This window comes from Pantherophis guttatus, chromosome 4 (genome assembly GCF_059756535.1).
Source record: "Pantherophis guttatus breed Tessera chromosome 4, ASM5975653v1, whole genome shotgun sequence".
In the NCBI taxonomy this organism is placed as follows: domain Eukaryota; kingdom Metazoa; phylum Chordata; class Lepidosauria; order Squamata; family Colubridae; genus Pantherophis; species Pantherophis guttatus.
In genome coordinates this window covers 109968595-110040683 of record NC_142066.1, presented here as the reverse complement: position 1 = coordinate 110040683, position 72089 = coordinate 109968595, and the positions used below count along the sequence as shown (strand labels likewise).

The window sequence follows — 72089 nt, the reverse complement described above, 5'->3', positions numbered from 1 at the left end:
GATGCAGTTTGGAGAATACTTTATACAATCTATTAGAGCAATATATCAGAGACAATCAGCACAAATAATAATGGTGGATTGACAGAAACTTTTAAAATTGAAAAAGGAACAAGACAGGGATGGCCTCTATCACCATTATTGTTTATTTTAACTTTGGAACCTTTATTGAATAAAATACGAGGGTCAAATAAAATAAAGGGAATTAAAATTAGACATCATAATTATAGATTAAGAGCATTTGCAGATGACTTGGTTGTTACTTTAACTCAACCAGTACAATCAGCTACAGGTTTAATGGATATAATTAGCCAATATGGACAAATGTCTGGATTTAAAATAAATAAACAAAAAAACAAAGATAATAACTAAAAACATGACGGTAAAGCAAAAAGAAGAATTAGAAAGACTAACAGGATTTGAAATAGTAAAAAAGGTTAAATATCTAGGGGTATATATCACAGCCTCAAATGTAAAATTATATAAAAATAATTATGAATTGTTATGGCAAAAAATACAGAAAGAGATGGAGAATTGGGGAAAACTACAATTATCTCTGTTGGGAAGAATAGCAGCAATAAAAATGAATGTTTTACCTAGGTTTTTATTTTTGTTTCAAATGATACCAATACTTAAGAAAGATGAAAATTTGAGGGAATGGCAGAGGGGTATTAATAATTTTGTTTGGGCAGGGAAAAGACCGAGAATAAAGTTAAAAATAATGCAAGATATACATGAAAGAGGAGGTCTTAAAATGCCTAATCTAAGATTATACTATGAAGCAACTGTCCTAACAATAATTAGTGATTGGATTAACTCAACAGAAGAAAGAATATTGAATATTGAAGGATATGATTTGTTATATGGCTGCCATGCTTGCTTATTATATGATAAAAAGGTGGATAAGACCTTTAAAAGCCATATATTAAGGAATGCTTTGTTACGAGTTTGGAAAAAGTATCAATATAAGTTAAATTATAAGATATCTATATGGGCAATACCCAGACATGCGATAGAGAATATAAGTGTAGAACAAAAACAAGAGGTGATTACTTATAAAGAGCTTCTTAAAATGGAAGGGGGTATATTGCAGTTAAAATCTTTAAATGCATTAAAAGAAGAAAGAATAATTCAAACTTGGTTTCAGTATGGTCAGTTGCAAGCTAGATGGAAAGAAGATCAGAGAATTGGTATCATGCAGAATGAGGAAAATTTGGTAACATTAGAGACCAAGGTCAAATGCATATAAAAAGATTATATAATGTATTGATAGAAATAGATTCAGAAACGGAATTAGTTAAGGATTGCACGATAAAATGGGCACAAAATATTCAGGAACCAATAATGATGGAAACTTGGGAAAAAATATGGGTTAGAAATGTAAAATTTATGCAAGCACAAAATTTAAGAGAAATTTTTAATAAAATGTTCTATAGATGGCATTTAGATCCTAAAAAGTTGGCTTGTATGTATCTTAATTTGCACTCTAAGTGTTGGAGATGTGATTGTGATGATGCCACTTACTATCATATATGGTGGACTTGTATTTTGGATTAAAATATGGTGGATTATCCAAAATATTCTTAAAAAGAAGATAAAGTTTACTCCACAATTGTTTTTGCTGGGTATAATTACAGATTATACGGTTATAGAGACTAAATTGATTTTAAATTTAATAACTGCAGCTAAACTTTTGGTGGCGCAATATTGGAAGAAGGAAGATTTGCCTACTATTGAAGAATGGACATTAAAAGTAGTGGATCTGGCAGAAATAGCGAAGATTTCAGCATATTTGAAAGATCATTCACAAGAAAGATATATATCGGAATGGAGAAGATGGATTGATTATATTCAAAACAAATATTGGACTAAAAAGTATCAAATAGCTTATGAATGAATAGAAAAATTAAGAGTATTTATATTTAGTTAGGTAAAAGGAGAGTTAAAGTGTGAAGTGGGGATAGGAATCCTTAGTTAATTAGCTTAGTTTAGCATATGATTGTTAATTGTTATACCCTGTATTTTGTTCTGGGAAGTTCGGGGGGGGCGTGGGGGGGGTAAGGAGGGATGGGAGGGATGGGGAAATACTTGTAAAAATTTTTTTTTCCTTTTGTAAAACTCTTTAATAATAATAAAAAAGACTTCTTAGGAATGGGGTGAGGTCTACAGTAGACAATCTAAGGTTAAAGTTTTGGGGGTTTGTGGAATAAACCACAGAGTCAGATAGTGCATTCCAGGCGTTGACAACTCTGTTACTGAATTCAGTTGTCTGACTCAATAGCGATGCTTGAGATGGAGAAAGCTTCATACTTCTTGCAGTTTCAAAATATAATAGATGAAAAAGAAGAAGATTTGGGAGAAAAAATGGTGGAGATAGTGTCAGAAATAATACAAAGAGAAAAATCAGAAACAAAAGGACAGTTGGACGAAATATACTGGGTACATACTAATTACATAAGAAGACATCGACTGGCAAGGGAAGTGCATGTTAGATTCTCAAAACGAACAATTAGAGATGAAGTCTACAGAAAATCAAGAGAAGAAACTTTGACATATAAGGGTAAGGAAATCATAATTTTAAAGCAAATACCTCAAAGAATTAGAAACCAACGCCAACAATACCAGTTCTTAACAACCCAATTGATCAGATATAAAATAATGTTTAGATGGCTAACACCGGATGGGATTTTAATCACATGGCAATACAAAAAGTATAAAGTAGACACACCAGAGAAAGCGAGAGAATTCTAAAACTTGCACTTTACACAGGAAGAGGAACAGGAAAATAAAGAAGAAACAGAAACTAGAAGCCAGGAAGAAGAGCAAATAGAAGAAGCGGAGCAAGAGAAAGATGTAAGAGAGAGTCAAGAAAAAGAACGAGAGGAAAGAGAAGGTGCAAAAGCAAAAAGATGGATGGAGACAAGACACACCAAAAAACAGCTACACTAGGCAATGGAAGAGGCAATCAAACTTCTCTTGGTAAATATAAATGGATTAAACGCACCGAAGAAAAGAACACAAACATTTACAAAACTACGAAAATTAGAAGCAGATGTGATATGCCTCCAGGAGGTACATATTAAAAAAGGATACCAAAAAATATTAGAAAACCCAAAATTAGGAAAACTATATACATCTCTGATGCAAAAAAAAAAAAAAGAGGGGAGTAGCGGTTTATGTAAAAGAAAGGATAGAATTGAAATTAATATATGCAGATGAGGAAGGAAGAACTGTGATGGTCGAATTAGAAGTAGAAAAGAAAAAATCACTATTAGTAGTAATATATGCCCCTAACCAAAATCAACAGGAATTTTTTAAAGGAATACACAAAAAAATATTAGAATTAGAATATGATGATATCTGCCTAATTGGAGACTACAATGCTACAGTAGATCCCCCAAAAAGATTACAAAAGTGGTAAGGAAAATAAGAAAAAGAAAGAAACACTACCAAAAGAATTCTTCAATATGGCCGCGGAAATAAATCTGAGAGATGTTTGGAGGGAATCACATGAAGATGAGAATCAATATACATTTTACTCTCGTCCACACCAATTCTGGTCTAGAATCGATATGGCTTGGATGACAGTGGATATTAAGACAGGGGTAGAAAAAATAGAGATAGGAGTAAATGAATGGGCAGATCACAACCCAATACTTATAAAATGGAAGGGGAAAAAAGATTTAGGAGATGGACAATGAATCAAAAGATATATAAAGAAAAAGGATTTAAACAAATGCTAGAAAAGGAATTAGAATTATTTTTAAAGATAAATAAAAAAGAGGATACTTCCTTACAGAATACTTGGGATACAACAAAAGCATACATAAGAGAACTGACGATTGCATACATAGGGAAGAAAAGTAAGGAGAGGAGACAACAGCTAGACAAACTATAGGAAGAATTAAAAAACACAGAATATAAACTACAAAAACATCCTCAAAATAAAAAAATAAAAGAGGAATGGAATATAATTAAACATAAATTAAACTTGATAAATCAAAAAGAAATAGCCCAGAAAATAAAAATGGCAAAACAAAACTATTTTGAGTTTGCGAATAAAAGAGGCAGATGGTTGGCATATAAACTGAAAAAAGAAAAGGATAAAAAAATGATTTACCAACTCAGAGGCGAAAAAGGAGAAATCCAATATAGAAGAGAAGCCAAAAAGGAAATTATTCAGATATTCTTTTCAAAACTATACAAACAAGAAGAAGTAGAGGAGGAAAAAGTAAAACAATATATAGAAGGATCAGAAATGGCAACAATCACAGAAGAATAAAGAGAAATATTAAATAGACTGATAACTAAACTTGAATTTGAATTGGCACTGAAAAAACAAAAAAACAAAAAAATACCAGGGCCAGAGGGGCTACCAGTGGAATTATACAAAAACATACAGGAAATATTGGGAGAAACCATGTTAGAACTATATAACGAGGCTTTGGAGAAGGCAAAAATTCCGACAACCTGGACAGCAATAATTACTATCATACCCAAAGAAGATATGGAGCACCAGTTAATTCAAAATCAATCTCCTTGCTAAATACAGATTACAAGATATTTGCAGTAATTATAACGGAAAGAATCAAAAAAGTATTAAATAATTATATACACTCGGACCAAAATGGATTTCTGCCAGGCCAACAGATCAAGAATAATATGAGAATAATAATAAACACATTAGAGTATTACGAATCACATCTGGAAAAACAAGCTTCACTGATTTTCCTTGATGCATTCGATAATTTAAATTGGAAATTTCTAATGGGGCAACTAAAAATTATGCAATTTGGGACAAAATTTGAAAAAATTATAGGGGAGATTTATATAAAACAAATGGAAGAATAATTATGAATGATGATACCACAGACCAATTCGGCATAACAAAAGGGGTTAGTCAGGGATGCCCACTCTGTTCACTATTGTATATCTTAACATTGGAGATCCTCTTAAAAAGGATCAGGGAAGACCAAGAAATTAAAGGGCTAAAGATAAGGAGAGAAGAATACAAGGTTCAGGCCTTCGCTGAAGATCTTGTATTTATAATAGAAGAACCTCTAGAGTCAGCAACAAAACTGTTTAAGAAATTAGAAGAATTTGGAGAAGTGGCAGGATTAAAAATAAATAAAAATTAATCAAAATTAATAACAAAAAATCTCACAAAGGAACAAGAAAAAGAATTGGAGAATGTTACACAAATTCAAACAACTAAGAAAATAAAATATTTAGGGATTTGGCTATCGGCAAGAAGTTTGTCAATAAAAGAAAACAATTACGATAAATTAATAATACAGATAAAGAAAGATTTAGACAATTGGAGTAATTTACAAATATCACTAATGGGAAGGATCTCTACCATTAAAATGAACGTTTTACCAAAGCTTTTATTTTTATTTCAGGTTATACCAATAAAATTGGAAAAAATTGTTTTTGAAATATTGAATAAAATAATATCCAAATTCATATGGCAGGGAAAGCGCCCACGTATTAAACTTAAATTACTACAGGACACAAAAGACAGAGGAGGAACAGCACTCTCAGAATGGGAAATTTATTGTCAGATGTAAATGCCTTATTCTCCAATGTGTAAATAGTGTACAGACAGGGTATCAGGGGTTAACTTATTCTTCACTTCTTAATGTATTCATAATTCACCACTCCCACACATAGCTCCACCCATTGTATATATAAGGAGCTACCTACACCCTTTCCTTTGCTTCTATCTGTGAATATTCAGTGAATATAGAATGCCTAATGTAAATAAAAGAATATATAGTTAAATCTTTAACTCTTGTTGATCTTATTGAGTCTGATCCTGAAAATATTGCAACAAACTGGTAGCAGAGGATGGTTAATTGACTCAATAAAAAAGCTTTAAAATGTCTAAGAAAGATAGGCCCAACACCAGGGCCTACAGCAAAGAAATGGAAACGGAACAAGAAATAATCAACGAATCCACGAATGCAATTTCGAGAGAATCCGAAGAATACACCACTGAAGACGAAGAAATAATTGATGACCAGGAGGAAATCGAAATAGAAAATAACGAACTCAGGTCAGAGATATTAAAACTATTAAAAAGCCAGAAGAATGATGAAAGCCTCATCGCGAACCTCCAAGATATGCTGAAGAACAGCGGAGCAGCGAGAGAGAAAAACATCACCAATGAAAAACCTAAAGATCCAAAAATAGTGAGTAATATGACTGCGGAGAAAATCATTACAAAGAAGAAAAACGATGATCCCGCGCAAAAATTTGAATGGCGGCCATCTTGGTTTCAACCGGCCTCCAAGATGAACGAAGCAGAACCAATCAGCAAGCTCAATTCAAAATTTCTGGCGCGAAAAATATTATCAGACAACGAAAACGAAAAGGAAGATTCAAACACCTCAGAAGAATCAGAACCAGAAAGTGAGGAAGATCCAACAAAACACCAAATAAAATCAGCGATGAAAACGCTCTTTGCTGCATTTGGGCCAAAACTGAAAATTACTAAAAAGATACCAAAAAAGCGAACGAGCAAGCCAATGCCTCAAGACCTGCCCGCTCCCATCCTGACTACTAGAGCGCTGACGCCGGAACCCAGAGAGCCCTGCCGATACCGCCCTACGCCGCAGACCGAAGCAAGCACCAACGCTCTCAATAGAAGAGGAAGAACAGCCACCGTCGCCAGAACCCCCAAAGTCGAACCAGAGACCGACTCATCTGAAGAAGAGCAGAGCGAGCAGGCCGCGGTGAGGAGAACCTTCCACGACGACGCCGAAGAAGAAATGAGCAACGCGCATGCGCGAAACTACGCTGACGATCCGGGAAGACATGAACAGGAGAGAAGATCATGCAGACTCGTAGCGAGCATCCCCACGCCGTTTTGCAATTTTCTGCATTTACGAGACCACGGACTACCTCAGGTTGTAAGTAATGGACCCAATAATGTCGGAAATTTACCCAGTGACTTCCCAAAACTAAGGGTTGATGGCATTAATTTACAAGAATGGTATCAACAGCTCCAGGTTGTCTTTATGAAGGAAAACTTACTGTTTTTTATCACTAGTCCCCCAAAAAGACCTTGGACACTAAAAATAGATTGTTTACACCATAGAGCTTTTTTCTTAATAATATCTAGTGTGTCTCCTGCAATGTATCACAGCATTAAGCCAAATTTGACTGTTTCAGAAATTATTCAATGCATGTTTAATTTGTTTCACAGTGACAGTGTAGCTACCACCACAAGGATATCTAAAGACTTCTTTTCATCTAGGATAAAACCAGGGGTTTCCATAAGTGAACATTTAATATCTTTGAACAAAATAAGAGCTGAACTGCACTTGAGGGGGGAGGTGATTTCAGACCAAACAATGAAAAGTGTTATTATCAACTCACTTGATCCATCATGGGACAATTTTATGTCACATTTAGACACAATCAATCTAGGGTATTTATCCATAGAAAGTCTATCTAACAAATTGATAACAGAAGATAATTCTAGAAGGAATCGTTCTAACAATCACACAGAACATAAACCATATAGGAAAGTAGCTTTCCAAGAAAAATATAGTGGAACATTTAAATGTCATAATTGTGGATCCAGGGAACACAATAGAAGAGATTGCCCAAAATTCTTAAAAGAAAGATATAGATCAGAATACAGAAACAAATACGATTATAGACAGCCTTCCATAGAAAGGCATAGATATAGGAGCCCACCAAATCACAGAGAGAATAGAGGGGGCAGAGACAATTCAAAGGATAGAAAGTCTGGTTCACTGAATGGATTAAATAAACAAGACAACACTAACACACAACAAAGTGAGGACAATAATTGGCTTATTGATTCTGGAGCAACTAATCACACCACTAATAACAAAAGTATATTGTCTTCATTTGCAGAAGATAAATTTGTAATTAAGGTAGCTAACCAAGAAAAGGTTCAAGTATTAGGTAGAGGAAATGTAAACTTGCCTGGTTTAGGAAAAATAGAGGGGGTATTACTAATACCTGAAATACCTCATAACATATTAAGTGCCATAAAACTAAGCAGAGATTCTGACATTAACATTGTCTTTTCAAAAGGAAAGGCAACTTTGGAAAAGAATAAAATAAATGTAGGCACTGTGGTGACTAAAGGAGGTCTACCTTACCTAATAACAAAAGAAAAATGGTTACATAACATTGATTCAAATATGGAAGATTGTATTGAAATAGATGATGAGAATGTTAGCAACAGTGACAATGATGAATGTAAAATATCTCATGATCACACAGATGCACACAATGATAAGAAGCCAAAGATAGGTAAACCAATTCATGATGAGTGTGCTCACATATTGCATAGGAAGTTAGGACATGCCAGTTTTCCTGTAGTGCAAAAAATGACTGAACACGCAGAAGGTGTTAAAATAAAAAATTGTGAAAATTATCTGGAATGCTCAGTATGTAAATCTACAAAACTAAAAACTAGTCCCAGGCCAAGAAAATCTACCAGATCAACTAACAAAATTTTTGATTTAGTACACATGGACTTAGTTGGTCCATTAACTCCATCAATCACTTATAGGAAACGTTACTTCCTGACAATAGTGGACGATTATAGCCGCTATGGATTTGTTTACACATTAAAACACAAAGATGAAACATTTCAAAAATTTAAAGAATTTTACAAACGCATAGAAACACAACACAACATCAAAATAAAACAAATCATGACAGACAGAGGATGCGAATTCATGTCTAAAGAATTCTCACAATGGTTAAAAGACAAAGGAATGTTACATTACACATCTAGTCCATTTTCTCCGTTCCAAAACGGGATTGCAGAGAGAAAAAATTCCACATTACAAACCATGATTAGATGCACATTAGAAGATGCTGGCTTAAGCAAACAATTCTGGTCAGAAGCCTTACATTATTCAAATTACACACAAAATAGAACATGGTCCAGCATTATAAATAAGACACCATATGAAGTGATGTATAATAGAAAACCAAAATTAGCACACATGCATATATTTGGAGTCACAGCAGACGTACACATACCTAAACAATTAAGAAGAAAGGGAGAAAATGTGTCCAGGAGACTCAGATTTATGGGATATGAGACTGGCACTAAAGGATACAGATTCATTGATAGTAACAACAAATTTATAGTCTCCAGAACAGCTGTGTTCCATGAACAAGCTAACTGGTCTAAATTACATCTTAATGAGATATTCCCAAATAAACATGAAGATACAAAATTTCATGAGAAAGGGACTATAGAAAAACAAAATATCAACAAATATAAAAACAAAACCAAAACTTGGACAAATAGCCAACTCAAAATAAAGACAGACACACTAACAAAAAAGGAAGCAAGATATTTGCATGATAACGATAGTAAACCCGAGAAAATCATTAGAAACACCAGAAATCAAATGCCAAATAAATACAAGGATTATGTAATGCACATGAATGTTGAACCAACAACACCCAATACATACGAGGAAGTGTTAAAACTTCCTCACGAAGAAAAAGAAAAATGGGAATTAGCAATGAAGAAAGAGATGGAAAGTTTACAAGGACTAAATGTATTTACACCTGCATCTGCACCTAAAGATAAGACAATTATTGGTACCAGATGGATATATAAAATTAAGAATTTAGAGGGAGGAAATACTTTATACAAAGCTAGATTGGTTGCACAGGGTTATGCACAGAAATATCCGGAGGACTATACTGACACGTATTCCCCCACTGTAAGAACAGAGAGTGTCAAAACAGCTCTAGTGGTAGCTTCAGCACTCAATCTAGATGTATTCCAATATGACATACAGACTGCGTACCTACACGCAAAATTAGATAAAGAAATATACGTGAGAGCACCTCATAGTCCATACACAAACAGAAATGAGACTTGGTTGTTAAACAAGAGTTTATACGGGCTAAAACAATCCGGTAAATGGTGGTATGATTGTTTAGTAAAAGTACTTAAGACCATGGACTTCAACGCTACCACTGCTGATAATTGTTTCTTTGTCAAGAGGGGTGATGATTACATTGAATTTGTATTGATTTATGTGGATGACATTTTATACATAGGAAAACATAAAGAAAGAAGAGAAACTTTTGTAACTAAACTAAATGAACATTTCTCATTGAAATCTTTAGGCAAGGTAAACAAATACCTTGGTGTCCAAATTAATAAGACAAAAAGGGGATTCAAACTTACCCAGAGAGATAAGATCATAGATCTTTTAAATAAATGCAACTTAAACAATGCCAAACCTTGTGATACCCCTATGCAAACTGACTTTCTAAGAAATTCTGATGAATCTTCTCCCGAGTTCAAGGACAATACATTCTATAGATCAATCATAGGTTCACTCCTTTACATATCTAATTGGACTAGACCAGATATCGCTTTACCACTCAATTTATTATCTAGGCATGTCAGCAAACCAACAATGTACCACTGGGAAGCTGTTAAAAGAATTTTAAGATATTTAAAAAGTACACTAGATTTTTGTTTAATGTTAGAGCCTAATGATATTAAAGAACCAAAGCTTACATGTTATGCTGACGCAGATTGGGCTGGAGACACCTCATGCAGAAAAAGCACATCTGGTTATGTATTTCTCTTAAATGACTGTCCAGTTTACTGGTACACTGGTAAACAAGAACTAGTGGCTACTTCAACAACAGAAGCGGAATATGTTTGTTTATCCAAGGCCGCAAATAACCTTGTATGGTTTAATGATTTAATTTCAGATGTCTGGAAAAAACCTGCTCTGCCTTTTGTTATGCATGAAGACAATAAAGCAGCCATTGAAATATCTAGATCTGATGCCATTGGACAAAGGTCCAGACATATAGATATAAAATTTAAACATGTGAGACAATTATCTCAGGATGGATTTATTAAAGCAGTGCATTGCGACACTTCAGAACAATTAGCTGATATATTAACAAAGCCTTTACCTTCTAAACAGCATAAATACTTAACCTCTAAGTTGTATGTTTTGTATTGTCCTGAATCTGAATGTAACTGGTGTTGTATAACGAATCGGCATTTAGAGGGGGATTTGTCAGATGTAAATGCCTTATTCTCCAATGTGTAAATAGTGTACAGACAGGGTATCAGGGGTTAACTTATTCTTCACTTCTTAATGTATTCATAATTCACCACTCCCACACATAGCTCCACCCATTGTATATATAAGGAGCTACCTACACCCTTTCCTTTGCTTCTATCTGTGAATATTCAGTGAATATAGAATGCCTAATGTAAATAAAAGAATATATAGTTAAATCTTTAACTCTTGTTGATCTTATTGAGTCTGATCCTGAAAATATTGCAACATTTATTATCAAGTGGCTGGTTTATTCTGGTTAAAAGAATGGATCGAATTAAAAAATAATAGAATACTAACAATTGAAGGGCATGAAATACAAGTGGGTTGGCATTCATTTCTCTGGAATGGAAAATATAAAACACATACCTATTTCAAAAGACATATAATAAGGAATGCGCTATTACAAACCTGATTAAAAATTAAAAAACAGCACTACACAAAAATACCGATTTGGCTCTCACCATTAGAAGCAGTAAAACATCCAAATTTAACAGAACTTTAAAAAGTAATAAGATATAAAGACTTAATAGAACAACAAGGAAAATTGAAACCAAAACAAGAGTTGGAAATGGACTTAAACAGAGAAATCAATTGGTGGACCTACACACAAATCCAATCTAAATATAAGAAACATACAAAAACATATGAAATTCAAAGGGAGAAACAGGAATTATACAAAATTATATTAGAATCAGAAGAAAAACTAATTAGCAAAACTTATAAATTTTTACTACAATATAAAATGGAGGAGGAAATAGTGAAAAATACAATGATCAAATGGGCGCAAAATTTTAATTATACAATAGATTTGGAGAAGTGGAAAACAATGTGGCAAGTGAATGCAAAATTAACACTATCGGCGGCTTACAAGGAAAATCAGCTGAAGATGTTTTATAGATGGCATCTGTCACCGACAAGATTGGCAAAGATACCACCCAAACAATAGTGCAACATGTTGGAAATGTAAGAAATCCCAAGGAACATATTATCATTTATGGTGGATCTGTTCTGCAGCAAAAAAATGTTGGTCAAATATTAAGAAATAATAGAACAAATAACAGAACAGCAAATAGAAAAGAAGCCAGAAACATTCTTTTTAGGAACTTTTACAAAACCATATTCCAAAGAAATAAAATATTTGATGCTACACATCTTGACAGCAGCATGAATAATATATGCAAAAAATTGGAAATAGGAAAGAATCCCAACTGAGTAAGAACTGATAGATAAGATTTTAGAATGCGTGGAAATGGACAGATTAACAAAAGAAATTAAGGAAAAAGAAGAGACAGATTATTATAGAATATGGAATAAATGGTATAAATTGCTCAAGACTAGAAATAAAGAACAATAATGATAAGGAGAGAAGATTAGATTTACAAAATATATATATAACAAATGTATGGAGAGGAATAAAAATGTATATAACAGGAATGTAGAAATGTATATTAAAGATATAATTAAAATATATAGATCTCCATAGGGGGAAGGGAAGGGGGGGAAAAAAGGAAAACGAGGGGAAGAAGGAGGAGTTTTAGACTAAGATATAGGGGAAGAAGAATAAAGTAACAAATGGAAGATCACTATGAAACAATGCTTAAAAATGATAAGATATTTATATGTTGCATGTTGTGTAAATGTCAAATATGTGTTTTAATAAAATTATATTTTTTTTTAAAAAAAGAATCTTTAGAAAGGCAGGTTTCATTATACCAAGTGATTTTCTTTCAATGCTCGATGAAAGAAGTTTCATGTAAATTTAAAGACTTACAAATTTATTATTCTTAATAGATGGCAAAAAGAGTGTTTAGGACATTGATTTTGGAATGTTATAAACAGACTGGGACAGATAGATTGGAAATAAAAAATTGAAATTAATTCTAAGAATCCTTCCTGTGAGTTGTTTAAAATTCTATCAAAGTATATGAAAAATTTGAATCTAAATGTAAGAAATCAGCCTGAAGCAAGATATTATGGATTAGAAAAAAAAAACATACTAAGAGGAGACTTTGAAGGCTAATACTAAAGGCAATCAGAATGAATAAAGATTATACTTAAAGAAGAAGAGACCCACATGCAAAATGAAGAATATATTTTAATTTTGGAAGAATTCAAAGATATTTGGGAAAAACGATCTGGAAATTTCTCTTAAGATTGTCTGCTACCATGAAAATGGATTTGAAAGACAAGATGGAAGATGATACACGCTGTTTTGGGTGTAGAAATTACAAATTAGAAGAATGAAAATATTTGTGCACTAGATCTACTTTGACTTGGATAATTTACGGTACTTATCTTAGACTTACAAAATGAATGTGTTAAACTTATGAAGAATTTCCTAAGAAAAGACAAAAATAAAATGAAAAAAAAAACACTTTTTGGAAACTATGAAAAGTAAATAAATATCAAAATTTTTAAAAGCAAAGGAGAGAAATATAAAGCTATTTTGTGTGTGTGTGCATGTGTGTGTGTGTGTGTGTGTGTGTGTGTGTGTGTATACACACACACTAATAGTTCTTTATTAGTTTTGTTGGATATTTATCCTACGGTTGGGTAGGTAATATATAGAAAAATTATGTTTGTGACTTTAAATGTTATAAGAAGAATGATTGGCTGTGCTATTATCAGGCAGCCATAAAAGTAGACAGGAAGCCCAGGAGCTCCTGTCCTGCTATCTGATGATTGATCTCCTGAAGAGGGACTGTGTGTGACTGAAGAGAAGGGGCATTGGTCCTACCTGATACGCCCCTTCTCGTTGAGTGGAGACAGCAGCCAGACGTGGGTTGTGCTCATTGGTCAGAGGTAGGACTGAGCCTGGAATTCTTTTCCAAATCCGCCCCCGTTGCTAGGGCTCCCAGCTTTTGTCGAAGGAAATCCAGACTCGGTGTGTGGAAAGAAATTAGGAAACAACAAGTCAAAACACTAAGACATGGATGACCAGACTGAAATCAGGGTGGGGCTGGCTGCTGTCTCCAGTCAACGAGAAGGGGCGTATCAGGTAGGACCAACGCCCCTTCTCCCTTGAGGGTGGAGACAGCAGCCAGACGTGGGACATACCAAAGATCACTGTCCCATTTCACGGGAGGGAACAGTCTGGGCAGAACACCCCTCCCGAGCTCCAACACAGTGCAACACCCTCCTCCCAAAATCAGCCTCAGCAGAGGCGAACTTATCCAGCTTATAGTGTCTAATAAAGGGGAAAGGAGAGGTCCAAGTCGCCGCCCTGCATATCTCGTCCAAAGAAGCCTTTGAAGCCCATGCCGCCGTGGTCGCAGCACTTCTGGTAGAGTGGGCTGTGACAGTGGAAGGAGGAGGCAACGATCGAAGTTCGTACGCCGTTGTAATCGTCGCACGGATCCAGCGCCCCACCGTGGAAGAAGTCACTCGTTGACCTAAGGAAGACGGTAGAAAGGAAACAAACAGTGACTCTGTTCGCCGAATAGCAGCAGTCCTTTGGATGTAGAGGTCAAGCGCGCGACGGACATCCAGGGTGTGTAACTGACTCTCCAGTGGGTTGGAAGGCCAGGGATAAAAATCTGGAAGAACCAGTTCCTGTAAACGATGAAAGGGAGAGTTAATCTTAGTCACAAATGTAGGGTCCAATCTGAGAACCACCCGATCCTCATGAAACACGCATAAATCATCTCTAATGGATAGCGCTGCTAATTCGGAGATTCTGTGCGCCGAGGTGATAGCCACTAAAAAGGCTACCTTGCCGGATAACAGACGTAAGCTGACGGAAGCAAGAGGTTCGTATGGTGATCCCATAAGGGAGTCCAGCACGAGGGAGAGATCCCAGGAGGGATACCAATGTAGTACAGGTGGACAGAGGTTGGTCGCACCCCGGAGAAACCTTCGGATCAGCGGCTGCTGAGATAACGAGTGAACAGAATTATATGTCAAGATAGAAGAAATAGCTGCCACGTGCCTCCGGAGGGTGTTTGGAGACAGGCCCTTGTCCAAACCCGACTGCAGAAAACGGAGGACCTGTAAAATGGAGGCCTGAAGAGGGGAAAACCCCTGAGTTGCACACCAAGAAGAAAAGGATCGCCAAGTAGCGGAATAAATCCGTTGGGTAGACGACCGCCGGGATGCTTGGATGGTATGAATTATGTCAGAAGGGATGTGGTCCCCATGTAGAGTTTCCCACTCAACCGCCAAGCGGTCATCTGAAGCCACTGAGGGTCGGGATGTAGAATCGCCCCTTGGCTGAGGCAATCTGGAGTATATGGGATCCTCCAAGGAGGTGACACAGAGAGATGTATGAGGTCCGCAAACCACGACCTCCTCGGCCAGTGTGGTGCCACCAGAATGATCTCTGCCTGCTCCAGCAATAGCTTCCGAATTACCCTCGGAATGAGGGGAAATGGCGGGAAGGCGTACAGTAGGCCCTGTGGCCAAGGGGAGCGTAGGGCATCCACCGCTTCCGCCTTGCAGTTCTGATGGGAGGCAAACAGATCCACCTGTGGACTCCCGAAAAGGGCGACTATTTCCTGGAAAAGGAGAGGATGAAGGCTCCACTCTCCATGGTCTATCTGTTGGCGGCTCAGCCAGTCCGCTGTCACGTTCGAGACGCCCGAGATATGGTCCGCCTTCAAGGAGGCCAGATGCCTCTCTGCCCACAGGCACAATCTCTTTGCTTCCCGCATCAGTGAAGCGGATCTGGTGCCGCCCTGGCGATTGACGTGCGCCTTGGCAGAGGTGTTGTCGGTTAGGATCAACACGTGTTCTCCGGAAACTAGAAGCTGGAATGCTCGAAGCGCCAGGTAGATTGCTCGCAGCTCCAGCCAATTGATGCTGTGGGTAGCCTCGACCCTGGACCACGTGCCCTGAGCGATCTGGGCCCCGCAGTGAGCTCCCCATCCACATTTGCTGGCATCGGTGGTCACTGTTACCCACTGAGGGTCCAGGAACAGACAGCCCTTGGAGAGCATTGGAGAGAGCCACCAGCGAAGGGAGGAGAGCACCTCCCTTGGAACTGCCACCTTGGTGAGAGAGGATCCCTTGCCCGTTCTCTGAAAAGGCAAGAGCAACCATTGAAGGTCTCTAAGGTGTAACCTGGCCCAGGGGACAATCGAGATGGTAGAGACCATCTTGCCTAGGAGTTTGGAAAGAAACAAAGGGGAAGCTCTCTTATCCCTCAGGACCTTAGCTACCATGGATCTCAATGCGGCCTGCCGATCCGGGGAGAGAAACACTCTACCTTGTTCCGAATCAATGATAGCCCCCAAATGAAGGATCCTAGTCGAGGGTTCTAGGTGGCTTTTCTGCACATTAACAGAAAAACCGTGTGATGCCAGTGTCTGAATTGTAAGGCGGAGGTCAGACAAGGCCTGCTGACGGGAAGAAGACATAAGGAGAATGTCATCCAGGTAGCACTGGAGACGGACGGCTTGAAGCCTGAGGTGGGCAGCCAAGGCCGCTAAAATCTTAGTGAAGCTACGGGGAGCAGAGGAAAGGCCAAAGGGCAAGGCCGTGTACTGGTAGTGAATCCCAGCATAACAAAAACGGAGGAACTTCCTATGGGAAGGGCGAATGGGGACATGGAGGTAAGCCTCCGTAAGATCTATTGAGCAGAGGAGATCGCCCCTCCGAATGCCGTCTAGTATAGAACGTAAGGATTGCATTTTGAACCTTCTATAGATTACAAACCGGTTCAAACGTTTAAGGTCCAGAATAGGTCTCCACCCACCCGATGACTTAGGGACTAAGAAGACCCGAGAGTAAAACCCCTGCCCCGCCTGATCACAAGGCACACGTTGAATGGCCTTGATGGCCAGTAGATGGTTGATAGCCGCCTCCATGAGGGATCTACGCTCGGCTATCTGGGACAGGGGACAGCGAGTAAAAGACAAAGGGGGGGTGGAAACAAATTCAATGGCCAGACCCGATGAAATGGAGGCCCGGACCCAGCAATCCGAAGTAGTACTCTCCCAAGCTTTGGCGAAGAAGCCCAATCTTCCGCCAATGGGAGGATTGAAGGTACTACTAACGATGGTGACGGATGGAGCGACCCCCTCCCCCTCGAAAGGGCCGCCGGGAACCGAAACCCCTCCCCCTGGGAGGTCTGTCCTGGAAATTCCTCTGCCTAGGGCCTAGATACCCCGAATGGAAATTACCCGTGGAACGGGAGGGACCCAAACCGCCTTCCGAAGACCTCATTGGGGGACGAGGACCATAAGGAGAGAAACGGGGTTCCCCTCTACGAAAAACTGCAGGCAAGATCTTTCGTTTGTCCTTGGTTTCAACAAGAAACTTGTCCAAGGCATCACCAAATAGCTTTGTGCCTGAGAACGGAACAAAGGCTAGGCGCCACTTGTGCCTGGCATCCGCCTGCCAATGACGAAGCCAGACCAAGCGGCGGGCGGCAACAGAGGAGGCCATGGACTTCGCTGCAAATCTCGTAGCGTTTAAAGTGGCGTCGGCAGAAAATTGCACCGCAGCCACAATCTTGTTGAGGTCTTGCTTCAACCTCGAGTCCTCGGAGGCCATCTTTTCTTGGAGTTGGCGAAGCCAGAGAAGTGTGGTCCGATTGAAGAAAGAGGCCGTGGCCGCCGACTTAATGGCCCATGCTGCCCCCAGGTGGGCTCTCTGCAGGACCTGTTCAGCCCTGCGTTCCTCCGGCCTTAGACCTTCCTCAGGATCACCTGGCATAGTGGAAGACGAGAGCAAGGCTGCTACGGGGGTGTCAACGGAAGGAACCTGCAGCAGGGAGTCAAGGTCCTGGGACACAATGAAATTCCTTTTGTCCATAGAGGACGGCATTGGAAGAGAGGATGGTGCAGACCATTGTTTACGTATAACCTCTAAAAAGAGAGGAGGCGTAGGAATTGCAGTTATCGGTTTAGGCTGTTCAGCAAACAATGGGTGTAATGAGCCTGCAGCAGCCTCAGGCTCTGTAGCGGGGGAAGGACCCAACTGGGCCGTATTTACTGCCTTAAACAACAAGGATTTGAAGAGGGCCTGCGGAAACAGGCCTGTAAAAGCGGGCTGATCAGGAGGTAAGCCCTCATCCTCCGATAACTCTGGCTCCGGAACCTCTGCGTCAGCCTGGATGGCATGATCACTGACACAGGAAATCGCCGGAGAATCTGACCCCGCCAGAGAAATTGCATCCTCCATGTTAAAATCGTCGATAGGTTCCTCAGCCACAGATGGGATTGGCTGGAGATGAGGCGGTGTCTTAGCCGGAAAACCACGCTCAGCCAAGGATTGCTGCACAGCCACAGAAATCATTCTTTGGATATCCTCAGGCTGCCAACTAACCTGAGTTTGGTCATGAGCCGGACCAACCTCTGTAGAGGTTCGTGCCGGAGCAGAAGATGGGGAAATCAGTAACCCCGAAGGGACAGGAGTGATAGACTCCACAGCCGGAGGCATGACCATGTTCAAAGAGGAACCCCAGACATCAGTTGATTCAGCTGACAATTGATAATCTTGAATCGAGACCTGGTCCGAGGTCACAGAAGTTTCATGTCTAGGGACATTAGGGTCAACCCTGAGTCTCCTGGGGTGAGCAAGTTCAGACCTAGGGATGCCCTTACCCTGGTCCTTGCTAGACTTATTCTGACCCAGCCTTGATTTGGGAACCTTGTCAGTGCCTGTGTGCGAATGACTCAAGAGAGGGACATCCTCATGTAGCAGGGTATGTTCCTCCCTGATTGAGGCCACTGACTGTGCCTGAACAGTGGCTCTGTGGCCATGTTTTGATTTTGCCATAGACTTAGGCATGATCAATTGCCCTGCACTGGAAAGGAGCCTCTGTTTGAGTATAAAAGAATTTTTAAGCCCTTAGACTCCCAGACTAAAGCTCTTTAAATTGCCTCTGAGACTGTGTGAGTGATCTGGAAAGATCTGATAGACAGATGGCCTTCAGAGAGGGAGGGGCTTAGGCGCCTCAAATGGCGCGAGCGCAAAGACAGGCTGAAGAACAAGGGCTTCGAGAGCCTCAAAATGGCGCGGGCGCAAAGCCCGATAAAGGTGTAAAGTCTCTTGCCCAACGTCTGCAGCGCCTCCCAGCTGACGTTAATTAGCCCACAATGGTCTTGCGCTGATAGTTAGCCCGTACTAGTGTTTGCTTTAGGAAGGGCGAAAAATGCCTAAAAGGTCCTCTCCGCTAAGCCCCGGCGATCCGCTGAACAGCTGAGGGCAATTATCGCCGAGCGGAGAGTGACAGGCAGGCGAAACGGGCGGAATGCCGAGAGCGCGAAGCTCTACTTGTTCGGAGACAGCGCTGCTAGCAGAGGCTCAATAACAGGGGCAGAGGCAGACAATGTGTCAGTGAGGTTCCCGGCACAGATTAATTGAATGACAGCCGGGAAACCTTAAAGCCGACAAGCGGCTAAACGCTGAGAGCGCAAAGCTCTATATGAAGACAGCAATGGGCACTGTAAGGCACAGGGGACAAAATGGCGGTCCGCAGCCTAATGAGGGAGCGCAAATAACTCCGCTGAGTGATCTGAGGCAAATGATCCTACCCAAGGGAAAGGTCTGCCGGACCACCCTCCCCAGGGGAGCACTAGACTCCGCTGACCAGCCTAAGGTACTGACCGTATCGTTAATGACAGAGGGAGTTAATGAAAGAAAGAAAAACCTGAATATCAAGGGAATCTCCTGCAGACAGGAATCCAATTCAGATCAGTAGAATTATCCAAAAACAACAGTCCAATGGTCAACCAAGGAATCAAGCAGAAAGGGAAATAGCTCTAATACACAAGTAATCAGAGCCACAATCCACACAACTGTCCAGTCTGATGACTGAGCAAAAAGCTGGGAGCCCTAGCAACAGGGGGCGGATTTGGAAAAGAATTCCAGGCTCAGTCCTACCTCTGACCAATGAGCACAACCCACGTCTGGCTGCTGTCTCCACCCTCAAGGGAGAACTGTAAGCAAACTATGTTTTGTGTTGGAGAGTGATTATTCGAAAACGTGTTATCATTGTTTTGAGAAACCGAGTTTGTTTTTTCACTAAGAGTAAAGAATGTTTTTTTTTTTTCATCGTTCAGAGTCTGTGAGTATCTGTGTGTTTAACCAGCAACGTATCTCTTTGCTGTCCGGTCTGTTGCCTACTATGCAGAGGGAAGTTTTACCCTCAACAAGTTTTTTATTAGAACTGAATGATGAGGCTCTAAAGATTTGTTTATATATAAGAAATAATATATGTAAAAATAAGGGTTTTTATATATTTTCGGAAAAAATAATAAGGTATGATATTAAAAACAAAGAATAAAGGAAAGAATATAAAGTTAGCTTAATTTGATTCAAATAGATAATTCAAATAGAGATGCTGTTATTGCTGAATGATGAGGCAAATGACACATATACATATATTCCTGCCAAGATAGCTGATGAATTTTTAAGGAATTCTTTCCTTTCCTGTCTACGATCTGTTGATTTTGTTGCCAGAACTGATTTTTCTGGCAATGCTGTTATCTGAATTTGAATGGGAACATTTAGGAATGACTCAGATGGCTGTGGATCAGGGGTGGGTTCTACTTACCTTTACTACCAGTTTGCAACAGGACCGTGCACAAGCACAGAAGCTTCTGCACATGCGCAGAAGCATTTTGATGATGTTGGGGCTGGTGGGCAGAGCCTCCCGCTGGTTTTACTACCGGTTCTATAACCGGGGGCAACCCACCACTGTTGTAGATCCATTTAGGAAGAGAAGTCTTTTTTTTTATTTAAAAAGTTTTAACAATCATTACAACAATTTCCCCCCCTCCCAACCCCCCTCCCCCCTCTCCCTCCAACCCCCCCGACACCCACCCCGCGGACTTCCCAGAGCAAAAACAAGGTATAGCATAACAAACATAAGCTAAAATAAGCTAACTTTCTGTGGTCTCCAAACTCCCCCTTGCTCTTTAACTCCCCTTTCAACTAACTAAACATATTCAAAAAGGAAATATAGATTTCATTCATAAGCTATTTGAAACTTTTTAGTCCGATATTTGTTTTGAATATAGTCAATCCATCTTCTCCATTCCAATTTATATCTTTCATTTGAATGGTCCTTCAAATACACTGAAATTTTAGCCATCTCTGCTAAATTCACTACTTTTAGTGTCCATTCTTCAATAGTAGGCAAGTCTTCCTTCTTCCAATACTGTGCCACCAAGAGTCTGGCTGCTGTTATTAAATTTAAAATCAACTTAGTCTCTATAACAGTACAATCTGTAATTATGCCTAACAGAAAAAACTGTGGAGTAAATTTTATCTTCTTTTTGAGAATATTTTGAATAATCCACCATATTTTTATCCAAAATGCCTTAATTTTTTTACATGTCCACCATATATGATAATATGTGGCATCATCACATTCACATCTCCAACACTTAGGTTGCACACTTGGATACATACAGGCTAGCTTTTTAGGATCCAGATGCCATCTATAAAACATTTTATAAAAATTCTCTCTTAAGTTTTGGGCTTGCGTGAACTTCATTTCTAACCCATATTTTTTCCCATGTTTCCATCATTATTGGTTCTTCAATATTTTGTGCCCACTTTATCATACAGTCCTTAACTAACTCCGTTTCTGAATCTATTTCTAGCAACACATTATACAATCTTTTTATATGCATTTGCATATCTGGATGGGGAGGAACAGGCTCAAGCTCAACCCTTCCAAGACTGAGTGGCTGTGGCTCCCGGCATCCCGATATAGTCAGTTGACTCCATCACTGACTATTGGGGGCGAGTCTTTGGCCCCCACAGAAAGGGCTCGCCATCTGGGAGTCCTCCTGGATATGCAGCTGTCCTTGGAGGAACATCTGACAGCTGTAACCAGGGGGACCTTTTGTCAGGTTCACCTGATTCTCCAGTTGCGGCCCTTTCTTGATCGGGATTCCCTGTGCCCAGTCACTCATGCCCTCGTTACCTCTCGCCTTGACTACTGCAACGCTCTCTACATGGGGCTCCCCTTGAAGAGCACCCGGAGGCTCCAACTGGTCCAGAAAGCAGCAGCGCGGGTAGTGACGGGAGCAGCATGGCACTCCCATGTAACACCGCTCCTGCGCGAGCTGCACTGGCTCCCGGTGGTCTTCCGGGTGCGCTTCAAGGTGTTGGTTATCACCTTTAAAGCGCTCCATGGCATCGGGCCTAGCTATCTTTGAGACCGCCTGCTGCTACCGACGACCTCCCATCGTCCTGTGCGCTCCCATAGAGAGGGCCTCCTCAGGGTGCCATCAGCCAATCAATGTAGGCTGGTGACCCCCGGGGGGAGGGCCTTCTCTGTGGGGGCACCTACCCTCTGGAATCAGTTGCCCCCAGAGAATCCAAGACCTTAAAACCATGCCGTGCCCTTAAAACCCACTTTTTCCAGCTGTGCCCTTAAAACCCACTTTTTCCAGCAAGCCGGGCTGGCTTAAGAAGAAATTTTAAATGTTTTAATTGGTTTGTATTTTTAATTTTGGGCCAAATTTATATATATATTAATTGTTTTTTAATATTTGTATTTCATGTTTTTTAATTCTGGCTGTACACTGCCCTGAGTCCTCAGGGAGAAGGGCGGTATATAAATTTAAAATAAAATAAAAATAAAATAAAAATTTGACTTTGATCTCTAATCTGTTTTACCAAGTTCTCCTCATTTTGCAGAAAACCAATTTTCTGATCTTCTCTCCATCTAGCTTGCAACTCTACATATTGAAACCATGTTCGAATTGTTCTTTCTTCTCTTAGTTGATTCAAAGATTTTAATTGTAGTATACCTCTTTCCTTGTTAAGAAGCTCTTTATATGTAATCACATCCTGCCTTTGCTCTACACTTATATTCTCTATCGCATGTCTGGGTATTGCCCACAATGGTAATTTCTCGTTTAGTTTATACTTGTACTTTTTCCAGACACGCAATAGAGCATTCCCATTCCTTAATATATGACTTTTAAAAGTCTTGTCCACTTTCTTATTATATAATAAATAAGCATGCCACCCGTAAACCAAATCATATCCCTCAATATTCAATATTCTTTCTTCTGTTAAATTCATCCAATCACTCATTGCTGATAGAACAGCTGCCTCATAATAAAGTCTTAAGTTAGGCATTTTGAGACCTCCTCTTTCACATGTATCCTGCATTATTTTTTGTTTTATTCTCGGTCTCTTCCCTGCCCAAACAAAATTATTAATACCCTTCTGCCATATCTTCAAATTCTCATCTTTTTAAAGTATTGGTATCATTTGAAAAAGAAACAAAGTCTTAAGTTAGGCATTTTGAGACCTCCTCTTTCACATGTATCCTGCATTATTTTTTGTTTTATTCTCGGTCTCTTCCCTGCCCAAACAAAATTATTAATACCCTTCTGCCATATCTTCAAATTCTCATCTTTTTAAAGTATTGGTATCATTTGAAAAAGAAACAAAAACTTAGGCAAAACATTCATTTTTACTGCTGCTATTCTTCCTAGCAAGGATAATTGTAATTTTTTCCAGTTTTCCATCTCTCGCTGTATTTTTTGCCACAACGGATTATAATTATACTTAAATAGTTTTGCATTTGATGTCAAAATAGACCCCTAAATACTTAACTTTTTTTACAATTTCAAATCCTGTTAGTCTTTCTAATTCTTCTTTTTGATTTATAGTCATATTTTTAGTTATTATCTTCTTTTTCCCTGTATTTATTTTAAATCCAGATACTTGTCCATATTGATTAATTATATCTATTAGACCTACAACCGACTGTAATGGTTGGGTTAAAGTAACAACCAAGTCGTCTGTGAATGCTCGTAATCTATAGTCATACTGCCTAATCTTAATTCCACTTATTTTGTCCGACCCGCCTATCTTACTTAACAAAAATTCCAAAGTCAAGATAAACAATAATGGAGACAAAGAGCATCCTTGTCTTGTTCCTTTTTCTATATTAAAAGTATCTGTTAAACTACCATTAATTATTATTTGCGTTGTTTGTTTCTGATATATTGCCTTAATAAATTTTGTGAAATGTTCTCCAAACTGCATCTTTTCTATTATTTTCAATAAAAATTGCCAATTCAATTGATCAAATGCTTTCTCCACATGAAGAAATATCAGCACCGCAGGGATTTGTTTGTTCTTCCCCAAATACTCCAATAGGTTAACAACTTGCCTTACATTACTCTTCATTTGTCTACCATTTATAAAACCAGTTTGATCATTATGAATCATTTGTTGCATGACTGTCATTAACCTATTTGCTAATATTTTAGCAAAAATCTTGTAATCTGTATTTAAGAGTGATATGGGCCTATAATTTGTTGGCTGAGTATGGTCTTGCTCCTCCTTTGGAATCAAAGAAATATAAGCTGTCCTCCAAGATGGGGGTACATATCCTCGAGATTGTATATTAGTAAATAATTCTTTAAGAGGTCCCACCATTTCTAACTGCAAATGTTTATAATAAGCAGCTGTCAATCCATCCATCCCAGGAGCTTTACCCACTTTCAACTGCTTAATTGCAGACATAATCTCCTCAGTGGTTATTGGTTGATTTAAACCCTCCCTTTGCTCTTTTGTAATTGTAGGAATATTCTCCTTCTGTAGATATCTATCTATATCTGTACCTTGAATTTTATTACCAGCATACAACCTCGTATAAAATTTTAAAAATGCTTTTTTAATCATATTTTGCTGATAAACCTCTTTACCTTTATATTCTATTTTCCCTATGGTCCGTGACTTTTGTTTTTTCTTTAACAAATATGCTAACCACCTCCCTGGTTTATTAGCATTACAAAAAGTATTATGTTTAGCATATTGCAAATTAGTTGCGACCTGATCAGCCATTAACATATTAAATTGCCCTCACAATAAATTAATTATCTCTTTTATTTTCTTATCTGATGGATTCAATATCAAAGCTTGTTCTTTTTTTCTGATTTCCTCTTCTAAATCCTTCCTTTCCCCCCCTGTTTGTGTCTATATTTATTATTAAAATATATCAAAATGCCTCTCATATATGCTTTGCTTGCATCCCAAACCATTTCCATAGATGTATCCTTATGTATATTTATAATAAAAAAATTCTTTCATAAATTTTTTACATTCTTTTACATTTTCCTCATATTTAAACAGATTTTCATTTAACCTCCAAGACCTCTTAGATCCCCTTCCATACTCTAATTCCATTCAGACTGGACTATGATCCATTAAAACTCTTGGACAAATCTTCGTCTTCTTCACTCTGGAAAAGAAATCATTTGTAATTAATATAAAATCAATCCTTGAGAAAGATTGATGTCTATCAGAAAAAAAGGTAAAGTCTTTTTCTTCGGGATTTCTCCCTCACCAGATATCTCTCAGTTCCATATCCTCCATCATTTCAAAAAATGATTTTGGCAATCTGGCACGCATTGAAATGTTCTGCAAGAGCCCTTTCTTATCTTTTTTAGTGTCCAAAACTCCATTCCAATCACCCAATAAAATACATGATTTATAGTCCCATTGTAATAACTTGGAATGTAAAAGCTTATAGAATTTTTCCTGTTGTTGGTTCGGTGCGTAGACTCCAATTAAAAGTATTTTTCTCCTTTTATTAAAAGTTCAATTGCTATAAATCTTCCTTGATCATCTGCTTCAATTAATTTGGCAATTAAGTCTTTTTTTAGGTATATAACTATACCATTCTTCTTCTCAGGAGCAGATGCAACAAAATGTTGCATCTGCTCCTTAATAACCTTGTTTTTGATCTTTACTTCTAATATGAGTCTCTTGTAAACAAATCACATCATTTTTAAACTGTTTCAAATAATGAAATATTTTTCTCCTCTTTTGTGGTGAATTTAGGCCATTAACATTCCAGGTCAAAAATCTAGTTGCCATTCTTGGTCCTCTGAAGTACTTGGAGCATCTGCTGGAAATCTCCATGCATTTTACTTTTTGGCCTTGCTCCTCCCACTGCTTCTGTTTTTGTCGTATCTTGAATCATTTGAAGTTGCTGCACTCTTAATTCTTCTTGACACTTGGCTGCCACTCGAGTCTGTCTTTGATCCTTAGGTTCTTCTATCTCCAAAGCTTGAACAGTAGTCGAAAATTGTATTAATTCTTCTTGAATAATCAAATCACCTTTTTGGGCCTGTGCCAACAATTCTTTTTTCTCCCCCTTTCTTGCCCACTCTATTTCCGTCTTCCTTCTAGCTTCCTGGGGCTGAGGGTATCCAGCCTTTAATACATTGGTATAGAAATCTCTTGCCTTCCACACTGAATTGAGACGGTATCTTTCTCCTGAATAATTCACCACTAGACCAGCTGGAACTTCCCATCTATACTGTATCTGACGGTTTCTCAGTTCTTCCACCAGAAAGGCATAATCCTTTCTGTCTCTCAACATTTTGGGGGGAATTTCTTTCAGTGTTAAAACCTCCTGCCTCTAGACTTGAAGTTTATTTTTAAAAGTGACTTGTAGGATTTCATTGCGTAATCTCCTTGTTGTAAAATAAACTACAATGTCTCTTGGTAGATGTTTCTGTCTGGCCACCCATGAATTGACATGATAAATTTTGTCAATTTGCCATTCAAAATTTGCTTTTTGATCTTCCATTATCTGTGCAAATGCTTCTGAAAAGATCTCTCTCAAATTCTCTTGCTTATTTTCCTTGAGGCCTCTTATTCTCAGAGCAAATTCCATGTCTCTATATTGTATCATTATCACATCCGCCTCTGCTCTTTCCATCTTGTCCTGGACCTCCGCCATTTTATTTTCCAAGTTCTCATTAGACTGCTTAATTTCTTCCACTTTTTCATCTATTGCTTCAATGTGTCCTGCCAATCCTTGTACTGCCATAATAATATCTTCTCTAATTTCTTGGTTTCGTTTTTGAATAGTCTCTTTGACCTGAGCTATTTCTTCAGCAATTTCTCGAGTTTGCTCCTGAAACATTGAAGCAATTTTTTTTCTGTAACAGAGGCTTGTGTTTTGAGGGCTTCCTGCAACATTTCAAATGTTAATATTGTTGGTTCTGTTGGAACAGAGAGAGATTGCAATCTGGACGTTTGAGCTGGCGAAGTCCCAGCACTTTTGGGGACAATAGCCTTAACTTGAAGCCATTTTTAGTTTCCAATTTAAATTTAATCAGCTGCCAGAACAATAGATCCACCAAATCCAGAAATCAGTCTTTAAATAATATCAATCCTTTTTTTTTAGAAATCACTGCTGTAATCTTTAATCTTCTCCTTTTTTTAACCCCCCCCCCCACAAATCTCTAATTTTGAACAGGGGCTGCCAACACTAAAAGAAACTTTCCTTTTTAACTTTCACTTTCACACCCCATTAAAGCTCAGTCGGCATCTTGGTTTCACTTTCTCCCCTTAATAAGTCAGAAGGAAGTAATACACATTTGGAGTTAAAGTTCAGTACTTGCAGATCTGATCTCTCCTGAGTTTGCTCAGCCTGCTTCCAAATGATGTTTATTCCAAGCGTTGTTTGCAGGGGTGGTCGCGGCGTCTTCTTCTGCTTGAAGCAGAAACGTCCCGGATCCGGAGCTCTGTCAGGCTTCCAGGGAGCTCTCACCCTTCGAGCCCCAGAATTGTTCCTGGGGCTCCTTGGGGAACTCTACCTATGCCTGTCTGCTCTCTTCCTCACCTTTTCCTGGGGAGAAAGTTTTCAAGCCGCTAGACAGCTGATTTGCGCTGTTCTAGCAGCTTTACGAGATCGCGGGGCTGGCGCTCAAGAAAAGAGCGTCCTCAGTGCCTGCGATGCCACCGGAAGTCCGGAAGAGAAGTCTTGAAGATTTGAATTCCCTTTGGGAGTGGTCAGAAAGTTAGAGCAATCATTTTCCTTTCAACATTCTATTTTCTAAGGATGCCTGGGTATTAACTTTCATTTTATTTATTGCTTTATTTTGCATTTTTGCCTTTAAAAGTTGCTGGATTTTATCTGTTTTTTATTCCTCCTTCTTTTGATTTATGTTGTTGTTTTGAATAACTCTTGATTTTCTATATAGAAACATGGCATGTCCTTTGATGGTAAAGTTCTTTTATTTGATTTATATCAATATTAGAGTTTTACCACAGCGTTTTTGCACTTTACAATATTAACATAACATATTTGGAGTTTATTTTCTTTTAACTTTTGAGCAACTTATCTAGAAAATATTTTTCCTGTTCCTTTAATTTCCTTTTTCACTTTGCTTTAGTGTTTTTTGTTCACTGGCTAATTTATACAAAGCAACAATGGGTCACATTACAAACAAAGAGAGATAGCGGAAAAGACTGTTTAGTAATGTGCAGTTTTTAGTTGAAAGCTCCTTCAAAAAGTTTTATGAAATGATAATGGCTGTGGAATATATTCAGAGGATTCAAAAAAGGAATGTGATTTGTTGGAAAGAAATTGGGATTATATAAATTTAGAATCAACTGAGCTGATGGCATACATCTCTTTGAAGTTTATGTCTACAGTCTTTTACAATAGTAAAAATTACACTGAGAGGAGAAGCAAGTTAGCTTTCCAGGAGGATCAAAGTAGATGGGAGAATGGAACTATTTTTATCTAGACTTTTTTGGGTTGACCAACTTTGGAAATTATTATATTTAATCAGACAACAATTGATAAGAAATGGCATTAAGAAACAAATGTGGATATTTAATCCAGAACAAATTACTGTTAATCTTTGGGATAATATGGGATGGATAAAATACCATGGAAAATTTTCTACAAGTTGTTCACAATAATAGTTTGTTAACAGGGATTTTTGAAACTTTAAACTTGTCTTTATTATTGATGTTCTTCCTGTTAACTATTTTGTAATTAATATAGTATATAGATGACAGGTTAGTAATTTGCAAATGGATTTGGTAGTTTAAAATCTTTTGGGCCTGTTTTGCAAGGGGTAAGAAATTAATCTTGTACTTATATATTAATCAGTATTCAATAGAGGGAATAATATGTTTATAGGTGTTAGTTTTTCTTTTCTTTTTTCTCTTTTGCTGTGCACTTTTTAAATATCTTGCTTTTTTCTGCCTTTTACACAACATAATGGACATCTTGTTCTGCATTTCTCATACTGGCAGTTGATTAGATATATACTGTGTGTTACAATTGAAAATACCTAACTTGCTCTCTGTAAATATGTGTACTTGTATATATGTCATTATGTGATGTCATTGTGTCCCTTGCCATTGGTTACTACTTACCATTTGCTCCGCCTCCTCTGTATATAAGCCTTTACTCCTGTCAGACTTCTAGCAGTCCAAAAGTGTTCCTGAGGAAGATGAGAAATAAACATTATTGACACAAGAAAGTCTACAGTCTCTTATATTGGGCCTAACCAGAATAATCAAACTAACAACAAATTGGTAGCAAGAGGATGGTTTGGTAGGCCCAACCAAACATAAAGATGCAAGACTCACAAAAAGACAAAAGAAGACCTGCCACCAGATATATAACAAAAAGAATGGCAGCTCAGCTGACTCCTGATAAATATACACCAATTGAAAACATGAAGAAACAAACACAATTACAAGAAAATGAACTGCTAACACAAAACAAACAACCACTAGCTGGAGCAGAAGAACTTTTCTCAACCCCAAACAAAGAAGATGAAGTAAAAAGAAAAATACTAGAATTAATAGAAACAATTACAGTTGAATCAAATCTGCTTGTGAAAATCCGCAGCATGATAAACGACCACGGAACAGCAGCAGATAGCGAAAATAACAAACAAGAAAAATACAAGGTAAGAAACTCAACCCCTGACTTTAAAAACGACACCGAAGATAGCGACAGCTTCCCGCCTTTTTCATGGCAGCCATCTTACCCACCTAATACTCCCAAAATGGCCGACCAATTACTAAAAGAATCCCAAACCTCAAACTACAAAGTAGGCAACAAAACCTACCAAGAAGATGACTACCCGAGTTCAGAAACAAATAAAAAACAACTATTTAAACAAAACAAAACCCAACCTACTGAACTAGAAATAGATAACGCTATACAGGTGCTGACTGCAGCACTCGGGACTAAACTAAAAATACCAAACGAACAACCAGAAAATGAAAAAGAAAATTCTAAACTATCACCTACCAAAAGTCAAAAAGAAATAAACTGTCTAAAGAAAGACCTAGCCACCCGAAAAAAGACGCACTGGCAATCATACTTACCTACTGAAGAACGACTTGCTGAGCAACCCGGCTTCATCAACAATGGCAGCCCACCTCGAACTCCACTTCCTGACTGCTTCGAAGAAAATGGCCGACAAGCCTCCGGTGGCTTCTTCCTCAATCGTCGCGACTTCGGAGACTCCCCGATGAGCAGGGCAGCATCCCAGGCATTCTTCAGTCACCAGAGGCCCTCCGGAAACAAAGCCGAAGAACAGAAGGCTGACTGGGACTTCACCCCGGGAGCTGCAAACACAGGATCCTCCCTCGTCGACTGCTGGAGAAGAATGAGGACTGAGCATGCGCAGAACGAACCTGCAAAGAAAAAAGAAGAAGACATAGATACAAGTCAGCGCAGATCCAGCCAGAACATAGAGATAAGTAAATACAGACATGCATCTACCATACCCAGGCCTTATTGCGAGTATGCTAAGGTCTTAAACCATGGACAGCTCCTAAACATAAATAACACTTCACAACATCAGGGACACTATCTTCAGACTTTATAAAATTAAGATTAGATGGGAGCAATTTAATGGAATGGAACCAGTGTTTACAGATTACATATTTGAAAGAGAATGTTTTATTTTTTATTGATAATCCACCAGACAAACCTTGGACTTATGAAATAGACTGCCTCCATCACAAAGCATATTATATATTAATTGCCTCTGTTTCCCCAAGTATACTTCCCAGTATTGAACATAATCTAACCGTATTTGAAACATACCAAAAATTATTCAATTTGTTCTATAGCAAAAGTGTAGCCACCACCACAAAAATTTCTAGAGAATTCTATTCTGCCAAACTAAAACATGATACCTCTATGAGTGAACATATTTTGAATCTGAACGCAATCAGGGCAGATCTTATCCAAAGGGGGGAAACTATTTCTGATAACACTATGAAAAGCATTATAATCAATTCATTAGACCACAGCTGGGATAACTATATTACCTTAATCGATAACTTAAGTATAGAACAAATTACCTTAGAAAACCTTACTAATAAACTTATTACTGAAGATAGACTTAGAAAGGAGCGATATGCACAACAAAGGGAAGGTAGAAATAAAAAAAGGACAGATTTTAGAGTTAGAGACAGATACCCACATGAATGTTTAATATGTGGATCTGAAAGACATCAAAAAAGAGACTGCCCCAAAAACACAGGATACAGTGACACATATCAACACAAAGATAGGAGAATACATTTCTTAGACAGAACTTCCCCTGACTACAGATATAAACGCAGGGAATCACCACATTCTAGAGAAAGACAGATGTACAGAAATAACCCTAGGGAAAATAAGAAAGGATCACTATATGGAATAAGAAACAGTGACACTTTAACATCTGATTCACTCAACACTTGGCTCATCGATTCTGGGGCCACATGTCATACAACTCACAATAGAAAAATATTAAGCAACTTCACTGAAAAGAAATATTAAAGTAGCAAACCAAAATGAAGTCCTAGTAAGAGGAATGGGAGACACGTATATAAAGGGTATAGGAAAAATAGAGGGGGTGCTATTTGTACCTGAAATTCCAAGTAATATATTGGCAACTCTACAATTAAGTATAGAAAATGAAGTAGAGACCACTTTCAAAGGTGGAAAGGTATTTATGACTAAAAACAACAGAAACATAGGTAAACTATTCACAAATGATGGACTAACATATCTACTACCACAAAGTAATGAATTAATCTACGCAAACTATCAATTGAAAAACAAAGAGGCAAAGTCAGATAGTCATAATGAGGGTAATGATAATAATGCATCAACTACTGATACTAATATGTCTGAAAATTTACACAATGGAAAACCTATACACGATAATTGTAGCCACTTACTCCACAGAAAACTAGGACACGCAAGTTTTCCTGTCATACGAAAGATGTTAGAATGTTCCGAAGATTTAAAAATAAAGAACTGTAAAAATTATTTGGAATGCTCAGTGTGCAATTCATCCAAACTTAAAAATAAACCTAAACCCAAAAAAGCCACTCGCACCACACACTCAATTTTTCAATTAGTCCATATGGATGTAGTAGGCCCAATGAAACCTTCAATTAAATATAGAAAAAGATACTTTCTAACCATAGTCGATGACTACAATAGATTCGGTTTTGTATACACCCTTAACCACAAAAGTGAAGTTTTCAAAAAATTTAAGGAGTTCTTTAAAATGGTAGAAACACAACACAATATTAAAATTAAACAAATAATGACTGACAGGGGGTCGGAATTCCTATCCAATGAATTTTCAAATTGGCTAAAATCACAAGGAATATTGCACTTTAAATCTTGTCCCTTCTCCCCTTTTCAAAATGGAGTATCTGAAAGGAAAAATGGTTTGCTACAAACCATGGTTAAATGTGTGTTAGACGATGCTGGCTTGAGCCAATCATTCTGGGCTGAGGCCCTTACTTATTCCAATTACACTATAAACCGCTTATGGTCAAGTACAATCAACAAAACTCCATACGAACTCATGTATGGAAGAAAACCAAAAATTGGACATTTACACGTATTTGGTGTAACTGCTGATGTATATGTCCCCACACAATTAAGGTGCAAAGGAGAGAAAGTATCCAAAAGACTAATATTTATGGGGTACGAATCAGGAACCAAGGGATATCGCTTCATTGATAAAAATAACCATTTCATTGTATCCAGATCTGCCATGTTTCATGAACACATGAACTGGTCAAAAATACATCTCAACGAAATATATCCAGAATCAAAAAACACTACACACACACACACACACAGAACATTATACATCAGATACCAACCCCAAAAGTATAACAACGAGCAAAATCAAATACCCAAAAGTAATTAATGATGAATGGAAGAAAGGACATCCCACTCTGAAGGTAGACCAATTAACAGAAAAAGAAACTAAATATATGCATAGCGATGAACATCCCCAGAATAGGCCCATTAGATCCAATAGAGGCACAATCCCTAAAAGATTAGATGATTATGTACTGTCTATCCAAGGTAAACACCTGACTCCCAATACATATGATGACATACTAAAGTTACCTCTAGAAGAAAAAAGTAAGTGGGAGGAAGCAATGAAAAAAGAGATGGACAGTTTGAAAGAATTAAATGTATACTCACCAACAGATCTACCCACAGAGAAGTCCCCCATTGGCACTAAATGGATCTATAAAATCAAGGAGCTAGAGGATGGTAAATTCCTATATAAAGTCAGGTTAGTGGCTCAGGGCTTTGCCCAAAGATTTCCAGATGACTATGAGGACACATACTCTCCAACCGTTAGATCAGAAAGTGTGAAAACAGCATTGGTATTAGCTTCCATCTTAAATCTAGAAGTATATCAATTTGATGTACAGACAGCTTATCTACATGCTGATCTTGATAAAGAAATTTATGTAAAAGCCCCCCCAGGAAAGGATACAAAAAAGGGAGAAATTTGGCTATTGAATAAGAGTCTTTATGGACTAAAACAGTCTGGCAAGCGGTGGTATGAATGTTTATCAAAGATACTTAATGGTATGGGTTTTATAGCTACTTCATCTGATTTTTGTTTTTTCACAAAAAGAAATAATGATTCTATTAAATATGTTTTGATTTATGTTGATGACATATTATATTTTGGACGTGATAAGATTAAATGTGATGATTTTGCTAAACAATTGGGCAAACATTTCAATTTAAAAATATTAGGAAAGGTAAACAAGTATTTAGGAGTCCAAATTGATAAAACGGATAAGGGTTTCAAATTGTCTCAGAAAGATAAAATTATAGAACTCATACAAAAGTGCAATATGATTAACTCAAAAATTTGTGAAACTCCCATGTCAACTGATTTTTATAGAAATGTGCACAATGAACACGAGCCATTCAAAGATAACACTTTATATCAATCAATTATTGGGTCCTTATTATACATATCTAATTGGACTAGGTCTGATATTACCCTTGCCGTTGATTTGTTGTCAAGACATGTAAGCAATCCTAACTTATACCATTGGGAAGGAACTAAGAGAATTTTGAGATATCTGAAATCTAGCGTTAATGTATGTCTATACTTAGAACCATTCATTTCTGGAAAACCAACGTTGACCTACTACGCTGATGCAGACTGGGCTGCTGATTCAAAAAGCAGAAAAAGCACCTCTGGATATGTTTTTCTTATAAATGGTTGTACGGTGCATTGGTACACTGGCAAACAAAACTTAATTGCCACTTCTACAGCAGAAGCCGAGTACGTTTGTCTATCCAAAGCGGTCAATAATCTAACCTGGTTCGATGATTTGTTATCTAATGTATGGGATGAACCTATTTATCCAATTATTATCAATGAAGATAATAAAGCAGCAATAGATATATCAGCTTCCGAAGCAATAGGCCAACGATCTCGACATATCGATATCAAATATAAACATGTAAGGCAATTGTCAAGTATAGGGTTCATTAAGGCTGTTCATTGCGATACTAATGAACAAATCGCTGACATCCTCACTAAGCCATTAGCAACCAAACAACATGTATATTTGACCTCTAAACTTAATGTACATATATAATGTAAATAACCCACCATTGGTTAGGTATTTTAGAGGGGGATTTGTTACAATTGAAAATACCTAACTTGCTCTCTGTAAATATGTGTACTTGTATATATGTCATTATGTGATGTCATTGTGTCCCTTGCCATTGGTTACTACTTACCATTTGCTCCGCCTCCTCTGTATATAAGCCTTTACTCCTGTCAGACTTCTAGCAGTCCAAAAGTGTTCCTGAGGAAGATGAGAAATAAACATTATTGACACAAGAAAGTCTACAGTCTCTTATATTGGGCCTAACCAGAATAATCAAACTAGCAACACTGTGTTTCCCTGAAAATAGAACCTTTCTTCTTATTTTTTTGCTCCAAAAGATGCATTAGGGCTTATTTTGGGGGAAACACAGTATCAGGGTGATCAGCCCAGCTGGCTGCCCCACCTCCTGACACACGCACAAGAGGTGGCGAGCGTGTGGGGGCTGATGTTGTCTGGCAGCAGCTGCAGCCTGCCAGCCACTTGGCTGGCGCACTTTGGAGTTGTGCAGACCATGCAGTGCAATTGTCATGCCCCTGTCGGAGTCTGAATCTGTGGCAGAAGATGAGCTGGAACAAGAACTGACAGTGAGTGAGAGGGCAGCTCTGTTGGCCTTGGATGAAACTGGGAAGGGCAGAATCTGTCCAGGCAAGTCTGTTCGGAATTAGTAAGGCCTGCAGGCAGGGAAGAGAGACAGCACTCAGACGAGGAGTAAGAACCACCTCCTCCTGATGCAAGGGCTCAGAGAGTGCAGAGAAGACATGATCAGTGCAGACGGAGCAGGCCACATGTGAGGAGAGGCTCCACCCAGCTTCACCAGGCACACCTGGGGAATGAGACTTAAGGAGATGCCATGGGGAGGGGCATTTGTTGGAAACAAACACTGAGTTCCTGAAGTGTTGTATGCTGATGTTTGAAGTTGCCAAGAGTCCTTGCATTCCTTGTTGGCATTCTGGAGTAATTCTCTGGATCTTTTGCTCCCTGAACTTCTTGCTTGGCTCTTATTTTCCTAAATACATTTGGGATTTATTGCCATGCAGCCTTGGTGCAGACAGTGCTGGGCTGGACTAATTGCAGCCAGAGGCTGCTTGAGGTTAGTGTGGGGTTGTTGTTTTTTTCACTTTGCTCTGGGACTTGCCAGTAATGTGGGAGCATTTGGGGAGCTTTGGAGCAATAAAGGGATGGTTTGAACTGCCAGCTGTTTATGTTATCTCTGTGTCGTGCCCTGGGTCATCACAGCAGGTGAGTCCAAGCCCTACAACCCCCAGGTCAGCCCTCTAAGCAGCAGAGAGATCCAGAGGTATGGGGAGGAGGCACATAATACAGCCCACTGGATGTGCCATGTGGCCATCTATCGATTCCAGCTCACTTTGCCTGGAGCTGTGATGGAGCAGGCAACCGCACATCATTCTGGTGGGGTGGATCACGTGACTCCCCCCCCATGCCTCTGCCTCCATCTGATGCTGGTGCCACTACCATGAGGTGAGGCAGATGGCAGGGTGGAGCTATGCTGCGGTTCCTGCACACTCGGCCCCTGCCATCCAAAGTCATTCTTCAGCTCTGCCACATCCCTGGATGAGCCTCCTCTGTCTTTGCTTGACTGTGGCTGTGATAGGGCAGGCAGCCTCAAGATGCATCTGACAGGCTGGATTGCATACTTCCTTCCCTCTGCCTCTGCCTCTGCCTGCTGCTTGGAGGGCTGGCCCTGTGGTTGCAGAGCTCAAACTCATCTGCACTGCATGGGCTGTGCAGCCCCAGTGTGTTCCGGCCAAGATGTAGCAGGCTGCAGCTGCTGCCAGACACTATCAGCCCCGTGCGCTTGCAGCCTCCTGTGCTGGCCATGCCCAGGGCTGATAATCTTAACCGGGGTTGATTTTTGGGGTAGGCCTTATATTACGAGCATCCAAAAATCATGCTAGGGCTTATTTTCTGGTTGGGTCTTATTTTGGGGGAAATACAGTATTTAGCATTCTTTTCTTAAGAAATTTCAGCTTTTATTGTATCTTATGTACCATTTTTCAGTCTAGCTTTCTCTTGGTCTACTTTTGTATGTCTGAAACTATTTGGTAAAATTAAAAGAGAATGGCTAAACGGAGAACTTTTCAACCTGCTTTATCACTCAGCCTCCCCTTCCTCCACATCTTTTTCCTACAATTAGAATTGCCATTATATAGTCAATTAGATGATATGCATTTATGAAAGGTTAAAAAATATTATTATATACACAAAAATTATGAAAAATTATCACCTCATTCATTTGAATTAGGTTGTGAACCTGATTGATGTCTGACCTAATGAAAACTCATGACTTCTGTTAATAGAAGTTACAGAAAGCAGGTAAATATATTATCCACAATGTTTGAGAGCTAAGAGGATGGTAAACCCTCTCTATAAAGTCTTGTTATGAATTCTTTTAAGCAAACTGAGTATGCTTGCAACGTGTGGTATAGATTGCAAGTAGGAACTCTTGCAGTAGGAGCTCCTGGAATAAGTTTAATTGAGCAATCAAGAACTGATGGGGAAAGGAAGATGTAGATTTCTACTTTCCTAAACATATTTAATAGTCCAACTATTTGGAAGACAAAGTTGAAGAGCCTCCTTCCTATAAATGACGATTGATGAGGAATTCATCCTTTACAAGACATGAAACTGGTATCCAGAAAGTGGGTTGAAAGTAATGTCATTATGGTCCAATGGATTGTGACCCTGAAACCATTCCATTTCCAGGACTATTAGAAAATGCAAAAGGCCTTTGCAGCCATTCCTGGACTGAGTTGTTTTAATACCAATCACTTTGGTCATCTGTTTTATGGAGTATTTCAATATGCTCGGCATGGGACTCTTCTTTGTGCTGTGCACCTGTTGCAGCCATTCCTGGACTGGGTTGTTCTAATATCAATCACTTTGGTCATCTGTCTTATGGAGTATTTCAATATGCTCGGCATGGGGCTCTTCTTGAAGATTAACACTGTACTGAAAAATTTCAACTCCTGCAAAATGCATCTGTGAGGGAAATTAAATGTGCTCTGTTATCAGTGTACTTTACATCTCTGTATGAACAGCAATATTTAACTTCTGGGTTCAATTCAAGGTGCTGGTAATGACTTATAAAGCCCTACATGTCATGGGACTGGGTTGTTTGCCTTTCCCCAATTACAGCTCATATCAGATCCTGTACCAAGGAAATATTCTGGGTTGCATCAGCCTAGAACTGGCATCTGGTGGAGCCCAGGAAGAGAGCCTTTTCTGTCATACCATCTGTCCTGTGGTACATCATCCCATTGGAGATCAGATCAGATCAGTCCTAATCCTGCTGGCCTATGTTGTAAATTGAGGACTACCCTGTACAGCGGTTGTATTAAATCAGATTTTTATTTTATACAACTGGTGGCTAGTGTAAGCCAAATATTGCCAGCTATAAACTTCATATCCCCATTTAAACTAAGACTTAGTGATACCTAAACTCTAAAAAGATGGAAGATACACAAATCCAATACTTCTAACCATATCTACCCTCTATCCAGATGGTATTAGTCATTATGATCAACATATCAGATATGAAAAAATATTGGATTACAAATAATGGACAATTAAAATGAAACAACTAGTGGCTCATTTGAAAGGGATTGTTTCTATGTATGAAACACAACATGACCATCAGCAGCTGTATCATTTCTGAAAGACAGTATTTATTAGTTTATTTATTAGTTAGACTTCTATACTGCTTCAAAGTGCTTTACAGCCCTCTCTGAGTGGTTTACAAAGTTAGCATATAGCATATAAAGTATATCACTTTAATATATTATTTTACAGCCAAGGATGTAGAAACACATATAATGTTCTGTTCCTTTCCCTGGAGGACTTTTATAAAATGAAAGTACAATTGCTTTGAAAACACTAATGGATAAAGCCTACAAAGTTGAGGATGAAAGTAGCAGAAGTTTCATCCTCAACTTTGCTAAGTAGGCCTGGCTCACTAAGAAGGAAAAACAACAGTTCTGCAGCTGCATAGTCTGAGGTCATTGCAGTAAAGCACAATGACTAATTCTGAATTTTAGAATTTAGAACTGGAACTACAGTATCTTCAAATTGATTTGAAATGATTATATATTTATATTATATATAAAGCTATTATTTTTTCTTTAACTAAATGTGAATTTTGCAAATAAGTTGCCATACTATTTAATTACATCATTCAAATAATAATTTATTTGAGTAGCTATTATAAAAGTGCAGTGATAATATACTATTTTGGAAAATTATTAAAAGTATTTTCATCTTATGGCCCAGCACATACTATATATTCCTGATATGTTCTTTATTAGAATTTTTCAGTATTGTACAATAAAAATATACAAAACAAATAAACAAAAAAATCAAAAGTAAGAAAAAACAAAATAGAGTGAAAATAGAAAAAGACATATAGTTATGCTTTTCACTCTTCTATTTAACAATAGCAGTAGCGCTTACACTTATATACTGCTTCACAGTGCTTTTACAGCCCTTTCTAAGTGGTTTACAAAGTCAACCTCTTGCCCCCAACAATCTGGGTTCCCATTTTACTGACCTCGGAAGGATGGAAGGCTGAGTCAACCTTGAGCCGGTGGGACTTCAACTGCCAAACTGCTGGCAATCAGCAGTCAGCAGAAGTAGCCTGCAGTACTGCACTCTAACCACTGCGCCACTATAGCTCTTTACCAAGTAATTATCATTTTAATATTTTCCCTATTTTCTTTGGCCATTTTAAATCTTCAAATCCAACAAACAATTCTCTTCCTCTTTTAAAAATATGTTTACTTTACTAAAGTATTTTTACTTTACTAAAATACAATAAAAGATAATATGAATTAAACACAAACCAGAAAAGAAATATAAAGAAATGGAAAATAGAAACAGCAAGAAAAAAAGGGGGAGTGGGGGGATGGGAAGGAAAAAATAAGAAAAAGAGAAAAGAAATTTTAAAGTTTTCATCGGAAATACAAACAAACCCACTAATTCTTCATTTTCTATATGATTATATGCAAATATCTCATCTTCCCATAATCCATCTCTTGTTGTTGTTGTTAGTTGCGAAGTTGTGTCTGACCCATTGCAACCCCATGGACAACATTACTCCAGACCTTCCTGTCCTCTAGCATCCTCTGGAGTCCATTTAAGCTCATGCCTACTGCTTCAGTGACTCCATCCAGCCACCTCATTCTCTATCGTCCCATTCTTATTTTGCCCTCAATCTTTCCTAGCATTAGGCTCTTCTCCAGTGAGTCCTTCCTTTTCATTAGGTGGCCAAAGTATTTGAGTTTCATCTTCAGGATTTGGCCTTTTAAAGAGCTGTCAGGGTTGATCTCCTCTAGGACTGACCGGTTTGATCCCTTGCAGTCCAAGGGACTCTCAGGAGTCTTCTCCAGCACCTTAGTTCAAAGGCCTCAATTCTTTGGAGCTCAGCCTTTCTTATGGTCCAACTTTCACAGCCGTACATTGCAATTGGGAAAACCACAGCCTTGAGTATACACACTTTTGTTGACAGGGTGATGTCTCTGATTTTTAGAATGCTGTCTAGAGTTGCCATAGCTTTCCTCCCCAGGAACAAGCGTCTTTTAATTTCTTGGCTGCAGTCCCCATGTGTGGTGATCTTGGAGCCCAGGAAAATAAAATCTGTCACTACCTCTATTTCTTCCCCATCTATTTGCCAGGAATTGAGAGGGATGGATGCCATGACCTTAGTTTTCTTAATATTGAGTTTCAAGCCAACTTTTGTACTCTTCTTCTTGTACCCGCATCAAGAGGCTCTTTAGTTCCTCTTCGCTTTTTGCCATTATAGTGATATCATCTGCATATCTGAGGTTGTTGATATTTCTCCCGGCAATCTTAATTCCAATTTTTTATTAATCTAGACCTGTCTTTCTCATGATGTGCTATGCATATAAGTTAAAGGCGATGTTATGACTCTGGCCCCAAAGGCTGATTTATCTTCACATGCTGAGTCGGAGGATGATATGGAGGAAGCTGGCACGAGCTATGTGCTGGAAGGGCTGTCTTCACTGGTGAGTCAGCAAGAACTGACAGTTGCTGTGTCAGAGGCAATTAGCCCCATTACCTTCCTGGGGTAATTCCCTGGATCGTGGCATTTTCCTTGTGTATACTTTTGAAAAATAAAACCGGAATACATCTTCTAATTAAACTCATATTTATTGTAAAGAAAATAAAACATCTAACTATCTAAAATAATTAAATTGTTACATTTTTGCAAAGTTTCTACCGGCTACTTCTCAGCAGCCGGACTTCTCTGGCAAGAGAACAAAGAAAAGTGTGAAGTAGAAAGAAAGGAATGCAGATATACGTAGTATCAGTTACTGATAAGAAATTTTGGCAAGTTACGGAAAGTCTGACAGTCCAGAAATAATGAGCTCAGCTGGTAAATACAAAAATGCAGTGACATGCTGACATGCCTCTAGACCCCAGCCAAATTGAGGAGGAAACAGAGGCCGGTAACGAGGAGAGGGAGCCCCTATTGGATGCAAGAGAGAGACGTAGGAGATGTCATAGAGAACAGCTATTGCCACATCCCAAGAGGTGTGGTTAGGAGACGTAGGGCCACACCCTACAAAGTATAAAAGGGGTGTGGCTGGGCCGGAAAGGCGTGGTGAACAATTTGTTGGCGTTTTGGATGCAGTGGAATTTAGAACTGCTAGTTTTGAGTTTTGAAAAGGAGTCTGCATTTCTGCATTAGCCTGCTGGCCATCTGCCAAGACCTCTGGAACATTGCCCGGTAATTACTGAACTGATATACCTTTGGAACATTGCCGGTAACTACTGAACTGATATACTTTTGAAAGAGAACTGTTTATTAAAGGGCCAGCTTCAATCTCTCTAGCCTGCATTTGTTACTGCCGGGCTATTTGAGCTTCTGCAAGGCCACTTGTGGGAGGGGACAGAACAGGCAACAGGCAGGGTGACAGTATACAGCCTTGCTGGACTCCTTTCCCAATTCTGAACCAATCAGTGATTCCGTGTCCTGTTCTCACTGTTGCTTCTTGACCTGCATATAGGTATCTCAAGAGACAAATAAGATGGTCTGGTAATCCCATCTCTTTAAGAATTTGGCACAGTTTTTGTGATCCACACAATCAAAGGCTTTAACATAGTCAATGAAGCAGAAGTTGATGTTTTTCTGGAACTCCCTAGCTTTCTCCATGATCCAGTATATGTTGGCAATTTGATCTCTAGTTCCTCTGCCTTCGAAATCCTGCCTGTACTTCTGGTAGTTCTCGATCCACATACTGCTGGAGCCTAGCTTGTAGGATTTTAAGCATAACTTTACTGGCATGTGAAATGAGTGCAATGGTGTTATAGTTTGAACATTCTTTGGCATTGCCTTTCTTTGGAATTGGAATGTAAACTGACCTTTTCCAATCCTGTGGCCACTGTTGAGTTTTCCAAATTTGCTGTCAAGTTGAGTGTAGCACTTTTACTGCATTGTCTTTTAAGATTTTGAATAGCTCAGCTGGAATGCTGTCACCTCCACTAGATTTGTTGTTGCTCAGACTTCCTAAGGCCCATTTGACTTCACATTCCAGGATATCTGGCTTGAGGTCAGTGACCACCCCATCGTGGTTATCAGGGGCATTAAGCTCATTCTTGTATAGTTCTTCTGAGTAATTTTGCTGCCATTTCTTAATCTCTTCTGCCTCTGTTAGGTCCCTGCCATTTTGGTCCTTTATCATGCTCAGTTTTGCATGAAACGTTCCCTTCATATCTCCAATTTTCTTGAAGAGATCTCTGGTCCTCCCTATTCTATTGTTTTCTTCTATTTCTTTGCACTGTTCATTTAAGAAGGCATTCTTATCTCTTCTAGCTATTCTCTGGAATTCTACATTCAATTGGGTGTATCTTTCTCTTTCTCCCTTGCCTTTCATTTCCCTTCTTTCCTCAGCTATTTGCAAAGCTTCCTCAGACAGCCATTTTGCTTTCTTGCATTTCTTTTTCTTTGGGATGGTTTTAGTTGCTACCTCTTGTACAATGTTGCAAACCTCTGTCCATAGTTCTTCAGGCACTCTGTCTATCAGATCTAATTCCTTAAATCTGTATGTCACCTCTACTGTATATATATCAGGGATATGATTTAGTTCAAACCTGAGTGCTTAGTGCTTTTCCCTACTTTCTTCAATTTAAGGCTAAATTTTGCAACGAGAAGCTCATGATCTGAGATATAGTCAGCTCCTGGTCTTAATCCATCCCTTATAAATACACAAATCCCTAAATTATTAAAATTTTGGTTCTGCTGTCAACAAAAAGTCCACAAAGGGTTTCCAAAAGTTGCTTTGTACTGCTTCCATTTGTTTCTAGATCTTTCACTCATTCAGATGCTATGATAGAATTGGATCTCTCTGCAGTTTTTCTTTTTCCTTTTTTTTAAAAATAATCTTTATTTACATTTATCAGTAAAAAAGAAGACAATACACCATATAAATGGTGAATAATAAGACATAAAGAACAATAAAACAAATAACATATAAGCCTATAAGTAGTACCTTAATAACTTAATATTCGGTACAGTATATCTATAATATATTCCTGGGGAGGCAGAACAACCTAATTTACATTTATAAATCAATTAGGTCTATCCGACCTCACTTTACTTGTATAATATAAATTTTTCAATAAATACAACTCCTAATCTGGTTTTTTTTTTTCCTATCTCAAACATTAATTTTTGGCATTAGCAACCCTCTTTTATAAATCCGGTAAGAGTCATTATCCAGGTCTATCTTGACTTATCAATTGCGTTTCCAGTTTAATTATAATTTCTGTTTTATAATCCACATTTTTTTTCAGTACATCAAAAATTAATTTATACTTTAATACTAAAGTTAGTTTCAGCTATTTATATTGTAGATCTTTCAAGGTATTCTCTTTAACAACTTTTAGAAGCAGACATCATTGCTAACACTGTAGCTGTTAGTTTCTGCCCCTACTCTTCACAATATCTCCTGGACTGTTTCCTACTATTTTCTGATAATTTGTTTCAAAAAAAAAAAAAAGGCAAGCTTCTTTTCCTCTTCTTTCCTCTCTCTTTTTCCTTCTATCCCTGGAATATTTATTTATTAGCAAAAGTGCTAATATACAAAAAACACCAATTAAAAGAAAGTTACATATCGTTGTCAAGTATATATTCCTAGGGCTTGCCTTAAAATATTGAAGTTAAAACCTGAACAAAGATTGCACTGTTCTGGTAACTGATAAATGGTAAGCCAAGCAGGCCATGGATCTGAATAGACTGAACGGTATAGGAAGCAATGCATATGAAAAAGGGAAAGGAAGATAACTTATGTATGAGAAAACTGGAAGCAAAGTTTGGTAAGATCTCATACACTACAGACAGTGATGGGCTGCTGCCAGTTCGGACTGGTTCAGGTGGACCGGTAGTTCCGACCAGTGGCTGGCCCCGCCCACCCGCCCTGGTGCTATCACGTCCTATATAATCGCCGTTTTTTTTATGCCATGCGCAGGTGTGGAAGGCGCGTGCTCACATTTCTGGTTCCGGACGAACCAGTTGTTACAACCAGCAGCAACCCACACTGTGTACAGAATAGGTGATTATTAGTAGAATGGAAAATGGATATGGAATTTGTATATCTTTCTCCATATATTTTTTTTCAACAAAATCAACAGCATGATGGTGAAATCAAGTTTCACACTGAATTTTCCATTCTAGTTTGCTCTACCCTTTCCCATTTCCCTGTTATTTTACACACACACACACACACACACACACACACACACACACACACACACACGTTTTATTATAACATGATATCTAAATAGGCCTGAACTCCTTCTCCTTCTTCTTTATCAATCCTTTGTCTTTTCTGGCAACATGTTTGTAGCTTAAAACACAACTGCAAGCCATTTATCTACTGGTGACTATGTCTCAGATAATTTTTCAATTAATCATGATTTATAGTTTGGCCTTAGCCTCTTACATGGTTTACTATGCTTGCTGATTCTCTTTTCTGGCAATTTCCTCTTGAGAATCAGTAATCATAAAACTGGAGAACCAAAAGAATTATAGCCCAAACTGTTGTAAAACTGACCTTTTCAGAAAAGTCAGTTTAAAACTATCTTATATTTTTCAGAAGCATTTTGGCAGTGCTTAGACTCAAAACAGCATTTTAGCAAGATTAAACATACTTTACTATAACTTTTTTATAGTTTGTTAGTGACAGTTTAAACTGAATGGTTTTTCCATATAAAGAAAAAAATAATATTCAGGCAATTTCTGTTCTTCAGTGCTGGTTAATTACTTCTAAAACCTTCTGAAACTAAGCCAACTGATGGATAATATGGTACAATTATAAACAATGCTTTCAGAGTTTGTATAAGTAGAAAATTTTGTGGGAAGACAGAAGAGCTAGTCTCAGAAGGTATTAGAAAATCACCTATTGAGCCGAGGTGGCGCAGTGGTTAGAGTGTAGTACTGCAGCTACTTCAGCTGACTGCTAGTTCAGCAGATCAGTGGATCAAATCTCACCGGCTCAAGGTTGACTCAGCCTTCCATCCTTCCGAGGTGAATAAAATGAAGACCCAGATTGTTGGGAACAATATGCTATTTAGTATACTGTCTTTGGTGTAAGCCGCCCAGAGTCGTCGGAGAGTGGGCAGCATAGAAATATGAATAATAATAATAATAATAATAATAATAATAATAATAATAATAATAATAATAATAAATCTCCCAAATCTCTTAAACTGGCTTTCCTATAACTTTGAATAGGTTCAGAATGAAGAAATGATTATTCAAGCTATAAATGGCACAGTTCCAATGAATAGTTGGATTTACACATTGCGGTAATCTATGGCTGCACCCAATTTACAGAAAGACAAATGGCTTGATTAGCATACTATGTATAATCCATGGTTTACACAACAGTGGCTAGTACAACATAATTAATGAAGCCAAAATTAAGTTAACCATACCATGGTTTGATATGTGAACATAATCACAAACTTACCTATTTCATGTAAGGCATGTGTATTGCAGAATTTCCAGCATTTATTGTAACATTGTTTGTCTATTTTGGTCATTATTGATGGAGCTATATACCATCTGTAAAACATTTTGTATCAATTTTCTCTTAAATTGTAATTTATAATTTTACTGATTTCTTCCATAGACTTTCTCATTGTTAAACATCTATAATAAAAAGTGCATATTTGAAAGCTCCTTATATATAATAAGATGTCAAAGTCTGAATTACAACAAAACCCTTGGACATGGTAGAATGTTCTTTGATTTGACTGTACAGACAAGTTGCCATCGTTTTTCATTTGGAACTAATCAGTTTCTTTTTTGCAGCAGTTCATCAAAAGATTTCATTAGGCTCCCACACATTGTACAATCTTTCTGCTGCTTCTCTGGGCATATGAAACACAATGATTCTTTATTATTTTTTATATCTCATCAAATGCACATCTTTGTAAAACAGATTGGGAAGCCTGGCATTAATTTTCAAAAAGGCTGATTAAACACACTTTTAATGTGTACTACATTAAAAACATTTGCCTAAAAGTCTACTCTAGGGCACTTCGTTACATTATAAAAGATCAAAGGGAAACAAACCAAAACTAAATACATATGCCTAAGAAATCATGGTGTTTTTTTTTAAAAAAACTGTTATTAATGAAAAGGTAAGATTAGATGAATAGATTGGAGGATCTTACCGAAATTATTATACCTATTTAGAACAATACCGATAAATCCAGGGAAATCATATTTCAAAGACCTTGATAAAATGACTTTAAAGTATATATGGCAAGGGAAAAGAGCCAGTATTAAACTGAAGCACCTACAGGACACTAGAGAAAAGGGTGGTCTGGGACACCCAAATTGGCAAACCTACTACACTGCAACAGCTTTAACTTGGATCAAAGATTGGATAACACTTGAAGATAAACGAACGTTAGCATTAGAAGGATTTGACCTGTCGAAAGGCTGGCACGCATTCTTATGGGAGGAAAAACCAAGGCAACATGAACACTTCAGGAGACACTATATCAGAGGAGCATTGGCAAAAATTTGGACCAAAATAAGGAGAAAACACTACGATAAAATCCCAAGATGGTTAATAATAATAATAATAATAATAATAATAATAATAATAATAATAATAATAATAATAATAATAATTTTATTTCTATACCGCCCTTCAGGCGGTATAGTACAGCCTATTTAAAAACACAGAAACAAAACAACAGTTAAAATTTAAAATCATTAAATAATTAGGCTCCAATTAAAATCCCAGAAATTTAAAATACCCCAATTTAAAACGTTATGTTAATAGCCCGGCCTGGCGGAACAACAGGGTCTTCAGAGCGCAGCGAAACACTCGGAGGTCGGAGATCTTATGTATTTCCGGGGGCAGTTCATTCCACAGGGCTGGAGCTCCCACAGAGAAGGCCCTCCCCCTGGGTGTCGCCAGCCAACATAACTTGGCCGATGGCACCGTGAGGAGACCCTCTCTGTGGGAGCGGACTGGTCGGTGGGAGGCTATTGGTGGCAGAAGTCGGTCTCGAAGGTACCCGGGTCCTATGCCATGGAGCACTTTAAAGGTGGTAACCAACACCTTGAATCGCACCCGGAAGACCACTGGAAGCCAGTGCAGCTCGCGCAGGAGGGGTGTCACGTGGGCGCAACGAGTTGCACCCATAACCACCTGCACGGCCGCATTCTGGACCAGTTGGAGCCTCCGGGTGCTCTTCAAGGGGAGCCCCATGTAGAGAGCATTACAATAGTCCAACCGGGAGGTGACAAGGGCGTGAGTGACCGTGCGCAAGGCGTCCCGATCCAGAAAGGGCTGCAACTGGCGAATCAGGCAAACCTGATAAAAGGCCCCCCTGGCCACGGCCGTCATGTGCTCTTCTAAAGACAGCCGTGCGTCCAGGAGGACACCCAGATTGCGAGCCCTCTTTGTGGGGGGCAAGGATTCACCCCCAATAGTCAGCGATGGCACCTGCTGACTATATCGGGGCACCGGAAGCCACAGCCACTCGGTCTTGGAGGGGTTGAGTCTGAGCCTGTTCCTCCCCATCCAGGCCCGCACGGCCTCCAGGCAGCGGGACATCACATCAAGGGCATCGTTGGGGTGGTCTGGGGTGGAGATGTACAGCTGAGTATCGTCAGCGTACAGATGACACTTCACCCCAAAACCACGGATGATCTCACCCAGCAGCTTCACATAAATGTTGAACAGGAGAGGCGAGAGGACCGACCCTTGCGGCACTCCCCATGCGAGATGCCTCGAAGTCGACCTCTGTCCCCCTGCCAACACAAACTGTGAGCGGTCGGAGAGGAAGGAGGAGAACCACCGCAGAACGGTGCCCCCTATTCCTAACCCCCTCAACCGCTGCAGCATGATACCATGGTCGATGGTATCAAAAGCCGCTGAGAGGTCTAATAGGACTAGGACAGAGGAGCAACCCCTGTCCCGAGCCCTCCAGAGATCATCCACCAACGCGACCAATGCCGTTTCTGTGCTGTACCCCTGCCTGAAGCCCGACTGGTACGGGTCTAGATAGATAGCTTCATCCAGGTGCCGGGGAAGTTGTCGTGCCACCACGCTCTCAACAACCTTCGCCATAAAACGAAGGTTGGAGACTGGACGATAGTTAGCTAATTCAGCCGGGTCCAGGGAAGGCTTCTTGAGGAGGGGCCTCACTACCGCCTCTTTCAAGGTGGCAGGAAAGGCACCCTCACTCAGAGAAGCAGTTATAATCCCCTGGAGCCAGCCTCGTGTAACCTCCCGGGAGGCCAGCACCAACCAGGAGGGACACGGGTCCAATAAACACGTGGCGGCACTAATCTTACCCAGAACCCTGTCCACATCCTCGGGAGTCACAGGATCAAACTCCTCCCAGATAACATTCTCAAGACCTGCCCTCGTCTCCTCCCGCGGACTTATCCAGTCGGAGTCCAAGCCATCCCGAATCCGAGCGACTTTATCATGCAGGAACTGTACAAAATCCTCAGCACAACCCTGCAAGGGATCTTCCCGCACTCCCCCCCGGAGAAGGGAGTGGGTCACCCTAAACAAGGCGGCTGGGCGGTTCTCTGCAGATGCGATAAGAGCGGAAAAGTGGTTAGACTTTGCCGCTTTTATCGCCACTAGGTAGGTCTTGATATAAAACCTCACCTGTGTCCGGTCGGAATCGGATTGACTAGTCCTCCAAATGCTCTCTAGGCGTCTTTTCTGACGCTTCATCTCTCTCAGCTCCTCAGAAAACCAGGGAGCCAGTTGAGATCGGCATCGGGTCAGAGGCCGCAAAGGCACGACGCGGTCCAAAGCTCCGGCGGCCGCCCTTTCCCAGGCGGCCACCAGCTCTTCAGTCGAGTCGTGTGTTAGGGTCTCAGGGAACAGCCCAAGCTCCGTCAGGAACCTTTCGGGGTCCATCAGGCACCTGGGACGGAACCATCTAGTTGGCTCCGTCTCCCTGCGGCGGGAGAAGGCGGTAGGAAAGTCTAGTTGGAGGAGCGAATGATCTGTCCATGACAAGGGTTTAATATCTAGGTCCCCTCTACCAAGATCATTCAACCACTGACCAGAGACAAAAATCAGATCCAGAGTGTGTCCCCCTATGTGAGTTGGGCCTTGAACTAACTGGGTCAGGTCCATGGCCGTCATGGAAGCCATGAACTCCCGAGCCGCCTCTGACGTCTCACCCGCGGATGGAAGGTTGAAATCCCCCATGACAATAAGTCTGGGGGTATCAACCGCCACCCCGGCAATGACGTCGAGTAGCTTGGGCAGGGTCGCTGCCACGTGGCAGGGAGCCAGGTACGTAGTCAGCAAACCCATCTGCACCCCACGGCCACACTTCACACAAAGGGACTCACATCCGGCTATCTGAGGAACAGTGGTCTCCCTCGGACAAAGACTTTCCCTAATAATCACCGCCACTCCCCCACCCCTCCCCTGGGCCCTTGGCTGATGAAATGCACGGAAACCTGGCGGGCACATCTCAACGAGGGGGAGCCCCCCCTCCTGGCCCAACCAGGTCTCCGTAATACCTGCCAGGTCCACACACCCCTCCAAAATAAGATCACAAATGAGGGGGGCTTTATTAACCACCGACCTGGCATTACACAACATCAGCCGCGGACCCTGGGCCCGAGACTCCACACAACCCAGGACACGAGTCACGCATTGGGGGCTGGAGTGCGCAATCGCTCGTAGACAGCGTATGCGCACCCCCGACACTTGATATGACCCCCTGCGTCCGTCATACCTGCCCCTCCCACTCATTGTTTCAATTTCGCAGCCCTTCCTGTCATCCCCTTGCTCCCCGGTTAAATTTCCTTTCACGATCCTCCTGCTGCAACTAATCGACCTATCATCCCGCTCAGTGGCTATCTGGACCCCCCCAGGTCCACTTTTACAACCCCCTCCCTCCCTCCCGGGTCCCCTTAAAATTTTCTTAAAAAATTTAACTAAAAAACCCCTCAACCCCCTCTTCGCTACATGCCATCTCTCGGGGTTCCAAAGCCCGTCATCAAGATAGGCCCTCGATAGTGTGGAGGGCCAGGCCTGTGAGAGGGGGGAGTCTCGCAGCGCGAGAAGGTCGGCTTTTTGGAGCATCAACCGAACCAAGATGGGAAAGAGAGGCCAGTCTGGGGGTCTATCATAGTCCAAAGGGATAACTGAGCAAGGATCACAAAATGTCCATTTGTAGAGCTGGACTCCACTGTCCTCTCACGACAGGGAGAAGGTCCAATGTTCTTTTTCTCCAACAGAGGCTAATAGCCAACCATCCTCTCACGACGGCCGGTCCCGTTACAAGAGGTTAACGGGGATAGTGTTCTATCCTCCCCGTTGGGATACAAAAATCCCTCAGTTCTTTCAAATGGTGCTCAGTCTCTCCTGCCAGCGAGGGCATGAGTGGAACATGGTTGGGGGGGGTCCAAAGTGTCCACAGTGCAGCAGTTCGTAAGCCCCTCCCCCCATAAAAAGGGGGGGGCGGGAAGGCAGGGAGAGGGAGGGGGGAAACAATATCCCCAGAGGAGGGTAACATCTCTTCCTCTGCCGATCTATAAGTCCAGGCCTCCTCACTTCAGCTTCTCCTCTTCACTCTCAGCAGACTACCATTGCAGCATTCTGCAGCAGATGCCATCACCGGCGCCAGTGTCACCCCCCCCACCCCAGCACCATAACAGTTGCATCTGGGGGGGGGCAACCAGCGCCGCCAACTGGCCTCCACCACCTTGGCTCTGTTGCTTTGAGTGGGGGGGGAGGGGAGGAGGGGGGGGCATCGCCCCATGGCCGTTCGCACTACCGCCGGAGCCACCATCCCCCTCCAACCCCTCTTCTTGATGGAAAGAAGACCGCAGCCAGCTGACTCTCTGCGGCCACACCAAGCTGCTCCCACCATCGCTGCCACCGCCGTTACTGCTGCTGCTGCCGCCGCCATCACTGCCATTGCCCTCTTGGCGCCCTCAGCTGTTTTTCAGCGTCCTCAGCTGTTTTACGGCGCCCTCGTCGCCGCCATAGCTTCGCGAGGGTCCAGGCAGTTCCGCAGTGCCCAGGGTGGTTTCACAGCGTTGCCGCCGCCGCTGCTATCAATTTTGCGGCGTCCTCGGCGTCCTCAGCACTCTCCAGGGCCTCTCCCAACCGCTAGCCCCTCGCTCCAACCACGATGTCACAGGGGGAGTAAAAATCCTCCCCAGGTTGGGCAGGGGCTCTCCTCACTGGGGCTCGGGGTCACGGGTGGATTTAGCGACCCTACACCCCCCGAAAAGACCAAAGACCATCGTCAGACCGGGAGCTCACCCAACACCGCCATCTTCGAGCATGCGCGGAATGAAAAAAAAAAAAGGCCCAAATTTATCCGAACACAATGGATATAGACAAGATGAAAACCTATGACGAATTGTTGAACACCGAGGGAGAAATGAAAACAAGAGACGAACTGAGACAACAGGGCACGGACATTGACTGGTGGCCGTATTTACAGATAAAATCAAGATACAAAATCGACATAAAAAAATTTGGAATCCATAAAGAAAGGAATGAATTAGATAAAATCATAATGCAATCAGATAATAAATTAATAACTAAAATATATAATTATCTATTAAAATACAAATTGGAAGAAGTGGTGAAGGAAAATATGATTATTTGGGCTAAAAATTTTGGATATAATATCAACTTAGAAAATTGGGAGAAAATGTGGAAGGTAAATACTAAGCTGACAATGTCCGTGCCCTATAAAGAAAATACATACAAGATGTTTTATAGGTGGCATCTTCCCCCCGCACGCTTGGCAAGGATGTTCCCTAACGCGAATCAGAACTGTTGGAAGTGCAAAACACAGAAGGGGACCTACTACCATATGTGGTGGTCATGCCCAAAGGCCAAAAAATTTTGGAAAACAATTCAGAATCAGCTGGAAGAAATCACCACCCAAAAAGTGCCCCTCAGACCGGAAACATATGTACTAGGAATACTGACAAAGGTCTATAAAAAAGAGACACAATACTTGATAATACATATCCTGACCGCAGCCAGAATCACTTTCGCACAAATGTGGAAGCTAGAGGACACGCCATCAGAGGAAAAAATAATACAAAAAACAATGGAATGTGCGGAAATGGACAAACTTACCAAAGAGATACAGGGAAAAGAAGATTCAGAGTATTATTTAATTTGGCAGAAATGGTACAACTGGTTAGATAAAAAGAACACGAAATAAGGGAATACCACCCAATGATACAAAAATAAGCAAATAAAATGAAATATCGTTGTATAAATATTGGTACATGATGAAAGATAAATATACATAGATACATAGATATATAATTACCGAAGTAGCTCTACTTTTAAAGTTCAAGCTGTAAGACTTGACTTTTCTGTATAGTTAGTTTATGTATAGTTTGTTTTAATGTCTACGTTTGTATATGTATGTTTGTTTATAAAAAAAAAAGAAAAAAAGGTAAGATTAGATGAATAGATTGGAGGATCCTGTGAGCAACAATAGGAGCATGTCTTCTATTATATACAAACAACAGAAAAAATTACATTAGATGAACAGCTATTCCAAATTTTCTTTTGTGTTAGAGCATGGCTTTGGATGACAATCCCTTGCTGTCCAGCTGTATCCAATCCCTGCTAGTGATTTCCAGAATTTTGGCCACTTTATGGTCTTTGGAGAGAAATGGGAATGACATGAGGGGATATTTGCTATTTATCTTCTGACTCTGTGTCTGATAACTGAGGAGATCCTGATTCAATCAATGACCTACAGAGTTATATTCTAAATAAATAACTAGCTATTACTTTGAATATAAACATAAAATGTGATAGAATGTAGGTTTCTGGTGTGTGTGTGTGTGTGTGTGTGTGTGTGTGTGTGTGTGTAAAATATACTGTAATGCAATGTTGTTTGACAAAACAGATAAGGACATCCTGGAGCAAATTTAAGGACTTCGTCATTGCATAGATAGATCCATATAGGTTTTTTGGGAGGAAGGAAACAATACAGTATGGATATTTGCTAATGCATTCTTCTTTACTTCTCAGTATAATCTATATCCTTCAGATTCTCTGATATCTTTCTTCCAAATACTAAACAGGCTTGATATTGCTTACCTTTGAAGCTCAGAGAAGATGAGTCAAGGACTACATTTGCTGAGTTAAATAAATATTTCATTCTCAGTCACAAACAGCATCAGCATCTTTGTACAAATCATTCTGTCACCTTAACTGAGTTCATTGCTATTATGAAATCATATGAAACATGACTTCTCTAATTTATGCACTGATATACTGATTTAAGTTATTTATAAATTTAGGAGTGCATATATGTCTAAAGAACACGGTGACAAAGCCTTTGTAAACATTCAAGAAAATATGAACACATATTTGCATCTGCATTAAACTATAAGCAACAGATGGCTTGTGGGACGTATGAAATTTGCCAAAGGTTTTTTTCTGAAAAAGTGACTGCCTCTTTCTTCTGGAACACATAAGCTACCAGCATATGGTAATAAAGAAAGCTCCTGGGTTTAGGCTTTGCCCCTTGGGTTATGTTTTTAATTTTTAGCTATATGAAAGATTTATCTTCTATGCTAATAGCAAACTGGAAAACTAAGTAATGTTTGTTGAATAATCCAAGTATAGTTACAATTTAACAAAGAGTATTATTGGAATATTTGGTGGAGGTTCCAAGAAGGACTTTTGTATATTGGATCCAAAAATTTGGCTCAGAAAACTGTCAAGACTAGGCTTGAATTGGTTCTTTATTGGTAAAAGGAAAGACAGGAGAGTATGATTCAGCACAGTCAAAAGTTAACGTATCATTTAAAAAGTGAGTTGTAGCCATTTTGAGAGATATGATTATTATTTTTGTATCATAGTGGAATGGAATAATTCAAGTTTTCTTTTTCTTCCTTCTCTATATATTACCTTGTTTATGTATTTTGTTTTGTTTGAATGTTTGATTTCATATGTTCTGGCTATATATTTTTTAAAAAATAGATTTGTAATTGTAAAAAAGCAATACATTACGCACTATAGATCCTTAAAAAAAACAAGTGAACAGTTTGATGAGTACTGATCCCTATAATAACAAAATTATTTGTTTCATATATTGTGCTAATAGGGATGAGGACATAAGGACGTAAATATTTCCTTCTGAAACTCTCAGAATTTAATTAATGAAAATCAATGTCAAAATTTCTCATATTTCAAGATGTGAAACAAATAAAAACTGTCATGTAAGCTCTAAAAGAAGCAATCATGATTTTTTAAAATCCACAGAATCTTCCCAGACCTAATCCTATTGATTTATATTATAGGGTATAGCTCTTTAATTGTCCAAAAATGTTAACTGAAGCCTGTGGATGCAGTTGTAGCTGACTTTGTAGTCATAATTTGTTTACCAATTTACTGAACAAACCCACAATTGACTTACTTCTACCTGTATCATGATAATCCATCCTGATTACAAACTGCAGCAGCTAAATACATATGATATATTAAGCCAAAATTAAATGTATGCCTTTAAATGATGAATGAATTATGTTAGTACTTACAGTAGTAGCCAAAACTGTGGAAACCTTTTGGGGAAAGTGTATTTTTGAGGTTTGAGGCCCAATAACACCACTTTTTTGGAGTAGTATCATAAAATTATATATCAATGGAAAGATAATTTAATCAAGAATGTAATGCAACAAAGTTTGTTCAATTATCTGTATTCTATGAAAAGTTATAGCCAAATAACCAGAAAAAGGAAGCACAACTTGCTTAGGTTGATATCAGGTAGCTCTCCTTCATCTGATTGTAGCCAATGAGCATGAGAGTTTAGAGAGCCAATCAGGTGTTATCTTTTTCTGGCAATAAGCCAATCAGATCACAGTAGGATTCAGTTATTGATATCATGTATAGAAGCTAAGAGGAGGACATTTGTCAGTGTGTTATGTGATCGCTATCAAGTTGGTTGGGGTTTTTTGTGTTCTTTCACTTAGTGAGCTTGTAAAATGTAATAAAATTAAAGTAATGCTGCAAAGAGTTGACTGGTTGCCCAAAAAGTGATGTAAAATAATATTATTAAGTGAACAAGGCTTCACTTAATTATTAAGTGAACAGTTAAAAAGAAATTAGAAGAAAAATTTATAGAAACCTAACCAAAGGTGGCATTTCTAAGTTTTTGAAGAGGTATTAGGAGACTCAGTCACTACAAAACCACACTGGTAAAGGCAGGAAAAGGTGCACAACATCAAGTGATAATAGAAGAATTAGGAAACTGTGCCTACGTGACAGAAGAAAATCATCTGGGTGTATACAAGATGAAATGGTGCAATGCAATGTGAAGTTGAGTGCAAGGACTGTTCGGCGCAGACTACAGGAATTTGGCTTAAAATCTAGAATTCCATTTTATCTCTCAAACAAAGGTTGAAAAGCATGACATTCTTGATTAAATTATCTTTCCATTGATATATGGAAACCTTTTGGGAAAAGTATATTTTTGAGGTTTGATGGCTAATAACACCACTTTTTTTTTTTTGAGTAGTACTATAAAATTTTATAGTACTACTAAAAAAAAAAAAAGTGGTGTTATTAGCCATCAAACCTCAAAAATATACTTTTCCCAAAAGGTTTCCACAATTTTGGCCACTACTGTATTTGGAATACAAACATAAACTAAGTATGCATTTAACTTCTATCATCTCAAAAGGCAATAATTGTGGTGCAGAATTGGAATGGAGTATGTTTAAGATTCTGAACCATTTTGAAAGATTGATATTGAGATTATTAATTGATATTTAGATACCTAAAATCTTCCTGTAATTAAGATTAGAATGCTATGACTGATCTAAAACATAATTGGAGCACATGGCTATTTTGCAATTCTATTATTCTCTGTCTACAACAGAGAATAGCTGCCAGTTCCTTAGCTGGTGTTGGTCTTCATATGCATCAAATTCTTTTCAAGAACCTAGAATGTTATAATGTGGCATAGTATGTATGTGGATCCAAACAGTGTGGCTATTTGTAATTGACAGATGGAAATTTTGTGCAGATTTTCTAAATGCCATCCAAGATTTTTTGGAATAGAAATCAGTGTGACAGTAACCATTGAAACCATCAAGATCTGATTATGCCATAATTTTTCAGTTTTAATTTTCAGTTCTTTATATATTATTATTATTCTCTTTTATTCATTAAAAATGAAACTCAGTCAACTGGACATTTAAAAATGTGTCATAAATACCATTGACTGGTGCTAATGGTTGATACGAGTTGCTGCCAGGGTCCTAGGTATCAACCAAGTACCTTCTTAAAATATATGATGTTCGGAGTAGCACAGTTTTTTTGCAGTTCCACTGGTGTTATTGCAGGAAGCTGCAATTTCTTGAAGTGTTTTGTGAAATTCTTGGACATGGTACCAAGTGCCCCGATGACAATGGATATCACTGTGACATGTTTCATCCATAGCCGTAGTAGTTTCTATGGCAGGTCATATTTCATGAATTTTTCCAGTTCTTTTTCTTCGATTCTGGAGTCTCCTGGTATCGCAATGTCTATAAATTGTATGTTTCAGTTTTCAACAACTGTGATATCTGGCATGTTGTGTTCCAAGTATTCCAAGTGACGATCTGTCTGTATTTGAAAGTCCCACAAGATCTTCACCTTCTCATTTTCTATAACTTTTTGCACTTTATGTTCCCATGACTTTTTCGATACAGGTAAATCGTATTTTTTACATAATGACCAGTGGATTAATTTAGCAACTCGGTCGTGTCTAGCTTTGTAATCAGTTTGTGCGATTTTGCTGCATTCACATATTAAATGTGAAACAGTTTTGACTTTGTTGTTGCGAAGTCGGCAGTTTGGATTGTCGGTGGATTTTTTTATCTTTGCTTTCATGGCATTAGTTTGTAGTGCTTGTTCTTGAGCAGCCAGTATTAAACCTTCCGTTTCTTTCTTGATGGTTTCCATCTTAAGCCATGCCCATGTAAAGTTGTCATCACATTTTCCTTCAATGTTTTTCAAGTGCTGTCCATGCAAAGCTTTGGTTTTCCATCTATTTAATCTGTCATACAGCTGTTTTTCCTTATATTCTGCCTTTGTTTCTGTTGTTTTTATAATGTTCTCCATTTTCACAGCCTGCAGCAATTTTTCTGTACTTTGGTTCACATAATCATTCAATCTTCATTTTTCTTCTTCTACAGTTTGATGGATTTGCAATAGTCCTCTGCCCCCTATTTTTCTTGGCAGGTACAACCTGTCGATGTCACTTGGTGGATGTAAAGCGTGATACATATTGAAAAGTTTGCGTGTTTTCCGGTCCAAGTTTTCCAGTTCAGCCAAAATCCAGTTGATGACTCCAGCTGAGTAGTGTATCACTGGAACTGCCCATGTATTAATGCCTCTAATTATGTTTCCAGCATTCCAGCATATTTTGTGAACCCTCCTGATGTATTCCTTTTGTGTTGACTCTTTGACTTTTCCATCAAGATGTTATCTGCTTCCAATATGCCTAGGTATTTGTAACCGTCATCCTTTGCTAATGCTTTTACTATGTTTCCATTTCCCAGTTCTCCAGCGCGCTGCTTGGAGAATCCAAATCTTGGGGCAGTTCCTCAGCTTGATTGCCAGACTGGATGAATATTTCTTTAAGAAATCTCCTTGGCCACTCCTCCCTTGCTTGGCTGAACCCCAGTTCGTTCACTCAGTCAAGCAAGAGACTGGGTTTTTCCTTGGCTCTGGCAAATTTGGCTGAAGAACTCTTCATATTTGGATTTTCCAAGCGAATTTTAGCTAAAATTCTTCAATTTCTGAGCGGTGTGGATTCGTTTGTCTGCTCATCAGCTGTTTGTCGGGCTTCCTGGCTCCAGAATTGCCGTGGTGGGTGAGTTAGTCCTGGGGTTCTACCAGGGGGCTCCCCTCCGTTCGCTTCTGCTTTAAATTCCTCAGAGTGATACTTTTTGAGGCATCTCCGAGAGGTAGAATTTGCCACCGGCTGGGTCCGGACCGCTGGAAAGTCCCACCACTGCCTTCCACACAGCTCCAACTGTAATTGGCAGCCAGGGGTCCCAGCATTTCACCAGCAAACTCCTATTTAACTAAGCTTCGCTGCGCCGATTAAACAGCTTAGTTCAACATGCTGTTTTTTGGCTTCCTCATTTGGCTGCGGCACTGGGTGGCTAATACTCGAGCCCCGCGCCATTTTGTTTGCCGTCTGTCAGTTTCCTCACTCCGCAACGGTGCTGGGCAGCTAGATTCGAGCCATGTGCCATTTTGAACTTGATCAAAGCCGCCGTCCGTTTTCTTCAAACGGACACGGAAGCAAAGTAAATATAAAGACTGTGAATTGCGGCTTGAGAAGATTCTTTGGCTGTCTTTTATACTGCGGCTGTGAGTGGATGCGAAGCGGTGGTTGGGGTGTTCTGACACCTTCTTGGCCATCTCCTACCTTGTGTTCATCATCTGTTTGCTACAACTTCACCGTTCCCTGTTTAAAAAAAAAAGGGAAAGAAAACAATTAATTAATTACTTAATTCTTTAATCAATCAAATTTTGTCATTATTCTTCATTGACTTACCTTGACTGAACTGTCCACATGGTGGAGTCTGATGTTTCCTCTGAACTTGAACAGGCCTATAGTCCTCCAGAGCCCAGAAAACGTTCAAAGGCCTCTTCCAAGGCTTCTAAACAACGAGATGTCTGGGCAAGATCTGCTAGCCCTCATCCTACCATTTGCTCTGCTGCTGCTGATAGGGCTGAGGAGAGGAAGCGCAAGGCTTTTGAGAAACAATACCTTCTTGCTCAGCAGAGGGCTCAATCTTCTAATCGCTAGATGTCACCTGACACTCAGGTGACCAAGATCATTCTGTGGCTGTTCAATGCGCTTCTGATGTTCAACACCTTAGAGAGGCTGCCTTTCCATCTGTTGCCCCCGGACCCAGTGTTCCACCTACTCATCCTTCTGGTCGGCCAATCCCTGAGGCAACTTTCACACCTACGGCCGCTGGGCTCCGTCCTTCGGAGGGCCTTCAACCTGCTCTATCTAGGGACATTCAGGATCTCGTGTCTCAGACTATTTCTCTCATCCTGACTTCAGCTCCTCCCCAGGGGCCTCAAGCTCTTTCCATGGTGCCTTCTCATCCACCATTGGCTCAACTGTATGGCGACCCGCGTCGCGGCTATTCCCATCGTTCCGAATCCCTTCTGGCTGAAGATTCACTCTGGGATGAGGAGGAGCCTGATGAGATGGAGTTGTTGAAAGATGAGGACCTCGCTCCTGAATGGCCGGCTTTCACGGGTCACTTCCGTCCTTCCATGTTTAAGTCCTTGCTCCACAAGGCCAAAATTACCACAAATATGGGACTGTCTGCCACTCAGACATCGCAACAGTCGGATCTTAATCCACATGAAGACTTGTTCCACTTGCAAAAGCCTGATCAGGACTTTATTCCGTGTCCAGAGTTATTCACAGACGTGGTCCAAAGGTCTTGGTCCCAACCTGCCTACATTTCTGCTCCTACCGGACTGGACTAGAGATTGTATTGTTCAGATCCTTCATTACAGGATCTGATCCAATTGCCTTCCGTGGACGCTCCTATGGCCCAGCTGACATCCTCTGCCGTTATTTCTAATGATGTGCTCGACGGTCTCAGGACTGAGGACGGGAAGGCTGAGCTGTCTCTCCGTAAGACGCATCAATCGGCTGCCTGGGCCATCAGGTCAGCTACATCTACTTCATTCTTTGCTCGCGCTTCTCTTATTTGGTTGCGCCAATTGCAGGAGCGGTTATCACCAGATGACAGCAGGCTCCACCATGACATAAATAAAATTGTGGCAGCCACGGAGTACTGCGCAGATGCATCTTTGAATGCAGCCAAATTCTCCTCCTGGGCCCTTATCTCCAACATTACTTCTCGGTGCCTCCTTTGGCTCCACCACTGGAGGGCTGATCTTTATTTATTTATTTATTTATTAAATTTTTGATCTTAAGTCAAAATGGAAGCTGGCATCTGCTCCCTACAAGGGTTCTCTTCTCTTTGGAGAAGCTTTAGACCCTATACTGGTGGAGGATAAGAATAAATGGAAAGTTATGCCTTCCTTTTTCAGATGCCATGATAGGAGATTTACTCCTTATAACCAGAGACAGCCCTTTCGGACTGAGCCCGGGCCCAGTGGGTCCTACTTTTCCAGACATTATTTCCAGGGAGCCGATCGTCCCGCTGAACATTCTGCCTACCGGGATCGGGGCAGAGGTCAATCTAACACCAAACGACAATTCCGTGGGGCTACTTCCCGGCCATTCAGGAGGGGCAAAGAGCTTCCCATTGGTGGTCTCCTTCTCCATTTCTTGCCCCAATGGGTCTCTTCCATGACAGACACTTGGGTTCTCCAGACTGTGAGGCTCAGCCTCACATTGGACTTCCTCTCCAGCCCTCCGAACCGCTTCCTCCGATGCCCTGTACCTGGCAACCCGGAGAAGAGAGCGTTGATGGATGTAGAGATTCAACATCTGATCGACATCTTCGCTATCGAACCTGTGCCGGTGGAACAACGGGGATCCGGTTTCTACTCGCACCTGTTTCTCGTCCTGAAGTCTTCCGGGGACTGGAGAGGGATCTTAGACCTGAAGGCTGTAAACAAGTTCATCAGGTATCACCACTTCAAAATGCAGTCGCTCAAGTCGATTCTGCAGGGCATCCGGCGGGGCGACTTTATGACATCAATCGACCTCAAGGAGGCTTACCTGCATGTCCCGATCCGTCCTTCACATCAATGTTTTCTTCGGTTTGCCTACTCCAACCGGCACTTCCATGCCAGGCCATGCCTGTCAGGGCATTTATTAATCCCATATTTGGCTCTGGGACTAATTACCCTGGTTTAGAGGAGATGAATCGAGGCTTATTCCTTGTTGCAATATTCCGAAAAGAAACACGAGGAAGGTTTCTAATAAAACTCATTTATTTGTTATAAAGAAAATAAAACACCTCACTATCTAAGAAAAGTTAATTGTTACATTTTTGAAAATAATTCTTGCCGGCTATGTCAGCCGGACCTTGGCAAGAGAACAAAGGAAAGAATGTGAGAAGAGCAAGTGAAGGAATGTGGGTGGATGCGGAAACACGTAGCTTACTGATAAGAAGTTGGCAAGCTACGGAGAGCCAGACAGTCCAGAAATAATGAGCTCAGCTGGTAAATAAAATAACGCAGTTATTCATTCCCCTTCTTTGCCAGTTGAGCGAATATCAGTTCATCATCAAATAAGGCACATCTTCTTTCGCAGATACTCGTGTTGAGCTGCTGGAAGTGGTTTGTTGAGCATATCAGCAATTTGATCATGTGTAGATACATATTGCATTTTGACAAAACCTTTTTTCACTAAATGCTTTATGTTTTGATAACGGATGTCAATGTGTCTGGACCTAGAACCTGTGAAATGAGATTCAGAAATATAAACCACCGATTCATTGTCTTCCATCACGGTGATCGGTCGGATCGGGTGTGTCCAGATATCTGTGACTAAAGCATCAAACCAAGTTAGGGAATTACATGCATCTGAAACACAAGCATATTCAGCTTCAGTAGATGAACAAGAAACAAAATTCTGTTTACGTACTTGCCAATAAACAGGACATCCATTTAAGAACATCATATAACCTGAAGTACTTTTACGTGATTTCTTATCACTTGCCCAATCAGAATCTGCATAACAACATAATTCTGCATAATCAGTGTGTGTTGGTTCTAACAATAACTTCATGTGTTTAGTGTATTTTAGGTATCTTAGTAATTTCTTAATACATGTCCAGTGAAACTGTTTTGCTTTACCTACGTGTCGTGATAAGAGATTAACACTAAGTGCAATGTCGGGTCTGGTCCAACTACTAATGTACAATAGTGACCCAATGACTGAACGATAAAGTGTTTGATCCTCGAACTCAGGACTTTCTTCTTGTGTCAAGTTGTGAAAATCTGTTTGCATGGGTGTCTTTGTTGTGTTAGCATCTTTCATGTTGCAATGATGCAAAACTTGTTCAATTTTATCTTCTTGTGAAAGACTAAACCCCTTCTGTGTCTTTTCAATCTGAACACCTAAATAAGTGCTAATATGACCTAATGATTTCAATGTGAAATATCTCTGCAAAGCTTTGGCAAAAATTTCACTCATTTGCTTATTTGGACCAATATAAACAATATCATCAACATAAACAAGAACTATCTCATATGCATTGTTAGATCTTTTTGTGAACACGCACTCATCAGTTTCGGACTTAATAAAGCCCATTGAATTTAGTTTGTCAGTAAGACATGAATACCACATTAAACCAGATTGTTTCAGACCATAGAGACTTTTGTTTAGGAACCAGGTATCCCCTTCTTGCTGTCGGAATCCTGGAGGACTTCTCACGTAGATCTCTTCGTCTAGGTCTGCATGTAGATAAGCGGTGTCAACATCAAACTGGAAAACTTCTAGACCAAGGATAGTTGCAGTTGCTAAAGCAATTTTTACACTCTCACTTCTGACTGTCGGTGAGTAAGTATTTGTGTAGTCCTCAGGATAACGTTGAGCGAAACCCTGAGCTACAAGTCTGGCCTTGTACAGTGACTCACCATTTGGTTTCTTTTTGATTCTGTAGACCCATCGAGTGCCAATGACCTTTTTGTTTGCTGGAGGTTTTGCAGGTGTAAATACTTTAAGTTTCTTTAGACTGTCCATTTCAACCTGCATTGCTTCATACCATTTGTCTTCCTCTGAATCAGGGAGCTGCTTGATTTGTGTGAAATTATCAGGTGGAAGTGTGACATTGCAAATCAAAGGCAAGGGTGCTTTTGTCAGTTGCCAAGAATATCGTTGTGGAGGGATCCCTTTTGTGGCCCTCTTGGAACGTCTCGGAACAACTGTCCAGTCTTCTTCTGCGTCCTCGTCCTCACTTTCGTTGCTAGCATCAGCATCCGCGGCTTGCGAAGACGGAACATCGGGTTGAGAAGAATTAGTGGAATCTTGATCATCAATCTGCGTGGCATCAGCAGTATCATCTCTGGGAAAATAAACTCCAGGATCATTGGAATGAATCCTGGACCAGTCAATATCTTCTTCAAAATTAGCAGATTGGGAAATCACAATTACATGTTTAGAGTCAATAAATTTGCTCCATTTTGAGTTATCATCAATACCCATAAATCTCAGTCTCTTTGCTGCTGGACTTCCTTTTCTTCTTTGAGCTAAGGGAATGTTCACCATAGCATATGAACCAAAAATATGAATGTTTTTAAGATCAGGCTTGTAGCCATACAACATGAAGAAAGGAGTCTGATTTGTTACACTGCTCCAAGTACGGTTGACAATGTAATTTGCATACTTGATAGCTTCACCCCAGTATATCTTACCAAGGTTGGCGTCTTCTAGGAGACAACGCATCATGGTTTGCAGTACCCCTTGTCTTCGTTCTGCGACTCCATTATGAGCCGGTGTGTAAGGGGCCGAAGTCTGATGAATAATTCCATTCTTACGCATCCAGTCCTGGAAACGCTGAGACATGAACTCGGCACCACGATCACTCTGGATTCTGGCGATGCGAACTTGGTGTTGGGTAGAAACAAGGGTTGCAAAGTCTTTAAAGATCTGAAAAGTCTCTGATTTTTCTTTCATAGGATATACATATCCATATCTAGAGTAATTATCAACAATTGTTAGAAAATATTTTCTACCACCAAATGATGGCGGGAAAGGACCAACTATGTCAATGTGAACCAAATCAAAAATGCGTGTTGACAGGCGTGTAGCGCGTTTGGGAATGGCTGCTGCTTTGGATTTGGCCTTCTTGCATACAGCACAATCCAAAAACACCTTACACCCCTTTAGATCCAAACCTTTTGCGAACTCCGGCATCTTCCTAAGAACACGGAAACTGGCATGCCCCAATCTTCTATGCCATTTGTGGATACACCTGGAATGCAAAGGTTTACCAGTTAGTGAATTCTCAACATTAACATTTTTATGCGGAACCTCAGGCTTGCTCTGAGCAACCTGTTTACCAATTCTATTTTTGTTGGCTTTAGGAGCCTTAGGGGTAGCAACAGGATCTCTCTCTGGAGCATCTCTATCTGGGCCTGTGCATTCCCTTTTTGGAGTTTGCATACTTGCCTGTGTTTGTGTTTTAGGCTTTGGCTTTAAGTAATAAACACCACCAATTAATATGGTTTCAGCAACAATATCTCCATCTTTAACTATGTAACTTGCTTTTTCAAGGTGGTGAACTTGGAACTTTAACATTCTAGACAAGTGACACTGACTAAGCAAATTACTGGTTGCTGTTGGTATGTAATAAACATCAGGAATGAATGCATCGAGCTCTTCAACATAAACAGTTCCTTTTCCTTTGATCTGACAAGGATGATTTGAAAAAGAATAAAGTTCACGTAGTTCAGGTTCAGGCTCGTGCATTTCTGTGAAAAGTTCCTTTCTGTAGGTAACATGCAATGCTGCACCACTGTCCAAAGTCCACAGGAGTCGTCTGTCGTACTCTGGTTGAGGTTGTGGATCATTGGTTAAAGCCAATGTGGCGAGTGGAGTTTGTGGATCGCACCGGGGACCACGACAACCTTGTCTTCCGCCTCTGCCTCTGCCTCTGGAATCTGTTCCTCTGGGCTGGTGCGTGACGGGAGCTGGAACTCGTTGGGGACAATCCCGGGTGGCATGTCCCACACGATTGCAGGTGTAGCATCTTGGCATCCTTGGAGCGTAGGTCCTTCCTCGGAAGGGGCGCCTAGCTGGAGCTCTTGATGCGGGTGGTCCTCTCAAATGTGGTGTGGCTAGCATGAATGCCTCTTCTTCAATTAAAAGTCTACAGACATTGTCCACTGTGCGTTGAGCAATAGGGACTTGGTTAATTTTTGTAACAGCATCTTTCTATTCATAATTCAAAGAGTTAATAATGATGCTGATCATTTGAATATCTTCAATGTTATGGCCTCTTTCTCTCAATTCTGTTCTCAGACCTTTCAGTTTGGTCAAATGTCCTCCAATTTGTCCACCAGGTTTCAGTCTCGAACCGTGGAGTTCAGACATGAGTAAACATGAAGATTCAATTGAGATAGGGCTGTAGCAATTTTCCAATTCAGCCCAAATTTGTCGGGCTGTTGTATTTGGTGGAAAAGTGACCTGCAGTTCAGTATCCATGGACATCAATAATGTTGTGCGAGCCCTTATCTCTAAATCTCTTATTGCAAAGTCCCATGGTTGAGCAGGTGGGTTAAATACCATACAGTGACTGCCTTCTCTAAGAAGCAATAGTGTAATCTCACTGACCCAGGCTTTGTAATTGTGTCCTGACATTTTTAGTTTTGACTCACCAGTTAGTGGAGAGACAGAAAATGCCTGGTGAGGAGCCTGCACTTGGTATGCTGGCTGTGCTGGCAGAGGTATTTGCTGTGCCTGTTGTGGACCTAAAAAAGGTCTTGGTTGTGCCATTGGAGGTGGGCCAGGAGGTGGCCCTATTTGCACTTGTGGCTGGGGCACATATGCAGGCATTTGTAGCTGCTGTGGCTGATGCACTGGAATCTGCTGTATTCCAGTTGCCATTTGTGCTTGAGCTGCAATATTGGCATGACCTGCTGGAGATGCAATCATTTGCCTTTGCTGTGTTCCATCTAAAAAGGCACCATCACCACCAGGGGGTGTTGGAGTTTGAGCCCGTGGAGACACTTGTGGCGTTTCAGCTTGAATCTCTGAGTGAGTTAGAGACAGGTTTGCCAGGGTCTGCTGTAGTAATTTAAAATGTTCATCTAAGCTTCTTTCTCTTTCAGCTTCCTGTAGTAAATTACTTTCGCCAGCAGATGGTGCTGCACCTTTAGCTTCAGGCAGCTCAGTTTCAAGAAATGATTGCGTGGCAGGTTTATATGTAACTTGATCAGGGAGACTTTCATGTGACGTATGCAGTGCTCTCTGGTCTGATTGGCCTGACACAAAATCCACCAGGGGGAGTGTTTTTGGCTCTGAGGAAGAAGACAAGATGGCCTCTTTTGAAAATCTTAAGTCACGGGACTCTGTCTTTTCTTGTTCCAGCATAAACAAATCTCTCTTAAATCGAGACAGTTCATTTTCATAATATTTTACATGCTCACGATAGGATTTGATGGCCATCTCACGCTGGGTGAGCTCAGGGCTTTGAGAAGAGTAATGAATTACTTCTCTCTCTGCATGGGGGTGAAAAAGCTTTGCTGTTTGTGGAAACTTTCTTGGCCTGGCACCAAGCACATCGTAATCTGTGGGCTCTGGTAGAATAGATTCATAGCATGCAAATTGAGAAGAAAAAGCTACCGACCTCAGTCGCAGTTCATTATCTTCAAAAGCAGCTGTTCTGATATCTGTCCTTTGATGTGTTTCCGAAAGCATTTTCAGATCTTCTTCACCCATGGCACCTTCTTGTTCCAATTGCGTAGCCGTAGCAAGAGGCTGGAATCTTGAGGGCGTTACTATCTCCTGTTCTTCTTCCAAAGAGGATAAAGCTCTGTGCTTCATTTTTCCTTTTTTCTTCTTCTGTTTCGGCATCTTAGCAAAATAATTAGCGTACCTCAGTAGCTAAAAACTAATTGCCTATGCGCTCTTATCAGAAGTAACAAAAACAAGGAAAAAAGCCATAAATCAAACCATCCTCTGCTACCAGAATGTCAGGGCATTTATTAATCCCATATTTGGCTCTGGGACTAATTACCCTGGTTTAGAGGAGATGAATCGAGGCTTATTCCTTGTTGCAATATTCCGAAAAGAAACGCGAAGAAGGTTTCTAATAAAACTCATTTATTTGTTATAAAGAAAATAAAACACCTCACTATCTAAGAAAAGTTAATTGTTACATTTTTGAAAATAATTCTTGCCGGCTATGTCAGCCGGACCTTGGCAAGAGAACAAAGGAAAGAATGTGAGAAGAGCAAGTGAAGGAATGTGGGTGGATGCGGAAACACGTAGCTTACTGATAAGAAGTTGGCAAGCTACGGAGAGCCAGACAGTCCAGAAATAATGAGCTCAGCTGGTAAATAAAATAACGCAGTGACAATGCCATTTGGCCTCTTGTCCGCCCCTCGGACCTTCACGAAGCTGCTGGCAGCCTTGGCTGCTTCTCTGCGACAGGTCCTGATCAGGGTTATGTGCTACCTGGATGACATCATTATTCTATCTGCCACTCGGGATCAAGCTGTGGACGACCTCAGGACAGTCTCTTGTCTTTTACAACAGCACGGGTTCTCTCTGAACCTTGACAAAAGTCAGCTTCTGCCCACCACTCACATTCTCCATCTTGGAGCTGTCATAGACTCGGTCAGCTGTCATGTTTTTCTGTCTCCCGACAGGATTCGCAACATTCGATCCTTGGTGACTCAGGTGTTGTCGCTCAGATATGTTCACCTGATCACCTTGTCCCAGCTGCTCAGCAAATTAATTTCGTGCATTGCGATTGTTCCATGGGCCTGTCTTCACAGTCGCCCTCTTCAATGGTTCCTCCTGCCTTATCAGAGGTCCCTCCGAGTATGCTCCAACATCACAGTCGTTCTCCCGGCAGCGGTCCATTTGTCTCTCAAGTGGTGGATCTCTCCATCCATACGGAAGGGCTGTTATTTCCAGGAGCCCAATCGGATAACAATAATCACGGACGCCAGTCAATTTGGCTGAGGCTCTTATCTGCTGTCATTGGTCGCTCAGGGCCGCTGGTCCAATTAGGATTTACAGCACGACATAAATTGGTTAGAACTGCAAGCAGTCCACCTCGCTCTACTTCATTTCCGAGCATCTGTGAAGGGGCGTCACATGCTAGTCCTCATGGACAATACAACAACGAAAGCCCACGTGAACAAGAAGGAGGAACTTTATCCGGACAGCTAATGGAGGAGGCGTCGAGGATGCTACATTGGGCAGAGAAGAACGTTCTGTCCCTGACAGCCAAGCACATATCTGGCGTAGACAACGTACAAGCGGATTGGCTCAGCCGGACTCAAATAGATCAGGCGGAGTGGCGCCTAGATCCGTCCTTGTTCAGGGATCTGTCAAGGAGGTTCGGGATCCCAACGGTCGATCTATTTGTGAACCCGCTGAATGCCCAGCTTCCCCGATTCTTCTCTCAGTTCCCCTGTCCTGGAGCAGAAGGTTGCGACACACTTCAAAGCGAGTGGCCTCCGGGCCTGCTCTACGCCTTTCCTCCTCTGCCGCTCATCCCTCGAGTGATCTGCAAGCTGTTGGTGGAGAGGGCGGATCTCATCTTGGTCGCCCCCAATTGGCCGCATCGCCCCTGGTACGCCAACCTCCTGAATCTATCTGTGGAGCGACCTTGGCACATTCCCAGCAACAAAATATCTCTCAGTCAGGGGGTCATACTGCACCCAGACCCGCAATGGTTGCAGTTGACCGTCTGGCGTTTGAGAGGATCCGTCTAAGGAAGGACAACATCTCTGTGACCGTGATCCACACCATGCAATCTGCCAGGCGCGCTTCGACAAATCGTATCTATGACGCTACCTGGCATTCCTTTTGTGCCTGGTGTTCCAGAAATCATCGAGATCCTATGACTGCGACTCCCTTGGATGTTCTTGTGTTTTTGCAGGATGGGTTGGACCGTGGCCTTGCTCCTAACACGCTGAGACGTCAAGTGGCAGCTCTAAGCACGGTATTATCTTCTGTCGACGATCGACCCTTGACCCAGCATCCACGTATACGGACTTTCTTGAGGGGGGCATCCAATCTTCGGCCTCCTACTGTCCACCGATATCCAATGAGACTTGTCATTGGTGCTTACCGCTCTTATGTCACCTCCATTCGAGCCCCTGGCATCTGTCTCTCTTCGATGTCTGACTCTCAAAGTTTCCTTTCTTGTGGCAATCACCTCGGCAAGTCGGGTTTCTGAGCTGGCAGCACTTTCAGTGCGATCCGACCTGTGTGTTTTCCATCCTAATAAAGTGGTGCTCTGTACGGATCCCTCCTTTTGTCCAAGGTAAACTCTCTATACCACCGTGCCCAAGAATTGATTCTACCTGACTTTTGTCCGGCTCCTAGTCATCATCTTGAACACCAATGGCACACCTTGGACATTAAGAGGGCTCTCCATCATATATCAAGCAGACGGCTTCATTCCGTAAATCTGAAGCTTTGTTCCTGTCCTTCAATCCATCTACATTGGGCATGAAGGTCTCGTCATCCACGATTGGTTGTTGGACTAAGGCCTGTATCGTGATGGCATAACGCACCCGAAGGACTCCTATGCCAGGGAGAATCCTCCCACATTCTACCCGTAGCACTGCCACTTCAGCTGCTTGGGCTACCCAGGCATCCATCCTTGACGTCTGTAGGGCTGCAACATGGACTACCTTAACACCTTTGGTTCGACATTACAAAATTGACTCCTTTGCATCGGCTGAGGCTTTGTTTGGTCGAAGTGTGCTACAGTCTGTTCTGGCTGTTCCCTCCCAGGATGACGCAGCCGCCCTCACGACTTCTGACTAGCTTGGGTATATCCCAAGATTTGGATTCTCCAAGCAGTGTGCTGGAGAACGGATGTTGTCTTACCTGAACGTCCTTTCTCGGCGCGCTGATGGAGAATCCAACCCATCCCTTCAGCTGCTTTTCTGGCTGGGACTGTTGTTTTTTTCTTATTGTTTTGTTTCTTGACAGCACCGTCTTCTGTTTGCCTTCGTGAATGAACTGGGGCTCAGCCAAGCAAGGGACGAGTGGCCAAGGAGATTTCTTAAAGAAATATTCACCCAGTCTGGCAATCAAGCTGAGGAACTGCCCCAAGATTTGGATTCTCCATCAGTGCGCCGAGAAAGGACGTTCAGGTAAGACAATGTCCGTTCTATTCCTTTTATTTTTTTTCATTTTTCCTTGCTGCATGGATAATATAGCACATTTTTCAAGTCCAAAGTTCATTTTGCTGTCACTGCTGAACAATTGAACCGTGTTGAGTATTGATTTAAGTTCAGTAGGGCTTTTCGCATACATTTTTAAGTCATTCATGTATAGTAGATGGTTTATCTTGCCATGTTGGCTTGAGATTTGGTATCCCAGTTTTGTGTTTCGTAGGATTATTGTCAATGGAATTAATGTGATGTTGAACAGTAGTGGTGAAAGTGAGTCCCCCTGGAAGATTCCTCGTCTGATGTTGACTTCACCTATGTTCTCCCCATTTGCTGTTAAAACTCTTTTCCAGTTTTGCATATTTGCTTTCAAAAATGTACAAATATTTTTGCTGATTCCAAAGTTTTCCAGACAGGTATTAATCCAGCTGTGGGGTAATGAGTCAAATGCCTTCTTGTAATCAATCCATGCCATATTTAAATTTGTTTTTCTTCATTTTGCATTTTTAGTACCATTTTGTCAATGAGCAGCTGATCTTTCATTCCTCTTGATTTTTTTTAAATTGGTTTTTATTGTGAAAATATAGAAATACAATTCTACGTTTTTCGGTTCCGTGGTGTTAAATATAAATACATATTATTTACATAGTACTGCATCTTTGCTTATATATGATTTGGGTATTATTACAAGTAGTAATGCACAGTTCTTTATGATCATATATACATGTTATTTACATAGATTGCAACCTTAATTCAGTAATACACATGGTAATAGTTAACTCTTTATGATCATTATTAATTAAACTTTATACTTCTCAAACTTCACTTTTCTTTTTTCTATCCACTCATACCACAACTCCCACACATTATAATATTCCGTGTTCTCTCTTTCATTAAGTTCTAATGTTAGCTTATTCATTTCAGCGCACTCTAATATTTTCCTGATTACTTGTTCTTCGGGTGGTAGTTTTTTCTCCTTCCAATACTGAGCGTAGGTTATTCTTGCCGCTGTCGTTATATGTATAATTAGATACTTCTTCTTTTTTCGTATTCTGTTTTCAGGATTCCCAGGAGAAAGATTTTCGGTTCAAAAATCAATATTTTCTTTTTTTATTTCCATAATCCATTTCCAGATCATTTTCCAGATTTTTTTCGCTTGGGGGCAGGTCCACCAGCAATGGTAGAAAGTGTCTTGGTGATGGCCACATTTCCAACAATTGGGACTCATAGTGGGATATATTTTGGCTATCCTGGCCGGGGCTAGATGTCATCTGTACAGCATCTTATATTGATTTTCCTTATAAGTCACCGCCCTGATCATTTAAAGGTTGCTATTCCAAATTGTGTCCCATTCATTTAAACTTACACTTTGTCTGATGTTTTTGGCTCATGCTATCATCTGCTCCTTAACCACCTCTTCCATCATATCATATTCCAGCAAATAATTACTGTATTTTCCGGCGTATAAGACGACTGGGCGTATAAGACGACCCCCAACTTTTCCTGTTAAAATATAGGGTTTGGGCTATACTCACCATATAAGACTGCCCCTCTTCCAATGCACACCAAATAAAAATTAAAAAACATCAACTGGCTCACCTACAATGTAAAAGCAGCTGTGCTAGACTCAAAATGGCCCCTGTAACAAGCAGGAACCTCACACAGCCACAAAAAGCCCCCCCAAAAAACTTTCACACTCTAAACACACACAACACAACACAACTGGCTCACCCACAATGTAAAAGCAGCTGTGCTAGACCCAAAATGGCCCCTGCAACAAGCAGGAACCTCACACAGCCACAAAAAGTCCAAAAAACCAACTTTCACACTTTACACACACCAAATTCCACATACAGCTTTGTGAGATTTTGTGTGTTTGTGTAGTTGGAGTGAAATACTACAGAAACACATTAAATCTCAGAAAGCTGCACAAATATTATTTTATTTTATTTTATTTTTATTTTTATATGAAAGCTAAATT

At 40.3% G+C, this 72089-nt stretch overlaps 1 protein-coding gene across 1 annotated transcript; it reads right to left on the bottom strand.

Annotated features, from left to right (window-relative positions):
- Positions 1 to 41016: 41016 nt before the first annotated feature.
- On the bottom strand, positions 41017 to 49769 carry LOC148114297 (uncharacterized). Its single transcript, XM_087893683.1, has 2 exons — positions 48770 to 49769; positions 41017 to 41040 (listed from the first exon to the last, which is right to left on the bottom strand). The coding sequence occupies exons 1-2, from the start codon at positions 49766 to 49768 to the stop codon at positions 41017 to 41019; spliced, it is 1023 nt and encodes a 340-aa protein (XP_087749809.1). The 5' UTR covers position 49769.
- Between the last annotated feature and the right edge of the window lie 22320 nt (positions 49770 to 72089).

Coding starts and splice junctions, on each gene's coding strand:
- LOC148114297 (XM_087893683.1), bottom strand. CDS start 49,768: ATGTGCCCGCCAGGTTTCCGTGCATTTCATCAGCCAAGGGCCCAGGGG. Junction 41,041..48,769: donor AGGGTTGTGCTGAGGATTTT/GTACAGTTCCTG, acceptor TTCTCTTGCCAG/AGAAGTCCGGCTGCTGAGAA.